Raw genomic sequence first — 55,640 nt, forward strand, 5'->3', positions numbered from 1 at the left:
CTGGGTATAGATGAAAATCAGGAAAGGAAGGAGAGAAGGTCAAAGGAAGGAAGCGACAGAGGGAGGAGGAAGGGAGAAAGGAAGAAGGAGGAAGGGATCTAAAGAGGGATTTAAAGGGATTTAAATATAGGGATTGATTGATTATACACTGGTTAATGGATAAGTCCATCAAGAGGACTTAACTGTTCATTGATACAAATGCACCATATGAAGCAGCAGCGAAGTACTTAAAGAAATTACTAATAGACTAAAGAGACACATTGACAACAGTAGAATGATATTGTGATACTTTAATACCAAACTCTTATCAGTAGACAGATAAACCAGTAAGAAAACAAGAGCCTCATATGAGCAATTAAAGTTCTGGGCTGGAGCGATAGCACAGTGGTAGGGCGTTTGCCTTACAAGCAGCCAACATGCCGACCCGGGTTTGATTCCTCCACTCCTCTTGGAGAGCCCGGCAAGCTACCGAGAGTATCTCACCTGCACTGCAGAGCCTGGCAAGCTACCTGTGACGTACTCGATATGCCAAACACAGTAACAACGAGTCTCATGATGGAGACGTTACTGGGCCCGCTCGAGCAAATGGTTGAACAACGGGAGAACCGTGACCGTGACCGTATATGACACTCTATCTCCAAAATGAGGAATGCCAATTCAGTGCACATGAAACATTCTCCAGGACATACCACATGCTGGGGCACAAGATATTTGTCCATAAAGTCATAAAAATAGAAATCACATTAAGACTCTCTTCCAGACTGCAATAATATGAAAATATTAATTACCCATAAAATGAAATCTGGGAAAGGCTCAATATATTGCAGAACAACCATTGACTCAAAAATGAAATCAAAGACGAAAACACAAGATACCTCAAAATGAATAACAATGAAAACACATGCTATTAGAATATCTAGTACATAGAAAAACATCAATAAAGGATAAGCTCATAATACTAGAGTCATCACAAAATTTTTAAAAATTCAAATAAATGCTCTAACCTCACAATCTGAGAAACTATAAAAAAATTGAAAATAAAATTCCCACTACAAATACAAACAAAGTAGAAGGAAAGAAATAATAAAAGGAAGAACAGAAATCAATACTATAGAAATCAAGAACACAGAACAAAAGCTCAATTAAACCAGGAACTGATTTTAAAAAAAACAAAGCAAAAAGATTGAGATACCCTTGACTCCAGCCACAAGGCAAAAAAGAGGGGAAATTGTATTAAATGGGATCAGAAAAGAAATAGCAATATGTAAAAATGATGTGACTTGATAAGAATATAGGGTGATTTGCCTATATTCTTGTCTATAAGGTGATCTGACAATATTCTTATCTACATTCTCTTTCCTATATTTTTTGCAAAGTACTAATCCTTGGGGTTGAGTTGAAAAACTCTTGGGGGCGGGGGAGGATATGGCGCCGCCAGCAAGTCAATCAAGTCAATCTGTACCTGTAAGGCGAGTGCATCAGCAGCCTGATGGCACCTTCAGACTTCCAGATACCCCAAAATTGCTGCTGTGCCTTTGGCCAGATCCAAAAAACTTGGGGCAAAGTTTACCAAGAAAGTAAACGACCAAAAGTTAAGTATGTGGGAAACACACCCACAAACCACCTCCGGCTCAGCTATATAATTGGAGGCATGGCCTCTCTGGTTCCTCATTGTACTGCTTAATGGCCATGATCCCAGAGACTCAGAAATAAATCTCGAAACCCAGCGGCTTTTGGCAGAAATGCGTCCGGTCCCTGCAATAGGTTACCGGTGCTGGGTCAACTCAGGTGGAAATAGGTTTCTTGCCTTGGCCTGTTCTCCCTGTCGGCCCAGTGGCCGCCATCCTCCAGAGGCCTCTGGACAGTCAGGTATGGGCCCGCAGTGACAAGACACGCAGGGCTTCACGGGATGGGGGTGGAGCCGGTCCTTTCCTCCCTACCCCAACGAGACCCCAAGTCATCGCCCAAGAACAGCCTCTCTGGTTCCTAAGCAAGCTGCCTAACAGCCATGATCCCAGAGACTCAGAAACAAATCTCAAAACCCAGCGGCTTTTGGATCCTGCTGTAGGTTACTGTCGCCGGGCCACCCCGGGGGGAAAGGGTGTTGTCCCTCCATCTGCTCCCCCTTGGTGGCTTGGTGCCCACCATCCTCCAGAGACCATTGGACAGTCAGGTTTGGGCCGCAGTGACGAGACATGTTGAGCCTCACAGGATGGGGGTGGAGCCGGTCCTGTCCTCCTCACCCCAATGAGACCTCAAGTCATCGCCCACGAACAGTCTCTCTGGCTCCTGATCAAGCTGCTTAACGGCCATGATCCCAGAGACTCAGAAACAAATCTCAAAACCCAGTGTCTTTTGGCAGAAATGCGTCTGGACCCCGCAGTAGGTTACTGTCACTGGACCACCCCAGGGGGTAGGTTGACAGTCCCTCTGCCTGCTCCCCCTTGGTGGCTCGGTGGCCGCCATCCTCCAGACACCACTGGACAGTCAGGTTTGGGCCCACAGTGACGAGACATGTTGGGCCTCACAGGATGGGGGTGGAGCTGGCCCTTTCCTCCCCATCCCAATGAGACCCTGAGTTGCTGCCCATGAATGACCTTTCTGGCTCCTGATCAATCTGCTTAAAGGCCATGATCCCAGAGAGACTCAGGAACAAATTTTGGAACCCAGCAGGTTTTGCCAGAAATCCCTCCAGATTTAAGTGTTGAAATTTCGGAATTTCAAAATCACGCAGCCACTACTGCCGCCACGCAACATCATATGTTATTCATAACCAGCAATAGAAAACAGGTGTCTACTGTTGACTTTTCAGCAGATCTGAGTGTTGGGGTAAAATCTCAAATAATAATGGTGGGTCTGGTGTCAAAATATTGAGTGTGATCAAGTAGAGAGAGAGTAATGTGGAAATCATCTGCCCCACAGGTAGGGGGAGGGTATGGGATGGGGGAATATGGGGGGTTTTTGGTGGTGGAGAATGAGTACTGGTGAAGGTACGGGTGTTTCATTGCATGGCCGAGACTTAGACCCAAAAGCTTTGTAACTGCTCTCATGGTGATTCAATAAATAAAATTATAAAAAAAATTTTTTTAAAAAAGTAAGGTGGAGTTCATGCCCAATTCAATCAGCTAATCAGTGGCTGAATAAATAGCAGTACTCCTACATGAAAAAAAAAAAAACAGAAAAACCCTTGAGGATCTTTGCTCAATGAACTAGGCTTGCTCTCTCCTGCTTTTTATTGTTTATCTCTCCTTGTTCTGGTTGTGGTAGGAAAGTGGGGTAAAAATCCACTTCTACTTTTACCATTTTTCTCTCCCTTTTGGATAAAGGGGAGGAAAATAGAAATAGTCTAATGTTGAGAGTGTGAAACATTTGTGGCCTGTGTATCAGTACTGTTTATCAATACTGATCATAGTATAAAGTTTGACCAGAAACTCTGGGGTCTCCAAATCCTTGTTTCTGTTTGTACTGTTATAATTTAGTGAGTCCATGCATAAGGCTAAGTACAAAACAAGAGACATTTTTCTTCTTGGCCAAAAGTTTGAAGCCTATGTGAGTACGTTTGACAAGTTAAACAATTTTTTTCTTTAGATAGCTTCAATTACTAATATAATTCACCTCAAATTAAAATGGAACTGAAGTCAGTCTCACCAGAAATGAGAGCTCTTCTGACACTGTTGGTGTGAAAATATTTTGAACTAGATTGATGCCAGATTTAGTCATAATAGATGCCATTAAATGTTAAAAATCTTTTAACATTTAATCAACCTCTTCAGCAAATTGCGTTTAGTAATTTTCTTGTCATTGCTTCTGCTTGGTATAGTTCAGAACTCCAACACGGGTTTAAATATTAGCCACTGGCTTCAGTTCAGAAAAATGTCTGCAACAGTATATTAGTCAATAATATCACTTCCATGAGAATGGTCATTCACTCCTTCTATCATTACACAAGATCCAGCTATTTATAAACTCCCTCTGTAGTCATGAAACCCTTGTCATCATGAGACCCCGGTAGTCCTGAGTCTCCTACACAGCACACTCCTAAGTGGTACATCTATAGTAGATCATTGCTTTTTCATTAGATCACTAATTTTATGGTAAAAGATTATTTTTGGTGGATGGGAGTAGAGTGGAGGGACCACCCAAGCAATGCTAAGGAGTTCTGGGTGGAACTTTTTTTTTTGGAAGATAAACTCTTGACACTTTATTACAAAACTGAGATTTCCAAGTAGCAGAGGTAATGGTCAGGGAATTATGAGATAAAGGGGAAGGACAGTAGTTGAAGGTCTTGGACACTTTGGTGGTAACACTGTAGATCAAAACTATAAAAATTAACACTTCCATAACCAACCATGTTACCTATGCTACAAATAAAATCAAAATTAATCAAATTAAGGATTCACTGTTCAGGAATGTTGCTCAAGCTCACAGACACTTAAACTTTTTCCACTTAAAAACCCTATTTGTCCAAGAAATTATCATGCAACCCCAGGAATATATAATGGGTATGGAAATCAAACATTTCCCGATAATAAATCAAAATAATTTAATTACTTATATATTGATATATAAACATTATTTTATGCAATTTTTTTTCATTTTCATTTCATCATCCTGTTATTCGTCGATTGCCTCGAGCAGGTCCCAGTAACATCTCTTTCATCCTAGCCCTGAGATTATATTCAAGGCTCTTTAGGAGAATGAGACCCATCATTGTTACTGGTATTTGGCATATTTGGTACGCCACGGGGAGTTTGCCAGACTCTGCCCTGTGGGCAGGCTACATTCGATAGCCTACAAGTTTGTCCAAAGTAGAAATGAGACAATAAGATGTCATAAAAAAATTATGTAATTAAATTTTAAATTTAAAATGATATAATATATTTATGTTATTAAATTGTATGTATATACATATATTAGGCCAAATAAATTGATACTCAGGGTTTACTCTTAGAGGAGATTGGGGACCATATATGGTACTGGGGATTGAACCTGTAATATGCAACACTGTACAATTGCTCTAGTCCAGTAAATAATCAATTTACTTAATTTATTTACTTATTTATTTATTGTTAATAAGTGAAATACCATGAGGTACAATTGTAGACTTACAAATTTTTTTGCTTGGGTTTCAGTTATACAATGATCAAATACCCATCCCTCCACCATTGCCCATTCTCCACCACCAATGATCCAAGTATCCCTCCCACTCCCCATTCCCCCCATCCCACCCTGCCTCTGTGGCAGGGCATTCCCTTTTGTTCTTTCTCTCCTTTGGGGTGCTGTGGTTTGCAAAAGAAGCATTGAGTGGCAATCATTTTTGGTCTATAGTCTACTTTCAGCATGTTTCTCCCATCCTGGGAGGATCCTCCCAATACCCTTCTCTATCTGAGCTGCCTTTTCTGGGGGAAACTTCTAATGATTCTCAGTTAAGTGGGCCAGATGGTTCAATAATAAAGCCCTAGGATGTGGTGGTTCAGTTGGAACTTGTGTTTCCAAAGATCCCGGTAGGCTGCTCACTCCCCAGTGCTCAGAGAGCCTCCAGAATCATACTTAGTGTTGTTCAAGGGCCTTTACACTTGGTAGAGTGTGGGAGAATGTGTGGTTCCAGGGATTGATTTTGGTCAGATAAAGAACCCTTACCCCTAAACTATCTCCCTGGACTCTGGTAGATCATTTATAAAAGTTCTACTGTGAATGAATGCTTGTTAGCTCAGATTTTCATCAAAATCTGCTTTCATTTTACCTTAGAATACTATTTCACCAATATTTTTCATAGCATGGACTATATATCTATCTTATCTTGAAATAAAGAATGCTAGTAACCCATAAAGAGATGCAAGATTATCAGTGACAAAGCAGCAAAGCCAGAATGTCTTTCATTTGTCACTTATTACAAAATGAAGCCCAGACTTTTTTAACTCTATTTTATTATTATTATTATTGTTGTTGTTGTTGTTGTTGTTATTTGTTGAATCACCGTGAGATTCATTTATAAAGCTTTCATGTTTGAGTTTTGGTCATATAATGATCAAACACCCATCCCTTCATCAGTGCACATTTTCCACCACCAAAATCCTCAGTATCCCCCACACCCAATCCCCACCCTTCCCTTGCCTGTGCGGAAGGCGATTTCCACAATATTCTCTCTCTCTCTACTTTGATTATATTCAATAATTCAACACCAGTCCCACCCTTATTACTTGGAATTTTCCCAACACCACTCAAACCTGCTGAAAAGGCAATGCTAGAGAATTTGTTTTGTATTGTTTGTTATAGATAGCATATAACATTATGTGGCCGCAAGAGTGGCCATGTGCTTCTGGAATTCTAAAATTTTAATAATCATGCTCTGGAGAGATCTCTGCAGTGAGCTGCTCAGCTCCAAGATTTGTTTGTGTGTCTCTGGATCATGGCTGTGTAGGAGCTTAATAAGTAGCTGGGTGGCATTTCCTGGGTGCCATCTCAAGTCCCATGGGAGGGGGGTTGGGGGGATGGAGAAGTACCAGCTCCTCCCCTATCCCGTGAGGTCTAATATTTGTTGATATTGCCCCTGTCTACCTTGGCATTTCATTGAGTTCTGGAAGATGGTGGCTGCCAGGATTCCTAGCGGACAGGCGGAGGGACAGCACCTGCTCCTGTCTGGAGTAGCTTGGCCAAAGTGGCCTATTACAAAGTCCAGAGGCATCTCTGCAGCGAGCTTCTCCCTAACAAGATTCAATTGTGTGTCTCTGGATCATAAAGTCCAGACTTCTTAGCATGGTATTTGAGGTCATGAATAATTGAACCTCCCCGTCCCTTTTTTTTTTGCTTTGCCAGAGGCTTGTTTTTAAGTTTTTCTTTTAATTAAATCAGTGTGATACACAGTTACAAAGTTATTGATGATTGGGTTTCAGTTTTATATTGTTCCAACAGTTGTCCCTTCACTAGTGTACATCTTCCATCACCAATGTACATTTCCCATCACCAGTGTTCCTAGTTTCCCTCCCAGTCCCCCACCCTCCGCCTGTCTCTATGGCAGGCACTCTTTTCTTCTTCTTCTTCTTCTTCTTCTTCTTCTTCTTCTTCTTCTTCTTCTTCTTCTTCTTCTTCTTCTTCTTCTTCTTCTCCTTCTCCTTCTCCTTCTCCTTCTTCTTTGTCTTCTTCTTCTTCTTCTTCTTCTTCTTCTTCTTCTTCTTCTTCTTCTTCTTCTTCTTCTTTCTCTTCCTCCTCCTCCTCTTCCTCTTTCTCCTCCTCCTCCTCCTCCTTCTCCTCCTCCTACTCCTCCTCCTTCTCTTCCTCCTTCTCCTTCTCCTCCTCCTTCTCCTCCTTCTCCTTCTTCTCCTTCTCCTTCTCCTCCTTCTCCTTCTCCCTTTCCTCCTCCTTCTTCTTCTGCTTCTGCTGCTTCTGCTTCTGCTTCAATTTAGAATGGTTCCCTAGAATCCGAGTCTAAAACAGGCTATTTAAATTTTTTTATTAAATTTTTTATAAAATCACCATGATTTAAAAGGTCATTCATAGTTGATTTTTATTTTTTTATTTTATTTTCACAATAATGGATTATATCAATATTTTAACACCAGTCCCACCACCATTACATCTTCCCACAACCATTATTTTTAATTTTCTCACCACCACTCAAACCTGCCAAACAGGCAGATGCTAGATAATTATTTTGTATTGCTTGTTATAAATAGCATAAGATGTCTCACAGTCGCACACTCCTAGAATTCTAAAATTTTAGATAATTAGGTCTGGAAAAATCTGCAGCAAGCTGCTTGGTTCCGAGATTCTTTTGTGTGTCTCTGAATCATGGCAGTTAATGAACTTAAATAGCAGCTGGAGGAAGTTTGTGGGCATGACCTCCAGGGTCTTGTAGGGACAGGGAGATGAGAAGGACGGGGCCTTCCCATATCCCTTGAAGCCTGGAGTTTTCCATCACAGATCCCATGTACCTAGGCTTCTCATTGGGTTCTGGAAGTTGGCAGCCTCCGGGATTCTTAGGAGGCAGCTGGAGGGATGGTGCCTGCTCCCGTCTGAGGAACCCCAATGAAATTAGGCTGGCACAAGGTCCAGAGGCATCTTTTCAGAGAGCTGCTCAGTTTCAAGCAGCTCAGTTTCTTTTGTGTGTTCTATAGTTGAGTTTTAGACATACAATATTGTAACACCAATCGCATGACAAGTATCAACTTCCCTTCACCAATGTTTTCAGGTCCACCCCCCCCCCCCCATAACACCTAGCTCCCACTGCTCTTCCAGGCTTCTCTTTTGACAGGGACCTTTCTAAGTTTGGTTGTTAAAGTTTGTGCCTCGTGATTTCAGTGTTGTTTACTCTGTGGTTTGGATATCTGACTCTACCATTCCTTAACACCACCTTTCTACCCTAATCCCCTGTCATGGCCCCCATTGCTTTTCATTATTTCATCTCTCCCTCCCCTCACTCTCTCTTTCTTTCTCCTCCCCATACTCTGGGACCAAGGTGGATCTGGGAACCCCCATTTAAAACGTTGCATTTTCTCATCCAATTATTCTACACATGACATATAAATGATATGTGCTGTTCATGCTCTACTTATCTTTCTTCTTTTGACTTCACTTAACATGATGTCTTCCAGTTCCATTTATGCTGCAGCAGATTGCAAATTGCATGATTTTATTATTCATTATGCCAGTGTAGTATTTTGTTGTGTATATATACAAATCTTTGTGATCCACTTGTCTGTCGTTGAATATTTAGGTTGATTCCAAATCTTAGATATTGTACCGAGTGCTGCAATGAATAATGATGTGCATACATTCTTTTGAATTAATGTTTTTCTGTCCTGACAATAGATAGCCAAAAGTAGAATTGCTGGATCATATGGGAGCTCACTTATGAGTTTACTGAGTACCCTCCATTCTGTTTTCCATGGGGGGTTGCACCAGACAACATTTCCACCAGCAGTGGATTAGGGTTCCTTTTTTATCACGTCCTCACCAACAGAAATCATTCCCAGTGTTTTTGATATGTGCCATTCTCACTGCTGTAAGATGATGTCTCATTGTCATGTTTGTATTTCCCCAATAATAAATAATAATGAGCATTTTTGTGTGTCTGTTGGTGATTTGTTGGTCTTCCTCAGAGGAGTGTAAGAAAGGCATTTTCACAAAAATTTTCTACCTGAATCTTCTCTCAAGAGAAACCTGGGATAATCAATGAAGCAGAAAAAGGAAGAAAAGAAACTAAGGAAAGGTTTGCATTCAAATGAGATCTTGTCTCACTACCTTACTGAGGTTCTGAGTATCATGATGATACCACCTTAAGGTAAGAAACCCATTCGCCCTCTCCTCTCTGGAAAGAAAGATGGCGGCCACATGGGAGCCTTGTGGACAGCAGGTATGAGCCGGGAGTGTGGGGGTGACTAAAACCTCATGGGAAGGGGGGCGTTTCGCTCCGCCCTTCACGCCCTACAGAGGCCACCGGTTGCCCCCCGCGAGCGGCTCCCCAGCACGGCCACGACTCCAGAACACAGAAACCAATTTCTTAACTATCTGACTTTCAGTAGAAATACTTCCAGGGTCAATAGGTAAAATAGCAGAAATCCAAAACCAACATTTAATTCTTGAACCCAGCTGTAGAAAGCAAATCACTTCACAATGCTTTTTCAGCATGTCTGATTTGGGCGGGGGGGTAAACTCTAAATAATAGTGGTGAATCTTATTGAAACAATGAATCTAATCAAAGCAGATAGAGTGTTAACTAGAATTCATCTGCCTCACAGGGACGGGGAGGGGTGGGGGGTGGGGTTTTATTGGGGTTCTTCAGGGTAAAAAATAAGTATTGGTAAAGGGAAATGTGTTTGATATTTGCATGACTGAGACATAAACCTGAAAGCTTTGTAACCTTTCCCACAGTGATTCAATAAATAAATTAAAAAAAAAAATAAGGTAAGAAACCTAGCTGTTTTGCTCTCCCTTCCCAACATCAATCAGTTGTAGATTTTGGACCAATCCTTGTGAGAGGATGTGATTTTCCAGACTTCTGAGAAAGTTGTCTCCAGTGGCTGAGGTGAGTTATCTAGAAAAAAGGAGCAATTAAGAAACTTTAGCCACAAAGCCCCATGAAATCTGTAGGATGGATGCACGGGATCCAGTAAAGGAATGGTTCAGGGCTTTAACTTCATCTGCTAATTTCCCAAAAATATAGACGATAGATAAGCCTTTAAGTATTTTGTATCTGTACCCAGCTTTGAAACATTTCCTAAGAGACTTCCATTTGGGTGTCTTTTCTGTTTTTTTGATCAAGGTTAAGTTTTTTTGCGATCCCAAGTTTACCCATGGGCATTTAAAAAATCATTAGAATTCCTGCATTTCCTTCTCACCAGGCATTAATAATTAACCTGAAAGCTTGTTTAAATATACATGTAAAACTGAGGAGGACATTTTCAAACACACTTTCAAGCTACCTACCACAGCCATGAACCTGTTTAGCATACTCTGTATTTTTTTCTACTTGGGAAGAAACTGGGGACAGGAGCAAATGTAAGTGAAGAACCCCGTTTTAATTTGCAATAGATTTGGTAGTCGTTTTGATATATGAAATAGATTTTCATTCAAGCCCCATGAAGCTAATTTCCCACTTCTGAAAACATTCATGAAATCCCTCTTTTTCTCAATTGTTCAATTGTTCAATTCTGTTGCTAAGGAACGATTATTCTTATTCTAATATATTCTCATTTTAATATATATCCCCCCAAGCACAGTAACTTGATATTTAGCACTTCAATTTAAAATGGTACTTTGGTTAGAGGGGCTGGAGGGAGAGCACAACAGGTAGGGTATTTGCTTTGCATGTAGTCCACCAGGGTTCCCCGGGTTCGATTCCTCTGTCCCTCTCGGAGAGCCCGGCAAGCTACTGAGAGTAACCTGCCCGCACTGCGGATCCTGGCAAGCTCCCGGTGGCGTATTCGATATGCCAAAAACAGTAACAAGTCTCACAATGGAGACATTACTGGTGCTGCTTGAGCAAATCAATGAACAACAGGAGGACAGTACTACAGTGCTACTTGGGTTAGAGAGACAGTACAGGGATCGACCCTCACGACCCCATACCCGCCAGAGCACTGCTGAGTTGGCATATGGTCTTGCATTATAGGACCCAAATAGTACAGAATTCTGGGCCCTAGCATTGAAATTCCAGCTAGATGACAAAATATTGCTGGTAGTGACCCCTGTAGCCCCTGAGCACTGCTCAGAAGTCCCACAAAAGCAAATAAAATAAAAATTGATTTTTCAAAAGGCAGAAACATCGCTATGTGCACTTTTTGGAGATTCTATTAAGCATTCCCCTTGGATGCTACTGAGATAACTTTCTTTTACCTGCTTCCGTCAAACAGCACCTAGGGATATTTCCTAGTTTTATCATAAATTGTAAAGTTTTTAGAAATAAGAATATATATATATATATATATATATATATATATTGCCAGATGTAAAAACCATTGATTAATTGATTTTGTTCTCCTCAGTGGAGGACATTTAAATAGTATGTTTTATTAATGAATCATCTCTGTAATTTTGCTGTTTCAACAGATATGTTGTCTTTGCACCGAAAGCGTTCTGTGTTGGTGCTTTGGAAAACATAGTGATTCAAGCTCATGGATACACAGAATCATTTTCTGTGTACATTGCTCTTAAAAGCTATCCTGATAAAAGTTTCACATATTCTCTTGGCCTCATTAATTTGTCTCCAGAAAATAAATTTCAAAGCTCTGCAAATTTAAATGTATGTATTCTTCTCATTGTTCTCTTGCATGTCAAATATCTTTTTATAAAGTACATGCAATACATTGTATATATACAGAAGTCTGTAACTGTGATAGGCATTTTTTACTTTCTATTTTAACTGAAACAAACTTTCCTCCCGCCCTCCTTCCCTCTCTCTCTCCTTCCCTCCTTCCTTCCTTCCCTCCCTCCTTCCTTCCTTCCTTCCTTCCTTCTTTCCTTCCTTCCTTCCTTCCTTCCTTCCTTTCCTCCCTTCCTCCCTCCCTCTCCATCACTCCATCACTCTCTCCCTCCCTCCTTCCTTCCCTCCCGCCTTCCTTCCTTCAATCCCTCCCTTCCTCCCTCCCTCTCCATCACTCATTCCCTCCTTCCCTCCTTCCTTCCCCCCTCCCTCCCTCCCTCCCTCCCTTCCTTCCTTCCTTCCTTCCTTCCTTCCTTACTTCCCTCCTTCCTTCCTTCCTTCTTTCCTTCCTTCTTTAAAGGAAAAAGAAAGCTATTTTAAAGGCAATCACCTTATCCCTGTGGCATCCCTCTAGTAAAGCAAATTTTCTTCCAAGCAATTCAGGACACATATATTCAAGGATAATAAGAGAAATATTGACAATTCTATTCCATTATCACAGTTATTAACATATACAAAGGAAAAAATAAGGTAGCACACAGTACCAAATAATAACAAACCTTTAACCCCCAGATTACAGAACTCAGGAGACAAGTAAGGGGAAGAATGGGCAGTGGAAATGATGGGATATTACTGGAAGTAACTTAAGGATATTAGTAGTGAATCTGGGGCACTTTGGTAATTATGAGGTGTGGTAACTATACATAGCACAGTGGTAAGGCTGGCCTGGCCAAGCCAGGTTTCATTCCTCCTCTTCTCTCGGTGAGTCCAGCAAGCTACTGAGAGTATCTCACCCACATGGCAAAGCCTGGCAAGCTACCCATGACGTATTCAATATGCCAAACACAATAACAGCAGGTCTTACAATGGAGACGTTACTGGGCCTGCTTGAGCAAATCAATAAACTATATATTAAAACTATAAAAGTTAACACTAGTTAAAATATGATCCTAGTATTTGGGTGGTGGGCATGGTGTAGTAATGCTACAAATACAAAAAAATTTTAGTATTCCAAAAAAATTTTAATGAAAAAATATGTACCTTCCTATGCAATATTTTAAAGAGGGCTTCATGCTCATTCTACGTTCACATGTTTTTAACAGATAGACCAAATAGATTTGGCTCGAGAAGCAAATGCAGTTTCGCATGTATATTTAGAAGTTATAAGTGCTCACTTTTCAAAAACAACAGAAATTCCACTACGCTATGACAATGGATTCATCTTCATCCAGACAGACAAATCTATTTACTTTTCAAATGAAAATTCAGGTATGAGAAGGGGTTTCTTTTGTAATAGTTGAGGGAATGCGGTTACAATTGTGCTAATTTTTGTGCTGTCTGTGAACAGTTACTCCACCTCTACCTCATGAAAGTGTCAAAGGTCTCCCATCTTATGCTGCTTCTAGTTGGCCAATTCCCTCCCCTCTCTCCCACTTGGCAACTTTGGTTAAAGTCCAAAGGTGTGTTAGTATTTACCATCTTTTCTCTCATTTTTTTATGTTTAAGGCACATAGGAGTGAGATCATCTGATATTTATTTATCTTCCCTCTGACTTCTCTTAATATGACACCCTCTCACTTCATCCACACTATAGCAAATATATATATATATATATTGTCTTCTCTTAGAGCTGAGTAGTTTTCCATTATGTAGAAATATCAGTTTATTTACCCGCTGTCATTGAACATTGAGTTGTTTCTAAATCTTAGCTATTATAAATAGTGCTGCTTTGAACAAAGTGTTGTATAGACATTTTCGAGTTAATTCTTTTGTGTTTTAAAATAGATAGTCCAGCTCTCTCCAGGGACCCCTGTCAGTCATCAGGGTGGGAGCTTGGCTGCAGGTAGCCTGGCTGACTTCTAGCTGCATGCCACTCTTCCTCCTTTCTGAACTTAGCCCTTCAGTGGATTCTTCCTTTGTCTTATTTGCAGCCCACCTCACAACATCATGTTCGCGTTTGTTTTGAGAACATAGCCTTTCCCTAATTTGTACTGAGCGTAGCAGAACTTTTTGGCACTGGGGAATCCAGCCCAAGGTCCCACACATAACAAGCAAGTGCTTCACTACTGAGACACATTCCCAGCCCCTGATCATTTTACATCTTAGATTAACCTCATCAGCCCCATGACAATACAGACTTGATGAACTGAACTTTTTTTTTAATTTTTGGAGCCATTTTGCCTGCATGCCAAAGCCTGGCAAGCTCCCCGTGACGTATTCTATATGCCAAACACAGTAACAAGTCTCACAATGGAGACATTACTAGGCCGCTCAAGCAAATTGATGAACAACAGGAGGACAGTGACAGTGACAGTGACAGATAGATAGTCCAAGGAGTAGAATCACTGGGTCCCATGAGAGCTCTATCTGTAATTTTTTGATGCATGAACTTACATTTGAATGCTTGGGCACTGTTATAATGCTTTGGGTAGGGCAGTAATTTTGATAATGTTACTGTTCCAATAGCCTGCAAGCTATCGAATATAGCCTGCCCACAGGGCAGAGTCTGGCAAACTCCCCGTGGCGCACCAAATATGCCAAATACCAGTAACAATGATGGGTCTCATTCTCCTAAAAAGCCTTGAATATAATCTCAGGGCTAGGATGAAAGAGACGTTACTGGGGCCTGCTCGAGGCAATCGACGATTAACAGGATGATGAATGAATGAATGAACTGTTCCAATAAATGAATGTGCGACATTTTCCCACTTCCATATGTTCTCTTCTATTTCTTTTAACAGTGACTAAAACTGTTGATTTATAAGTCTTTCGTTGTCTTTGATCTGAGGGGGAATGTGTTCCCATGCAATATTCAGAGGACCTAGGGACCATTCCCAGCATACTCAGCCATCTGAGCTAGCAGTTCAATTCTAGGGCCTAAGGATGTGGTGCTGGGTAGGTCCTCTGGTGCCCAAGAGTACCAGGACACTCCCACAGAGCTTAGGGGTCTCCAATGCCCCACTCAGTGGAATTGTAGGAGTCACCTCTTTTAAGCTCTTCCTAGGTTACTTGAAATTTTGAAACATGATTTCAATTTTTTAATAGTTATTTCAAATTCTCTGTTTGCATAAAGAAATGCTACGGATTTTTGTGTGTTGTTCTTGTAGCCTGCTATTTTGCTGTGTTAGTTTATTGTTCCTGAAAGTTATCTTAGTGGAGAATTTATAGTTGAAGAGGGAATTTTAATCCCTGGGAGAAAAATGGTGAGTGGAACATGTATCAATTAGGACAATGGCTTATTCTTTGTGTGAAAAAAAAATGAAGTCAATTTTCTTCTACTCTAAACCACACAGACCACACAGAAAGGTTAAGAGTTGATGAACTAAGGGGTTAGGTAGAAAATTGTATTTTTAAAAAGTAATGATAAAAATAATCAGTGCAAGATTTTTTAAAAAGTCCTTTCTAATGATGATGCCAAGTTTTCTTTCAAAATGGTTTTTTAAAAATGTTGCATGATGGAATGAAAAGTTAATACTTGTGCCAAATTTTAACTTGGACATAACTTTAAAATTCTCAATATACTCTCTTACAAATGATATTTCAATTTCATTTTTATTTTCCTCTGGGGCACACTCACTGGTGATAGGGAAGAAAGAACATGGGACTCCAGCGTATAAAGTATGTACTCCAGCCCTTTGAGCTATCTCCCAAGCCCCTAAGTATCATTTTCACCTGGGCATTTTGAACCAAATTGCAAAATTCACTGAACAGTGTCTGCCTCAATTTGTTTCCACTGAAAATAATCTCAGTCTTTTTTCCAGAAAATTCTCTCTTACCATTATCTCACAAATAAAACAGGTACAGTTTTTAGGGGTAGGAAGAATGAAGTGGTATTTTATGTGTCTGGTAATGGTAATGATGATGATGTTAGGTGAGATAAGATGAACCTCAGGATTGGTATTTCCCTCGTCCAGCAAGGGGCCACCTCTCAGAGCCCTAAGGACAAGGCTGAGCTTTCCTCCAGCTAAGGGTAGGGGTCCGAGGAAAGGAGCAAACCTTGCCATCGCCTCCTCCAAGGAAAGAGAAAAAAGACACAAGAAAGGTCTGGGCCCTGTAAAACAGTTCCCCTTTATTGAGGAACATCAAGCCTTTATATAGGTTGAGGAGGGTGGTGGGAGAGTGCAACTGGTCACACAGGGTGATCAGAACAAAAATGTTTTCTATAGATAGGGTCACACCTTCACAGCACATTTTCCAGAAACATCCTGTCCCCAGGTAACACTGAACTGTGATATGCATTGCAACAGGTTGCACTTCAAAGCAGACCAAAAGGTTTTTCTCTCCCAAAACATCTGCCCTCTGAGCCCAGGGATTAGTGTTGCACTTCAAAGCAGCCCAAAAGGGGCTTTTCTCCCAGCACAGGCAATAACACTACCTCATACACTTAGATATGTTTTTTGAGTACCTGATGAGATCACAACTGCGCTGCTCTATAGCTGGCTTAAAAATACAAAAGGTTGAATAAAACAATTTGTGATAAGCTGAATTGTATTTTAAGCAAAAAGAAATATCTAAGCTATCCCATTTAAGACTTTTATCTGAAAATAATAATAGTTCTACTTTAAGATAGTGTTTATATCTAACACATTAATTCATCTACCATTCAGACTTAAATTTTTATCATTTCTACGTTCTTAAAGTTTTATGGTCTTATCCTCCAAGCTATTAATAATATCAGTCACTTAGAGCTGAAGGAACTTTATTAATAATGTTTTTTTACAGTTAAGGTTAGAGCTTATTCATTGGATGAAGACCTACAGCCATCCCAAAGAGAAGTTGCCTTAACTTTTATAGTGAGTATAACACTAATTTCAATAAAAATTTAACCTTGGTGTTTTCATTATATGAATATAGAGTTTTGCTTATTTTAATTCTAGTCAAATGTGATATAAACTTATTTAATATTAAGGAATAGAAAGATTCTTTTGGCATCTATTTTGAGTACAATCTGGTCATTTTATCCAGTGGTCAATTTGGTATATAAATGTTATTGGAAATATATTGTGACAGCCCATTAAAAGAACATGCTACAATCATTCCATCTTTAAAGTAGGTTTGTTAAATGTTGTATCCTCATGTTACCTGAGTGGCATAGGCAGCTGTGGTGAGGGCTGTGAAGGATCCCTGTGTGGCTGTGGGGCTACCAGTGAGACGTCCATGACATGCATTGTATCATCATGACAACATTATAGGATCATTAAGATTATTATTTCTTTTTATAGATGAAAGGGTTGAAGCTTAGAGAATTTAAATGATTGCCAAAATCATACCGATAGCAATCAACTGATTTTATAATTTAATGCAATAAACTAGGTAAAGGCAATAGCAGGACCAAAAGCAGGGCAACCCTAATGGGAGTTGCTCAGACAAGATGATTAGTAAATTACTCTGGAAGGTAGCACTAAAGGATGAAGCCAGTCCCTGATCTTGTTTCAATTTTTAAATCACTGAGAAGGATTGATGTATAGAAGCTAAATTATGTCAAAATAGCTACAAAAGAAGCAGGAAACTAGAGCCACAAAAAAGCAAAATGTGCTGCTGACCATGACAGTGGCTTGGCCACAGCAGAGAGTCCCTGAAAGGGGTTAGGAAGATGCAGTGTCAACTTCAAAGCGTTACTTTACAGTGGGAGGATTGTGAGGGTGGGATGCATGGACAGGTTCAAGCAAACCTGTTGTGAATGTGAATGGCTCCACATAGGTTGTGAGTTCCTTTTGGTATCCCCCATGCAGAAGAGACATCGAAGAGGGCAGAGGCCATTGCCACAACATGCCCTGGTGTAGTTAGAATTGATTTTGAAGGCGATAGGGAGCCAAGGAAATCTATAGGGCATGGCATGAAAATTGTGCTTGAAGATTATCCTAGAAGTCCCATTTAGGGAAAGGAAATGTAGGGAGAGAACCATCAGATTTTATTTAATCTATCTTGAATATTTATTATCCTATTTATTCCTATTATACATATGAGCCTCAATTTTAATTACCTTATCTTCTAATATCAAACTGACCACTTGGCAGTCATGGTCTCAGTTGTGGACTATGTTGCATGTGCTACTTTCTACACAATTTCTTAAAATTTATGGATATTTATTTAAGAATCATTTATCATGCATAATATGTTTGACTTCATATTTTAGACTTTTAAAAAGCAGAACTTGGAGTTGCTTTTCTTTTTATTCACAGGATCCAGGTGGAAAAGAAACTGACCTGGTTGGAACATACACAAATCCTGGAATTATCACTTTTCCTGACTTCAAGATCCCATCCTTTCCTGAGTATTTTTAATTATTTATTGTTAAAGTTATTTTGCATAAGAGAATACTGAGTATTGTGACAAAGACTAATAGAACCATTTACATATGACCAAAATGAGCTGATAGAAAGATTGTTTGATTCTGACTACTTTTCTCAAGGCCCAGTGTCTACTTGGAAAGGGACATTTGTTCGGGCTCTTCCTCGGGTAAAGCAGAGGCCTCACAGAATCTAAGCAGCTTATTACCAAGCTAGTCTACTCGATGCAATTCAGTTGTACCTTTCACAGAAAAGTCCAAGCAATGGACACTGCCAGAGGTATCTGCTGTCCCACTGATGCTGAGACTTTAATAGAAATGACAAAAAGTACAAATGTAGTATATCCACTAGTATGCATTTAATAGTACTGTCTGTCTGCACTGTCTTCCCATTGTTCATCGAATTAATTGAGCGGGCACCAGTAATGTCTCCACTGTGAGACTTGTTACTGTTTTTGGCATATGGAATACTCCACAGGGATCTTGCCAGGCTCTGTCGTGTGGGTGGGATACTCTTGGTAGCTTGCCGAGCTCTCCGAGACGGACGGATGAATCAAACCCAGGTTGGATGCTTGCAAGGCAAACGCTCAACCTGCTGTGCCATCGCTTCAGCCCAGCATTTAATAGTACATAGATTTTTAATTTATCACATTAATTCCTAGGTCTTGAAAGATTTTGATATTTGAAATGTTCATAGTACCTAATGTCTTGAAATTTTAATAATTCAAAATGAAAATTAAATTAACATTTGTGAATTCATGAATTTTCCCTCTATGCCAAGTACTCGGGTCCTTTATCATTCTCATGTCTAAGATGAGATTAGAAGCTTTAGGCCTGTTTATGATCACAAAGCCCGTGCATGGTGGTCTGAAATGGGAACCAAGATCTGTCTGGTGACCAGGTTCACTTTTGCCTTTGTTTTTGCCACTCTGGCCCTCAAGAAATAATGTGGAGGGACCAGAGCAATAGTAGAGCAAGTAGGGTTCAATCTTCAGCATCCCATCTGGTCCCCTAAGCACCTCCAGGAGTGATTATTGAGGGCAGAGCCAGGAATAACCTCTGAGCATCACCGAGTGTGGCTCCCAAAAACAAAATCAAAAGAAATAATTTGGGGGACCAGAGTTGTGGCTAAGTAGTAGAGTGCATGCCCGGCATGTGGTTCTATCCTAGGAATGAAAAAATTTTGAATAATAAGAGTGACTCTCTGGAGCCATAGCACAGCAAGTAGGGCGTTTGCCTTATACCTCAGTTCGATTCCTCCGCCCCTCTCGGAGAGCCCGGCAAGCTACCGAGAGTATCGCGTCCACACGGCAAAGCCTGGCAAGCTACCCATGATGTATTCGATATGCCTAACACTGAAGTTAACAAGAAGTCTCACAATGTTACTGGGCCCGCTGGAGCAAATTGATGAACAACGAGAGGACAGTGACAGTGACAGTGAAAAGTGACTCTCGCTTTTTTTTCAAACATCAAAAACTCATTTGATCATTTTAACAGTTTCTAAACAGTTTCTTAAAATTTATGAATATTTATTCAAGAATCATTTATCATGCATTATATGTTTGACTTCATATTTAGCAAACAGTCCTAGAAACACAGTTTATATTTTCTGGCATACTGTATAAGTATATGATATCTAGTATGTGGTTAAGCTTCAAGAGTTATTGAGTGATCAATGCCTTTAAATTTAAATAGTCTCTAGCTAAATTTATACTATGATGCCCTAGAGAATAAGTAAAATGAAAGTAGTTTTCCATCTGTGCAATTCTTCTTAAAATTTATATTATATATTAAATATGTATTATATATGCATAAATATTATACATTAATATATAAATATATACATACATTTTCTTAATATATATAATATTGTATGTTACAATGCATGTTTATATGTGCATAATATATAAATATATAATATGCTTAAATGCATATTATATATAATGAGCATTTATAGTCTTGAAACATCTTTAAGATATGGTATATTAGGTTATCCATAAATCTGACACTGAGAACAGCATCCACTAGCATTGTTGTAGTCAAGGGGACTTTAGAACCAGAATGATCAATAAAATCCTAACTCCACCTGTGCACCCCTGGGCTGGTTACTTAACCTCTCTGGGACTAATCATCTTGATGATAAAGTGGAGATAATAAGATGATGATTCCATGGAATTTTTGTGGTAATTTCACGAATTCACAAATAATGCAATAATAACAGTGCTTGACTTTTACTACAATCTCATCTGAATACTAGATATAATCATTGACTAAATTAAAGATCTATCATTTGATGATGGCTAATTTTTGAATGTTCTGTTTTTACAGTTATGGTTTATGGACAGTTAAAGCTAAATATAAAGAGGACTTCACAACAACAGGAACTGCATTTTTTGAGTTGAAAATACATGGTAATAGCTCATAAGTTACTCATTTTTCCAGGGCCTATTTTAAGGAATGGTTTCCTACAATTTCCAGACTAAGTACTGATCGGAGACTGAAGGAAGGGCCTGATGACAGATGCACAGAGGTGGAGCAGGACACAGTAGACCAAGGACCTGGGTGGGCTCTTGCATTGACTCATTCCATTTAAACACATGCCTCTAGGGTTTGTTTCCCCTCTTGGTTCTGCAATGGGTCAAACCCCATTAGCAAGCAGGATTAGATCATGTCCCATAAAGATCCATGTGTGTTCTAGTCTGACACTCTGAGGATCATCTATTTTAATCCCCTTCATATAAAGTCAAGGTCAAGTAAGGAGGATCAAGCTGAGAGAAATAGGGAGACTCATAAATTCTTACCACTACTTTGTCCAGTCTGAGAGTGAAAATGCACCCCTAAACCCTAGTCAGTGCTCATTCCCATCAGCCCTAAATGTCAGTGATATGTTTAGCAAATTATAGTACTATTTTTGAAATAATATTAATTGAACTAATAATTAATGACTTACATTTTAATTTCATAGTCTCTTGTGAAACTATTTGAGTACTCTTAGATAAATTTATTCTTAAGCTATTTTACCGTGTTTTCTTTTACCAGCTTGATGGGAGACTGAGGTATGTCTAATTCACAGAGAATAGAAATTGCATATTAAAATTGAAAATGTTTCACATATTTACATAATACAACCAAATATCCTCCTAAGTGATTAAGCTGAACTTTGAGTTATTTATTAACTCTCTTGAACTCAGTTCTATTCATAGAATCCTGGCTTTTACATTGGAGGACATTTTTCTCTGACACAGTGAGAAAAAACCAGAACAGCGAGATACTTGCTTTACCTGTTACCCCCTGACATGGTCATCCTGGAGCCAAGACTCCCTTATATCTTTGTTCTAGTTCTCTTTCTCTCTCTCTCTGTCTCTCTCTCTCCTCTCTCCTCTCTCTTTCACACTCACTCACATTCACTCACTCACTCTCTCTCACTCTCTCTCGTAATGCTATTCTCTGGATGTTATAGCAAGATATATTTTCTACAGAATAAGCTTGAAAATAATTATCACATTTTGGGCACTAAATGGTATTGTTAAATACCAGACACACTAAAGCAGCAAATTATTTTCAATTTAGCAGACATCTACCAAACACTATATGAAAGTCATTGGGGACACTAGTTTACACAAAGAAGCAAGATTAGCTCTTGTCTTCATGAAAGATGGTAGCATATGTACAATTAGGACAGGATGTGGGAGGAAAAGATGTGACTCATCCTAAATCTGAGGTACAGAGACTCTCAGGAGTGTGACTAGTCAGAATGAGAAGGATATTCATGCTTCCGATGTTCATCTGTTCCTTTGTCCTAAAAAAATTCTCTTTGATTAACAGTTATAATTGCAAGTGTTTAGATTTTCTGCTTATATTTTTTTATTCAGAGAAACCACAATTTTATGTCATCGTAGAACCAGAAAACAATATTATTAGCCACAAAAACGTTGAGAACTTCACGATTACTATAAAAGCTAGGTAAGAGAGCTATAATTATTAGATTCATTTACTGAATGCAAATATATCATTTTAGAAATTAATATGATAGATTATTAGTGTTAGCCTAGGTACTATGTTAAAAACTACTATAATTAAAAATAACTGCCATACTTGTTGAAGTCTGTTCAAGATTTGTCTAAAGATTATCTGTTAATTGGATTCTTGCCATTGTTCTACAATCTTTTCTTTTAGTTTTTTTTTTTTTGCGTCACACCCGGCAATGCACAGGGTCACTCCTGGCTGTGCACTCAGATGTTACCTCTGGCAGTGCTCAGGGGACCATCTGGGATGCTGGGAATTAAACCCAGGTCGGCCGCGTGCAAGACAAATGCCCTACCTGCTGTGCTATCACTCCAGCCCCTGTTCTACAATCTTATGAGAAAGAACCCTAGACATTAAATTTTTCATTTCATTTCATCATCCTGTTATTCGTCGATTGCCTCGAGCAGGCCCCAGTAACGTCTCTTTCATCCTAGACCTGAGATTGTATTCAAGGCTCTTTAGGAGAATGAGACCCATCATTGTTACTGGTATTTGGCATATTTGGTATGCCACGGGGAGTTTGCCAGACTCTGCCCTGTGGGCAGGCTACATTCGATAGCCTGCAAGTTTGTCCAAAGTAGGATGTCCTGATAAGACGTCATGCGGCCGCCTTTGCGGCCGCGCGGTTCCGGGAGCTGAATTTTATAGTCTCTGAGTCTTGGCCGTTGATGGGATTACACGGCGCCAGGGGGCCAGGTGGTGGGTGTGACCCCCGCCTACTGGGATTTGGAGGATCTGGGTGGAAGATGCTCGACTCCAGTCCGAGTAGGCTTGGAGATCTCGGCCCCGGAACCCGCGTGGCTTTGTCCCTCTGCCAGTACCTTCATGTGTGCGGAGAGTGGTCTCAGCATGGTGGTGGCTGGTCCTGGAGGTCTTCGGCTGCGGGGGCAGAAGACATTAAATATAATTGTTAAATTGAATACCACCATTTAATGGGGATTGCCCTGCCACAGAGACAGGGCGGGATGGGGGGATGGGGGTGGGGGGATATTATCCATGGTGGTGGAAAATGGGCACTGGTGGAGGGATGGGTATCTGATCATTGTATAATTGAAACCCAAGCACAAAAAATTGTAAATTTACAACTGAAAAAAAAAATGTGAACTCCATAGGAATGGAATCTGCATGACCTCATCACTTGATTTTAAAGCAATAAAAATAACACCTGGCTTGAGCATAAAAAAAATTGAATACCACCATTTAAATAACTATTAAAGTGATTGCCACTACTCAGCTATTAAAAATTTTAAATATTGTATCAAAATGTAAAGTAAAAGTTACTGGGCCCGCTCGTATCAAAATATTTGATTATTTTTATTTATAAAAGTAAATAATTATTGGTTGTACCACTTAGTATTCAAATCCATTCTAGAGTAAACAGATTCATAATTCAGACTTAGCAGGTTCATAATAGGAACAGTGGCTTCCTACTTTATATTTCAAGAGGGAAATTTCATATTTTCTTCGACTTTAAAGGAAGATATGGGCTAATTTATAAATAACTTTTCTCCACTACATGTGAGATCAATGTAATATTGCACCTTTTACCCCAGGGAGTGGAACCCTAATTGCCACATTATGCTATAGTAATCAGTAAAGTGTAGACTCTTGCACACTCTTGCACATGGATCCTAAGCTCAGTTCTACGCTAAGTCAGTATAAACTTAAGAACTGGAAAACTGAACAAGTTCTTTTTATCATTCTAGTACTCAATTTCCTCATTTGTCAGGAAGATAAAACTATCTACTTTAGCTTAGCACCCATGAAATATATAAATGACATGCATTACTTTATATGAACACAATTTCCAGAACAAATAGCAAATTTCATGTGGTTACATTTGATCTCGTTACTGTAATTGCCTTGTCTAAAAGAAGTTATCCATATTTTCTTTTGACAGATTTTCTTATACTAGGAATTTACTTGAAGCTAAAGTTTTTGTCCTCTTTAAAATAAAAGAAGATTTATACGGTGGTGGACATAAAAATATATTTGCAGGAATAGAGTCAACAAATGTAAGAATAGCTTAAGTGACTTTTACAATACTGTAAAATTGGAAGAAATTCACTAGACTATAGATAATAAAAGTGGGCTTTCTCTTCCAAGAATTTATAGAACTACACTGAACTAATAATAATTTACATTTGGATAAATTCCACTGAATTCCCAAAACCTTTTTTCTAAGAAATTTAACCTCTTTATGGGCATGGAAGCCTGTACTTTACATTAGATTCCATCAGAATCAGTGGTACCCAAGTGACAGCCTCACAATCTGAAAAGAATAAAACATGGCTTTACATCAGACATTTTTTAGTGCCATTTGAGATCTTCCTTCATGGTTCTATAATATGTCTGATTCTTACAAGGGCTGACCTAAATATCGATCAGTGGGTAGAGACCTCAAAGGCATGAACTTGGCATTCTTGTCTCTAGCTGTAATTACAATGCCATTGTCAAGTGAAGATTTTTGCGGACTGTGAAAGTAGAGTCTGCTGTCTCTTCTCTGTGAGTTCTTCCATAAAATTACAGCTTCAACAGTTTTTTCTCTTTTTGAAAAACAGCTGGTTGATGGTGTTGCACAAATCAATTTTAATGCTTCAAAGGAAATTAAACGATTAAAGAAAAGCCTAGAAGATTTAAATAACAAGTACCTTACTATTTTTGTGGATGTAGAAGCAAGTGAGTTTCTAAAGTAATATATTTTTCTGTTTCTCACAGTTTTCTTCTTCCCTTTCTATTGTTTTTATTATTGTAATGACTGCGGTCAAAGGTACTTGGACATGATGGTCACACAATTGGTCTAGGTACTAGCTGTGGGACAAGCATGTTAAGCATGGTGGTGGTGGTGCTTGTGCATATTCTTGTTGTAGTGTTCCTCTAGGCTGTCTCACACTTCTTCATGTTTGAATTTCCCTCAGGGGTAATTTGCATTAATTTGAGGCTAAACAAGTATAGCTGCTCCATCAAAATACTGCCCATGTGTTTTATACACATGGGATGATCATGAAAAACATCTTCCTATAATGATGACCCCAAATCATAGATGGAGAGAATAGCCTTTCATGTGATTAGAAAAAAGAGATAAGGCTGATACCAGAAAATTACACTTGCAACAAAATGATCATAAAATTATTTCAATTATAAGAGCATCAGTGAGGAATTTTAGAGTTTGCTTATACATCATTAAAGCAACACCATGTCTTCTAGCACCCAATTGAGCGTTTGAACAGTGGCCTTGAAATGAAAACCAGCTATTATATATGAGAGTATCTCTTCCAACAAGATTATTGGTTTCTTGAGGACATCTGACTCTTTCCAATATCTGAAGAGCAATTGGGATGGTAGCTGAGAAATGGTCTGGATCAGGACATGCTATTTTAAAGTTGACATATTAAAATCTTACTACCTTTCTGATAACTGCACATTATTGGTTCCTAGAGGGGTCAGACTCTTCCACAATGACTGTAGAAATCAAACCAGTCTTAGGATCATATTTTTTTCTTTTGCTTTTTGGGTCACACCCAGCAGTGCACAGGGGTTACTCCTCTATCTGCACCCAGGAATTACCCCCTGGTGGTGCTTAGGGGACCTTATGGGATGCTGGGAATTGAACCCGGTCTGCTGCGTGCAAAACAAACGCCCTACCCACTGTGCTATTACTCCAGCTTCAATATTTTTGTGTTAAATGATGAGGGAATATACTGTGTATTTGTTCTTATGCAAATAAATGAAGGAACAGAATGGGTGCCCATGTAGACAGATGTGATGCATAGTACTTGCCAGATTCTCAGAGTAATACTTATTATTCCATTAGGTACATTTATCCATGAGGATAAAGAAGCGGTTGTCAAATTTATTCTTTTCCCCTACACACTGGATTTAGTTGATACTTCTCTTTTCCTGAAGCCGGGGCTTCCATTTCCCATCAAGGTGAGATAACTAGAAAATCTGACAGGGGTCATGCTAGGTCAGTGGCGGGAAGAGGATCTCTGGGAGGTTTTGTTGGTACATAAACTGCAGCAAAGATATTTAAATGGAGAAAAGGCTGAGGGGTTGAGTAGTAAGACAAGGCAATAAAAATTTTCCCAGCTCATGACAATTACTTAGTTAACAATTTGGTTACTATACACTGAATTGAATGTAATTAATACAGATATCTGGAATTCTTAGATCAGAGCATTGGTAGAACTGCATTTGGTCACTAGATTCTAATGTTTTTGCTTGGGAGTGAAATTTTTGTAGGAATTTTTGCATAAGGGTCTATCTTTACTATTGTTTAGTTTACTATGTTTTTATAGTTAACAGTGCTAACTAGCTGTTGAAATGGATTTGGTCCAATAGGTACAGGTGAAGGATACTGATGGCCATTTTGTAAAAGGAATTCCAGTAACCATGGAAGCAAAAACAACTTATAAAACTCTGAAGACAGATCTGGAGATAAAACAAAGCACAACAAATTATGATGGAGTAGCCTCATTTGTGATTAACACTTCCTCTGATGTGGCAAAACTGGATTTTCATGTGAGCAGAATTCTTACATGTTACATTTTAAATATTGCTTCAGTCTGGTTGCAAATTAATGCACAGGGAAAACGTGAATATTTTATGTATAAGCCTTGTAAATTTCTCAGCTATACTTGATTTGTGGCTGCAGGAAGTAGAATTTAATGAACTGAACATTTCATGAAGGGCATGAGATTTTTTTGTTTTATTTTTAAGAACATTAGACAGAGCGGCATCTTGAACTCCCGAGAAATCTCAATGAGCTTGGTTATCATGTGGATATGGTCGATGGTGCTGAATCCTTTGCGGAACCCGGCTTGCCTGCATGGTTGTCCTTCATCTAGTGTTCTGCCAATCCTATTTAGGATGACTCGAGTGAACAACTTGTAGATGACAGACAATAGGCAGATCGGGCGATAGTTGCCAATGTCATGGATGTCTCCCTTCTTGAACAGTAGTACAGTCCTGCTGGTTTTCCATTGGGACGGAACCTTGCATTCAGTCAAGTAGCGTGTGAAGAGCCGAGCCAGTGTATTGATGAGTACTGACGGCAGGTTCCTTAGGTGTTCAGGTCTGACCTTGTCTGGGCCGGGTGCTGTTCGTTTCTTTACAGATGAAATGGCGTGTCAGATTTCGGAAGGGAGAACATAGGGAATGACATATCCATCCTGTGGAATTTGGTATGTCGGCAAGTGGACATGGCTATCGAAGAGATTTGAGTAGAAGTCATGGATAATCTTCTCCATTGCCGTTCTGGAGGATGTGATGGATCCATCAGGACATCAGAGGGCAGTCATCTTGGTCTTATAGTTGGCGAAGGACAGGCGGGCGTTACGAATACTTTTCCCGGCTTCTGCCGCATCTACCAGCACTTCTGCTCTTCTCTCTTTGAGGTCTTCCTTGATCGCATCTCTGCACTGCTTAGCGAGCTCAGACGTTTGCTTGCGGTTGCCTGAGGCATGCGCCAAACCACGTTGGCGAATAAGCTCAAGAGTTTTAGAAGACAGGCGTTTTTTTTGTGGCTATCTCTATCTTGGCGTTCCTCGCACAACCATGGAGGTGCTGAACCAGTCGATCATATTCCTCGTCAATGTTGTCAACAATAGCATCTTCCCATGTTGCCACAATAGTGCCAAAGAGCTCCCAGTTGGTGGTCATTCTGGGAGTTCTCTTTTTAAACTTTGCAGCCCTTTCTCCCCGCTCTGTGAAGTAGAATTTTGCACGAAGGAGACGGTGATCCAATCCTGTTTGGAATTTTGGGACAACAGCGACATCAGTCAGGCAAACCTGTCAATTGAATATGATGTGGTCTATTTCGTTGTGGAATCATCCACCAGGAGACTCCCATGTCCAACGTTTAGATTCAGCTTTCTGGAACTGTGAGTTACCATGGATGGTCTTGTTGGTCGACATGATGAACTCAGACAGTATCTCAACCTGTTCGTTCCATTCTAGGCCATGGGTCCCGATGTGAAGTTCTTCAGCTGATCTTCTCGGTCCTATCTTAGCATTAAAATCACCCACAATGATCTTGTAGAAGGTGTGGTCTTCTTTATAGAACTTCTCCAGCTCCATGCAGAACTTCTCAATTTCTCCTTTATCATAATTAGATGTTGCTGCGTAGACAACGAAGATAGAAACTGCTGGCAGTGAGCCACATCTATTCAAATGTAAACGTCCAATTGGGTTGTTAGGCATTCAAATGAATCAATGCTCATCGCCAAGTTTGTGTTGACAAGGACACCAATGCCTCTGACACCTCTTTTATCACATGTTCCAAGGATCAATTCTTCTCCAGTGTCGAAAACGACATGATGAGATTGGTGCCTTCTTGTCTCGGTCAGACCAATAATGTCGTACTTGATCTTTTGCGCTTGTACCATCAGGTCCTCGATGGATGCATCTGATGCTAGCGTAACGTGCATTGAAAGTACAGATGATCATTTTTGTCTTCCTTCATTGTGGCAGCCTAGTTTGGCCTTGATATTTTATCGGTCTCTCCTTTCTCATCCTTCTCAGTGCTGTCATGTTGGTGAAGCCTTTAGGGTCAGGTGAATGAGACCCATTGTAATTACTGGTTTTGGCATATCGAATACAAAACGGATAGCTTGCCAGGCTCTGCCTTGCAGGTGGAATACTCTCAGTAGCTTGCCAGTCTTTCCGAGAGGGATACAGGCTTTTGGGGCCACCTTAATCGCCCTCATAGATGTTACCATATTTGAACCCTATCAAGTATGGTACGGCAATTCCAGAAGACGGGTATTTAGTGTCTTTTGTGGCCGTGCGGGTCCGGAAAGCGTCCTGGAGTGTGGCAGCGGCTGGGTAGTGGAGGTAGTGTCTGTCTAACGTTCATTAATTTAAAGAAGGCCTTTGTTTCTGTTGAGACGGAAGCGGTCATTGAAGCCCTAGCCAATCAGGGCATTCAAGCTCAATACATCAAGATCCTCCATGAGCTGTATTGCGGATTCACTACCAGGATCTCACCATTCTACAAAGAAGTAATCATCGATGTGAAGAGAGGGGTTCGGCAGGGTGATACCATCTCACCGAAACTCTTCAGTGCCACCCTCGAGAACACCATGTGACAACTGGAATGGGAAGGAATGGGAGTAAAGATAGACAGTCGGCAACTACCCCACCTCCGCTTTGCTGATGACATTGTTTTAATAACACCAAACATCAGCCAAGTGGCACAAATGCTGGCCAACTTCAACCATGAGTGTGGAAAGGTCGGACTACAGCTGAATCTTACGAAGACAATGTTTATGAGAAACAGCCTCCTTCCTGATGCCCCATTCACTCTCAACGGAACCACCATCTCCGAATGCAACAGCTATGTGTACCTGGGTCGAGAAGTCAACATGACAAATGACCTGGCACCCGAGCTGCGCAGGAGGAAGAGAGCGGCTTGGAATCCCTTCAAGAGCGTTGAAGAAATAGCTAAGAGGACGAAGAACCTCCGGGTCTGGGCACATCTCTTTGATTCCACTGTTCTTCCTGCATTAACATATGCCTCAGAGACCTGGGCCCTACGCAAACAGGATGAGAATGCTATTCGGGTCTCCCAAAGAGGAATCGAAAGAGCTATGCTTGGAATATCACGTTTCACTCAAATGAGAGAAAGAATCCGGAGTTCCGACATCCGTCGACGATCAAGAATCAGGGACGCTGTCTCATTTGCCAAGGTGTCAAAAATCAGATGGGCTGGTCACGTAATGAGATTTAAAGATGACCGCTGGACTAGAGCTGTTACCCACTGGATTCCACTGGATGTCAAAAGACTACGTGGCCGCCCACCTGCCAGATGGTCAGATTTCTTCATCAAGATCATGAATGATCGGTTTGAGGCTCTTCATGTTCCTAGAGGGAACAGACGCCATTGGGCTACACTAGCACACGACAGGGACAAATGGAGACGTTACTGGTGCCCGCTTGAGCAAATCAATGATTAACGGGAAGTCAAGTGATCAAGTGATTTTTAAGAAATAATTTTTGCTTCTTTGGAAAATATTCAAAATGACATATTTAGAACATGAACTTCTCATGGAGTCCAGGAAAAAGAAAGCCATCTGCATCACATTTTGTTCACATCCTCTCCATCAGTTTACATGTGAGCTCTACTAAAAAAAGTATCTTCATTCTATACTTCCGCCTCCTACATATCTTTAAATTACCAAGATTTGAATTATATCCCTGCTATACCATTGGAAATCTTTCTGCAAATTTACCTGTGAGCTGCTTTGCTAAGCTCATTTGACATTTTCAATCTTTTTCTTTCCAGTCTTCTCCAAGACATTTGGCTTGTGAACTATTGTCTTTTTTAGTTTTGGAAAGATATATACATTTTAGCAATCAACATTTCCTGGTCCCTGATAGGTGTCAGGAATGATGGTAGTTTCCAGAGACACAAAGGATAATAGGATGGACTTTTGAGAAATCTGAGGACATTTGAAATCCATAAAACTTCCATGAAGTAAGAGAAAGTCTCCCCTATTAGCAGAGGGGATTTGGGAAAGTATCCTTAGAGGTCAGGTGTTAAAAGATAATCCTGATGGGACTACTCAGCCCCATGTGACTCAGCAACAAAACAAGCCTTGCCTGAGTTGGGTCCCAAACACTGCAAGGGGAAAAAGAAGACCCACCCAAAAAAGAACTCCCGTCAGAACAGGGAGAGTTCAAGGTTGACTTTCAAAGATTTGCAGCAGATGAGTAAAGGACATTTATCTTATTTTATTGGTTTTGGGGTCACACCTGGCAATACTTAGAGGTTACTCCTGGCTCTGAACTCAGGAATCACTCCCGGTGGTGCCCAGGGCACCATATGGGAATGCCAGGGTTCAAATCTGGGTCAGCTGCATGCAAGGCAAGTGCCTTACGGACTCTGCTATTGATTGCCCCAGTCCTAAAAGTACATTTAGAAGCTTAGAACCACAATGTGTTGCTAAATTTGAGGTACCATGGGTGGGGGTGGGGGGAGTGGAGGGAGAACAGGATTAGTTAAATGCAGAGATGACTCTGAGAAAAAGCACTTCAATTCTCTTGCCACAATGTAGAGACTGAGGTACAGGGTAGCTGTGGACAGTTTGTTCAAACAATCTTCTGGGAAGAGATCGAGATTTGAGGTGGTAAGGGGTACTTAGTTTTGTATACAATTGTGAGGGTTGTTATACAATAACCTTTCCATAGTCATTTGATAGTATAGATTGCTGTGATGTTTAAGCAATGAAGACTAATTTTCTTTTGGGGGGAGGGGGTTGGTTTTAGGGCCATACCAGAGATTCTCAAAGCTATTCCTAGCTCTGCACTCAGGAATCACTCCTGTTGGTGTTTTCGGGTGTGTGTGTGGGGGGAGGCACATGGGATGCTGGGTATTGAAATCGGGTCAGCTAAGTGCAAGGCAAGTGCCCTCCCTGCTGTACTCTCTCCAGTCCCCTAATTTGATTTTTTATATGGTGTTGGGAAGTTCAAGATGTAAAAGTATATGGACACATTCATAGCTGTCTATCACTTAGAACCATGGCGGGCTCTCAGTGAAAGCTAGGAAAGTGTTATGAATCATTACCAGCGCCACCACTACACAAACACCATAGCCATCACTGATGCAAATTGGAGTGTCAGCACTTCACAATTTTGTCACTATCTTCTTTAGGTGAAAACAGATGACCCAGACCTTCTGGCGGAATATCAGGCCAGCAATGACTATCAAGCAGTGCCCTACTCATCCCAGAGCCAAAGTTTCCTTTCCCTCAGCTGGCCAGACAATTACAAGGATTTGCTTGTAGGAGAACACCTGAACATCGCTGTCACTCCTAAAAGTCCTTATGTTGACAGGATCACACACTACAATTACTTGGTAAGTTCAATAAATAAATATGTAACTTGCATCTAGTTCCCTACTTGCAACATTACTTCTTACCAAAAAAAAATTGAAATGATTCTTTACCTAAGTCTAAGCAATACCGAAGTGATATTTACTAAATAAATGAATGTGTTTAAAAATAAAAATAAAAAACACATTCACAAACATCTTTCTAAAAGATCCTCATAACACCTTTTTAGTTTGTGGGGGAGAGGTTTTATTTTGGTTTGTTTATGTTCTTTTTTTTTGTTCTTGTTCTTGTTTGGGGCCACACTGGTAATGCTCAGGGCTTACTCCTGGCTGTTCACTCAGGAATTACTCCTGACTGTGCTCAGGGGACCATATGGGGTACTAGAGATCGAACCCAGGTCATCCATGTACAAAATAAGCACACTACCCACTGTGCTATCTCTCTGGCCCTCATAAAACTTTTAAAATATATTTATTTATATTAAAGTTTAGACAATATGTTTATAAAAATGTTAAAGTTTATGGTTTTATGTACAAAGTTACTGTACCTCCTTCCACCAAAGTGTCCAGGACCCTCCATCATTGCTCCTGTGTCACCACCAGTCCATCTTCATGTCCCTTTCCACTCCTCCCTACTGCTTGGCAATCTGTATTTGGAATTAAAGTACAAGGGTTGTTATTGTAGTCTACTCCCTTTTATTTTTTCTCTATAGCCCACCGATGAGTGAGATCATCTGGTATTTGTCCGTCTCCCTCGGACAATTTTGCAGAACGTAATAGACTCACATCCCATTCATGTTTCAGCAAGCTATAATATATCATATTTTCTTTTATAATTATTATATTCTATTATAATTTGTATTTTGGAGTAATAACACCTTGCTGAACTCAAAGACAGTGGGACAGTGTGGGATGGGTCTGTAGGCTTGAGATTTTTGTTTCAGATCTTCCCATTCCTAGACTGATAGCCTAACGCAAGATGCCAAACATTTCATCAACTCTTTCATTCATTCCTCAGACTAGTCAAGGCAAATGAAGAGCATTACAAGGATAAAACTGGTAATCCTAGCCAACATCATTTAAGAACAAGCCTTAATCACAAAGGAAAGAATTTAACTGTGTATTCAAAGAACGTTTGCAGGCATTGATCATTATTATTATTTAAAATACAAACTAGTGGTTGGGGGTCCAGGTTTGGATCAGTGATGGAGCACTTGAGGACAGGAGTTCGAGAGTTCCAGATCCAATATATCCCATATAGAGAGTGATATCCCAAAGTAAAATTGTTTGGGAATCTAGAATAATGAGTGCAACATTTGGGGCAACACATCCAGGCAACACATCCACATCTCACACTGCAACTGAGTGTGAGACTCCAACAATACCACAACCAAATGCATGCAGCTCTGAGGCATCATGGTAAGCCGGGGAAAGTTGGGGGGGAAAGTATGTACAAGCTAGCAATGACAACAATCTGTTTTTAATATAAGACTTGAAATTTGATTCCATGTGGTCAGGGCTCTTTTCCTAGATAAAAGCTTCTTCAGAAAGAAATTCTTAAAAGTCAACAATATCAAATTATCTTCCTTTCAGTGATTGATAGCATCTTATGAACTAAGATATTTGTTCAAGTGAAGGAGAATCTTACTGGTTCTGACAAAAGCATCTTTTAGGTTATGAATGTTTTGTGTTGATGAACCTCAATCTCGATAATTATCTAATGGAGTTAACAAAATGTTAGTTAATATGATCATAATAAGTGAATGTATTCATATATGTATGTCTAATGCAAATTAGGTGCTCACTGAACATTAATTCACTACCTTTTTATCACTGGCTCAATTACTGTTCCACTTTGCAGCCCATACTGATGCTTATTTCTTTCTGTGTATTTTTAGATTTCATCTAAGGGCAAAATTGTCCACTTCGGAATAGAGAAGAAACTCCAAGGTTCATCCTCCCAACTTTTGAACCTTCCCCTGACTCAGCACATGGCTCCTACAGCCTGTCTCCTGGTCTATTACTTTGTCACAGGAGATCAGATGACAGAATTAGTGTCTGACTCAGTCTGCCTAAAGATTGAAGAAAAATGTGGCAACCAGCTCCGGGTAAACCACAAATAGACTTGCCATCCTGAATTCCTCTTCTTTGTTTGAACACTAAAACTGTTTAACCTGACACTAAAATTCTTTCTTTTTTAAATAATTTTAGATACATCTGTCTCCAAATAAAGATGCAGATCCTGCAGGCAAAGGTGTTTCTCTTACTTTGGAAACTCAGTCAGAAGCCTGGGTGGCGTTATCTTCAGTGGATATTGCTTCATATCACTTCCAACAAAGAAGCACAAATTCTATGGAAAGAGTTAAGTAAAGAAAATGCTTCAATTACTGATACTTGACCCTGGAATTAGTGACCATCATCATTTTCTCAGGGATCATTGGTTGTTCGTGGGAGAAAAATAAAGGAAACATGCCATTACACACCAAAGTTTGTCTTATCTGTTAGAGTTAAGGATAATATTACCAACAGCCTAAACTTACTATTTCCTAAATATCTTTGCAAAGTCTTTATATCTATCATCTTATTTGTTGGTTTGTTTCTGGGGCATGTACTTCAGTCCTTTCAGCTTAGTCTCTGGCCTGGCACCTATAATCTTATTAAATATTCGAAACAATCCCTACAGATGCATATCACTATACAAATATATTGAACTGGGGGACCAGACTATAGCTCCAAGGTCTATCACTCAAGTTTTACATGAAGGAACCCTAGATTCCATTCCCTGGCACTTCATAGTCCTTTGAGCACTGCCGTGAGTGTCTTCCCCAACCCCCTCAACCAACCCCCAAGCACTGGGCAGGACAACCCCTGACTACCACTGACGGGGGGAAAGAGGATCCCAAACAAAAGAGAGTTTTCTTTTTTGTGTGTTCATTTTTTTTTTCTTTCAATGTGAAGAACACACCCAGTGATACTCTGAGCTTACTCCTGGCTCTGTGCTTAGGGATCACGCTTGAATGTGCTCAGGGGACAATGTGCAGTGTGAGGCTTTGAGCCCCTCCCTTTCCATTCCCTCCCCTCCCCTCCCCTTCCCTCTCTTTGCCTTGCTTTGCCTTGCCTTGCCTTCCCTCTTCTTTTCATTTTTCTTTTGAGGCATTCACCTGGGCTTGGAGGTTTCTCCTGGTGGCATTTGGTGATTACTCCCAATAGTGGTTGAGAGGTCTTGTAATACTGCTGATTAAAACTGGATCCTCCACATAGAGAGGTCATTTTGGTTCTGTGATACTCCTGGACTTATGGTGGGAGTAGTGAGGCTTACACATGTATAGAGATTTGAAGCTGTACTCCTGGAAGTTTATAGTATTGCAAGGGGAACCAGAGCAAGGGGAATTCAAGACAATTGCATGTAAAAAGAAATACAGGGACTGGAGAGATTTTAGAGTGGGCAGGATGTTTGCCTTGCATGTGGCTGACCTGAGTACCATCCATGGCACCCCTACAGTCCCCAAGCCTTGCAGGAGTGATTTCTGAGCAAGGCCAACAGTAAACCCTATGTGTGGCCCAAAAAACAAACAAAAAAATTAATAGACAAAGAAATACAGACTCATCACTCACAGAACTTTGAACCTAGAAATAAAAAAGGATGATGAGAAACAGTATTTTGTCACTTTATTTACTCATAGTTTATTAGGGCTGGAGCGATAGCACAGAGGGTAGGGCGTTCGCCTTACACGCGGCCAACATGGCTGACCCGAGTTCGATTCCTCCGCCCCTCTCGGAGAGCCCGGCAAGCTACCGAGAGTATTCGATATGCCAGACGCAGTAACAACAAAGTCTCCAATGGAGACGTTACTGGGCCCGCTCGAGCAAATCGACGATCAATGGGAGGGCCTTTACCTTTACCTTTACCTTAATAAGAACATAGTAAGAAAGCAGATTATAAAATTTTAAAGAAATTTGATACCAAAGCTATATATTTGTTCTTGAGTGACTTAAATGGAATTCTTTTATAAATTGAGAAGGCAAAAAACAGGAAAGAGGAAAATAGTAAGATTTCAACATTTAGTAAACTAGTCATTTGCAGATAGCATTACTCAAAATTCAGCAATTCCTTGTAATATTCACTTATTGCCGTTTCTTGGGAGTTGGGGGGAAACCGCCCACCAGTGTTGGTGACTCCAGAGCCACACTTGGTGATATTTGGGGATTGTGTGCTACCTGGGATCAAACCTGGGTTGGGCACATGCTAGACATTTGCGCTGTTGTACTCTCTCCCAGAACATAACGTTCAATTAATTTTTTAAATTTTATTTTACCCTCTGTGCTTTACAATTTCTTCTCTGAACAGATACTTCAGTCTTCACCCAAACGAGGCCAGGACTGTGGAGCAAGCGGGGGCAGGAATAATGCTGAGGTGCTCTACTCCACGGGGCTCACTGTCCTTACCAACGTGGACGCAGGTCGCTCCCAACGAGAGGGTAACTCATTTGGCTTTCTACTAATCTGAAGATCCCTGTTTGAGGAATGTGCCCCAGGGAACACTATTTGAGATTGTAGGATAACATTGGTTTGTCCTTTCTGCCTTGCCACAGGGAGCTTAGGTTTATTGGGTTACACCCATCACAGTGCTCCCATTCCTCTGTGTTTATTTGTAACCCCTTTCTTTGTGCTCTGCTTCAAACTGGTCAATTACTTTTTCTCCTAATAAGACCCTGTTAACTTGTAAATATTGCTTTTCTCTTCTCCTTTAGTCCTTTGCATTGTTAATTCAGTGTAATATCCTTTTTGTATAGACACAAGAAGACAGTTAATGCTATCCTTTTGTTACTTGGGAGTTAGTTGGCTCCGAATGATATTCACTCCTGGGCATCTGTTCTCTCAACTTAAACCTCAGTTGCCCTTACACCTCAAAAGCAGGGTCCCGACAAGGAACTGGATGGACCCAGGGCAAGCTGTGAGCTACTCTGGCATCGAAATGGACCAGGCCAAAGCGCCATAATACTTAACTAAAAGTTAAGAGCATGGTCATAGACAAATCTGTCATGATCCAAAAAGTAACATCTGGATTAGGATCCTGCTAGGGTTAGGAAAGATTAATCTGGCCTGAGCACTGTAGTCTGAGATCAATAGCAAGATGTCCCCAGGAGAGCCACCCTATAAGCTTAATGTATCTCTTACTGTGTCCATAGAAAATAACTAATATTAAGAAATAGAATTAAGATGTTAAGTAAGATGTTAATTAAGTTATAAGACTAAGTATAAGACTAAGAAAAGGAGAAAAACCCCTAAGTGGTATTTTGCTCTCGAGGGCTTTGAGGAAGAAGGGCTTTCATACATTGACTGTGGGGGTGTGGTTGTTACCCCCAATGTGGGGAGTTGGAGAGAGAGAAGAGAGAGTCCAAGGTGGAGAGATATGCGGGAGAGGCAGGAGGAGACAGGAATGAGGGGCAGTGTGAGACTAGAATGAGGGGCTTAGTGAGACTGGAACAGGCATGTGGGGAGAATGGAAAAAACAGCAATTGACCACCAACCAACATGGCCCTTGTTTCCTCCTCCGTCCACACATGGCATGGGCCATCCAGAGTTGGGGAATGGTGCAAGATCTCGGAATGCAGATGGGGAGAGAGAGCCACAGAGTATCCCTGGCTGCCTGGTGATTACACATGAGACACTTGGCTAATTGGGAGCAGAACATTCAGTGCTAGTGCCTGGTAACGCCAGGGGATAAGCAGGACTGCAGCCAATGGTGCTTGGGTTCATCAGGCCCAAGTCCAGCTGTGCTGGGAAACTACCAGGGTCAGTGGTACGTAAGAAAGTATTTGTTATCAGGAATTGGCTTGAATGTGTGGTCTCGCACAAATCTCCAGAGCAATATCTGGTGGGGACAGAGGGATGTGAGGAGGAATGTTTGCCAGGAATGGAAGTAGGGCCTTGCTTTTTTCAGTTATCACCTCTTGACCCTACCAGTTATCTCCCAGCCTATAACCTGTTTGTTTCATGAGAATACATTGCTTCTCCAGACCCAACAATCATTCTGCCTCCAAATTCTTGTGGCCTCTCAGCATAAATTTTTTTTCATGGGGTCTCCTTAGTAATGCCTGTAGGATAACATTGGTTTGTCGTTTCTCCCTGGTCTCAGGGAGCTTAGGTTTATTGGGTTACAGCATTCACAGTGCTCCCAAGGCACTGCCATTCTTCTGTATTTGCCTTTAACTTCTCTGTGTTCTGCTTCCCCAACCAGGAACAGGAGGAGATGGGAATGAAGGGCAGTGTGAAACTGGAATGGGGCACTTAGTGAGACTGGAACAGTTGCATGGGGAAAATGTAATTAACGGCAACTGATCACCAACCAGCCTGGCAGCCTGACCCTTCCTTCCTGTGTCTGTTGGCGGCTGCTGGTGGGGGTGGGAAAGCAGCACAAGGCCACCAAACACACATGGCGGGTGAGAGAGACCCCACCACCAAGGTGCTTACTTATTTATTCTGTGATTACACAATGCCCAGGGGACGAGCCAGCGACCCTTAGCCAAACAGTTGCTGGCTTGATGAGAGGGCCTGAGGATGTTGTGATTGCTAAGGCCCTAAAGATTCCTGGGTACTGGGCTGCCCCAGCAAAGTTGGGGATTCTGGAGCCACACTTGGTGGTGTTTGGGAATTGTGTGGTGCCTGGGATCAAACCTGGGTTGAGGACACGCTAGGCATTTGCCCTAACGTTGTATTATCTCCCAGAACATAATGTTCAATTGATTTTTTAAATTTTATTTTAACCACTGTGTTTTTACAATTTTACAATACTGCCAATGGTAGGATTTCATGTGTGCAGCATTCCAATGCCACAGGCCCCCACCAGTATCTTCATTTTTCTCCACCAGCGTCACAGACCCCCACTGTACAACCTCCCCCCTCTCAACACCTTCCCTCTCCTCTCCACCTAAGTTTCACTGCCATGGTGAGCTCTGTTCTGTAGACCAGCTCTTCGGTTCAGTTACTATTGATCATTTGTTTTTCCCTCATCCCACATATATAGAAAGAGAATTGTCTATCTGTCCTTCTCCTTCAGGTTGATTTACTCAACATGATAATCTTCAGTTCCATCCATGGAGTGCAGATTGAATGAGTTCATTTTTTTCTTACATCCAAGTGGTATTCCATTATGTATATATACCACAGTTTCTTTATCCAGTCATCTGATCTTGGACACAGGTTGTTTCTGAATTTTGACTATTTTAAATAATGCTGAAATGAACATAGGAGTGTAAATAGTCTTTTCTGAATAGAGTTTTTGGGCCCTTGGGATACCCAGAAGAAGCATTGCTGGGTCACATAAAGTTCAATTTTTATATTTTTAAGAAATGTCCAAATTGTTTTCCAAAAAGACTCTATCTAATGGCCTTGCCACCAAGAAGACACGAAGATTCTTTTTTCTCATATCCAGACACTGGTTGTTTTCATTCATTTTTATATATGCCAATTTCACTGGTGTAAGGTGATATCTTATTGTTCCTTTGATTTTAATTTCCCTGATGATCAGTGATGCAGAGCACTTAATCATATACTAATCGTCATCTGTTATGTCTTCTTTGAGGAACTTTCTGTTCATCTCCTCTCTAACTTTTTGATGGGTTTGATTTTCTGTTGTTAATTTTTTCTAGTACTTAGTATATATTTTATATTAATCCTTTGTCAAATGGATGGTGGGAAATATTTTATCGTAGTCTCTCAATTGTTTTTATATCGTGATCATCATTTTTTTGTGTGATGTAAAACCTTTGAAGGCAGATATCATACCCAGCCATTCTCAGGGTTTACTTCTGACTCTGTCCTCAAAGGACCAGAGGTGGTGCCAGGGATCTAAATAGGTTAGACATACACAAGAAAAGCACCTTGCTACTGCCCCAGTGCAAAACCATCTTAATTTAATGTAAATCCAGTTGTTTATCCTTGCTTCTATTTGCTTGACCAATGACATTGAATCACTGGAGTTACCTTTATTTATTTATGTTGTTTTATTCTATTTTATTTATTTATTTTTGTTATATGGGTCACACTTGTGCCAGTGTTGCTCGGGGGACCATATGGGATGCTGGGAATCAACCTGGGTTGGCCGCGTGCAAGGTAAACGGCCCTACCTGCTGTGCCCCTGGAATTTCCTTTATATTCATAATTAAATGTTTTACTTTTGTAAATAGCAGCACTGTAGCACTGTCCTCCCGTTGTTCATCGATTTGCTCAAGAGGGCACCAGTAACGTCTCCATTGTGAAACTTGTTGTTACTGTTTTGGGCATATCGAATACACCACAGGGAGCTTGCCAGGCTCTGCCGTGTGGGCGGGATACTCTCAGTAGCTTTCCGGGCTCTCTGAGCGGGATGGAGGAATTGAACCCAGGTCGGCTGCGTGCAAGGCATATGCCCTACCCACTGTGCTATGGCTCCAGCCCTTGTAAATAATTCATTCATTCATTCATCATCCTGTTATTCGTCGATTGCCTCGAGCAGGCCACAGTAACGTCTCTTTCATCCTAGCCCTGAGATTATATTCAAGGCTCTTTAGGAGAATGAGACCCATCATTGTTACTGGTATTTGGCATATTTGGTGCGCCACGGGGAGTTTGCCAGACTCTGCCCTGTGGGCAGGCTATATTCGATAGCCTGCAAGTTTGTCCAGAGTAGGAATGAGATAATAAGATATCATAAAAAGATGTCCTGATAAGATGTCGCACGGTCGCTAATGTGGCCGCGCGGTTCCGGGAGCTGGATTTTATAGTCTCTGAGTCTTGGCCATTGATGGGATTACACGGCGCCAGGGGGCCAGGTGGTGGGTGTGACCCCCGCCTACTGGAATTTGGAGGATCTGGGTGGAGGATGCTCGACTCCAATTCGAGTAGGCTTGGAGATCTTGGCCCCGGAACCCGCGTGACTTTGTCCCTCTGCCAATAATATATAAAAATATATAAAATATATATAAATGTTTTACTTTTGTATGATAGCACAGCGGGTAGGGCGTTCGCCTTACACGCAGCCAACATGGCCGACCCGAGTTCGATTCCTCTGCCCCTCCCGGAGAGCCCGGCAAGCTACCGAGAGTATTCGATATGCCAGACACAGTAACAACAAAGTCTCCAGTGGAGAGGTTACTGGGCCTGCTCGAGCAAATCGACGATCAACGGGAGGGCCTTTACCTTACTTTTGTAAATAGTATTTACTTTTGTAAATAGTATATGAAAATACATTTTTGTTTGATTTGGGACCACATCTACTGATGTTCAGGGGTTATTCCTGGTTCTGCACTCAGGAATTACTCCTGGCAGTGCTCAAAGGGCCATATGGGATGCCACAGATCAAACCTGGGTCAACTGTGTGCAAGGCAAGAGCCCTATGCTCTGTACTTGGGCTCTGACTGCATACTTATCTTTTTACTTTAATTTAATTCTCATCAACATAAAACTAACATTCATGGGCTATGGAGCTAGATAGTGAAAAGGCTTTCACTCGTGCTTATCCTGCATGAGGGCCTGAATTTGAACAGTGCCACCTGGATTATGCTTTGTCATGCTCAAGAATATAGTGCACGGGATTGAACTCACTATTTCCAATAGCCAAAACATACTTCACCCTTTGAGCATTCCATAATCTATGATTATTTTGAGTGCCTATACCATTAGACTGAACTGTTTATTCTAAGCATTGTTCTCTGTTTGTTTGTTTTCTTTCAGGTGGATCACAAAAGAAAATTCTCAGATCAAAAAGAGAATTGAAAAACGTAATAGAAAGCCTAGGTGCTCCAACATTTTACTTTGTTTCTAAAAGTTATGGTGAAATAACTCAACATCCACAATATTTTTTTCTTTCTAGCTAATTGATTTAATGCAGATGAAAAAGATCTGTGGGCTCTGTATTGTTTTTACTTTCCACATGCCTCAAGCAAGTTGAGTAAATAATACCACATTTTTTATAGATTCTAAACATAAAAGAAATCTGTCTCCATTATGTCCATTCTGTGTAGTTACAATACAGTTGTCTTTTCATTCTCTAATATTTTACTCTATCAAAATGTATGGCTTTTATGACCCTTTAATGGAATCCATACACTTGATGAAATAATAATAACTACAATGGTAGGGAATTTGCCTTCCGTGCAGCCAGCATGGCCGAGTCGGGTTCAAATCCTTCGCCCCTCTCGGAAAGCCGGGCAAGCTACCGAGTGTATCTCACCCATGCGGCAATGCCAAACACAGTAACAACAAGTCTCAAAATGGAGACGTTACTGGGCCCGCTGGAGCAAATCAATGAACAACAGGAGGACAATATACTGAACACTTACTATGTTATAAGCTTTTTGAAAGCATCATAAACAGCATTGTAAGTTTGTCTTAGAATACTTATATTAATTACACACCAGGCAGCAAGATGGCAGCCTCCTCAGAGCGTTTTGGAAAGTCAGGTATGAGCCGGTGGTGATGGGACAACTGAAACCTCATGGGAAGGGTTCGTTCCCGGCTAGTCCTTCATGCTCTACCAAAGTCACAAGTTGCCCCCCACGGGCGGCTCTCTGGCACAGCCATGGCTTAGAAGCACAAGGACTTAGTGCAGAGCCCGGCAGCTTGCGGTAGAAAAGTGAATAGACTATGTGTTAATCCACGGTACCATGCTCGCCCGGGAGGGAAGGGGTGTCACTCCCTTCCACCTTTTTCCCCATTTTATAGATTAAGACATCTGACACAGAGAGAAATTTATTATAATTCATTTAAATACTCAAAAAGGCCAAATTTAAATCCACATCAGATTGTGAGCAGAGCTGGTAACACTGGAGGTCACTGTGTCCTACTGAGCATTTCTTCTCTTTGATGCATTATTTGGGACCTACCCAGATTCTCTGAAAGAGAGGTATGAAAGAAGCAATTATTTTCTATGTCACTTAAACTTCAAGTACACTATCAGTATTGTTACTTACTGGAGGAATTACAGCTACTATGATCTAATAATAATGATGACATGTTAAAGAAATTCCCCTTCAATATCAGCAGGTACTTGCCAAAACAGCATCAGTATCGGCATCACAAGAAACAAAGATTTTAGAATTAGTAACAAGGCTAGAGTCATGGTTTACTATTTATGGTTATATGAGTCAAGTTACTTAACCTCTGAGCTTCAATTTCTTTCTTGTCACATGGAGAACATTTTGTTTTATCTTGCATAGTTGGAATATTTAAATGAAAATACGCAAACAGAGCAGCTAGCGCAGGAGTAATTCATAATGCCAACTTATAATGCTTTGTTATTTTTAAGTCCCTTCATATAAAAGCCACACCCTGAGTTTGGTGAGACAGTACTACAATAATTTTGTAACCTTTAAGTGCAGGACTAAGACTAGGCTTTTCCTCCCAGTCTGAATGATGAGGAGAGCTGGAAAGCCTAGTATAGAGCTTCTGTTCTGAGGCCCCATGTCCTTTTAGCTCATGTAACTGCCTCTTTGACTCCATTCCCGACTCTATGCCCCACTGTCTCCCTATTTCTAAATGGCAGAGGATATGACTAATGAATTTCCAATTTTGAGAAAACAAGAGGGAAACCAGAGTGAATGCTCTAAGTTTTCTATACACCACTAAGGCACCACAGAGTACAACTGTTTCTACCAGGTGAGGGTTAAATTATGAGGGACCATTTGAGGATTTTTAAAACCAGTCTTGGGGCTGGAGCAATAGTACAATGGGGAAGGCATTTGCCTTGCACGTGGACAACCTGGTTTGATCCCCAGCATCCTCTATAGTCCTCTGAGCACTGCCAGGAGTAACTCCTGAGTGCAAAGCCAGGAGAAACTCCTGAGCATCGCTGGGTGTGACCCAAAAATTTTTTTAAAATATTTTTTAATTAAAAAAAAGAAATAACTTAAAAATTAAAATTAAAAAAATAAAGTCAGTCTTATTCTGTGCAAACGAACAGTTCCCAGGATGTTTACCAGAGAAAGGGTAAGGATTATGTAGTCATGATGACTGTCTTCAAATATCTTGAGTTATAAATTCTGTAACTTTTTTTAACAAGAGAATAAACTTCATGGGTACTAGTATTAGGAAGTTAGAATTTGGTTTAGATGAGAGAATGAATTTTAAGCAACCGGAACTCTGTGAGCTAGAACAGAAGTCTAGGGAGGATGTCCACATTCAGGGAGCTATTCCCATTGGGGTAGTCAGCAGTTGTACAAGAAGGGGTGTGCTAGGGGAAATCAGAAAGGAAGCTGACCAGGACCTTTAAATCCAGCCCTAGTCTCTGAATCTGTGCTTGGCTAAGAGTAGTTGTGTTATCATCTCAGCATCCAGATACCAACACCCATTGGTCCAGAATTGCTGTCGTGATGGAGCTTATGAAAGTGAAGACAGTTGCGAGAAAAGAGTTACCCGGATTAAGGTTGGCCCCCGTTGTTCAGAGGCTTTTTCTGTGTGTTGTGAAAGGGCAAATTTCTGGAGGCGCGAGAGCACTCATTTCTCTGCACCACTGAGAGCTCCACCTCCTATGGGTATGTATGAAAACCTACAATTCACATGCAATGGTGCTTGGCAGAGTTTATGCTGCCATGGGAAGAAACACTTCCAAACTTGGTTTAATGCAGAAAAGTAGAGGCTTAAAACTCTTACCTTGTGGGACTGGAGCAATAGCACCTCAGGGTGGGGCATTTGCCTTGCACGCAGCCAACATGGTTGACACAGGTTCGATTCCCAGCATCCCATATGGTCCCCCGAGCACCACCAGGAGTGATTCCTGAGCGCATGAGCCAGAAGTAACCCCTGAGCATCGCTGGGTGTGACGCAAAAAGAAAAAAAAAACAAACTCCTACCTTGCAACTTGAAAAGGCAAATAATCTTAGTTTGGATATTGTTTAATTCACTGTGTAGTGGTTATGGTTCATTAAGAGTGATTATACAAAGTAAAATATTTGATCGCAAAGTTCTGTGATACTTGTGCATAAATCACTGACCCTACATGATGATGCTTAACATCTGCATAAAGACAATAGTGTGCTTGGAAGAACCGAAACATTATTCTAGATTCTGTTGCAAATCACAGCCCATGAAATAGTAAAAGTAGAGAAAATCCCAATGTACATATGTAGAAAATAAGTATTCAATTTTTATGGTTTCAGTGAAAAATAGCAGCAAGTATAATTCATCAAAGTTATAGTTTTAAGAACCTATTTTTCAACCTATTCTCCTGGGTTACTTTTGATTTCTATATATTTATATTACTGTGGAGATCATGCCAACTTGCAAGTTAGTTTGAATTTGGACTTCAAAGTCTTAGTATAATTTTAAATGTTTTATTTTTAAGTGTTGATTTTTTGAGATATAACTGACATATCATTGTGTGAGTATAACATATAGAACCAGATGATTTAATTATGTATATATTTTGAATGGTTAAAAGAATAAGTTTAGTTAACATCCACAAAGCAGAAAAAATATCTCTGAAAGGCCACACTCCATCTGCTACTCTCAGGAAGAATTCTTTCTTGTTTCTTCAAACTCCTCATTTTCCTTGGCTTGTGGATGCATCACTGGAATCCATGCATCCATGTCTTCATGTGACTTTAACTTCCTATGTTTTGTGTCTCCTTGTCTCTCTTCTGAGAACACTTTATATCTTATTCTATAAGGACTCCTTGGAAATATTAAGGGCCCATTCTAAAGAAGATAAATCTAATTTCTCATTTATAAATCTTTAATAACATTTGCTAAGGCCCTATTCCTAAATAAGATCACATTCATAGATATTTTGAGCTAGGTTTTTATTTTGAGCTAGGTTTTGGAAATCTATGGTTAAATATATACATAGAGAGAGAGATTTACAAGATTGCGTATGTCTATAATTAGTGTTGCGATGTTGCTATACCATAACCACTACCAAAATGCCAATATCCCATCACAATTGTTCATTGTACCGCTCTTCTCTGTGAGTCCACTTTATGTCCTGCTATTTGTTGAACATCTTTCCCTCCATTATATGGCCTCGGCTTGCTTGTCATATCTTAACTGTTCATATATGTAAGAATTTACTTCCAGGATCTTGACTATCTATCCCATTGGTCTGTGGATCTACTTTTATTCCAATATCACAATGGCTTTGATTTCAAGGTGTTGTAGCATAATTAAAGTTAGGGAACATGATGCCTCCCCATTGACTTTTTCTCAGGATTGCTTTTGCTATTTGGGCTCTTTGAATGGTTCCTGAGAGTTGACTGTTAGAAACAACTGGTGTAGCACAAAATCTGCAGTGCTTGGAACCACTAAGCCCATCCCAATTTTGTACAGGCGTGATTAATGCCATATCTACCAATATTTGGGGGTGGGAGGAAGATATTGCTGGGAGAGAACCAGGGTGCCTCCTAACCTAAGAACTATCTCTGGCCCTTATTCAATTTTTGAGAGAAGTTGAAAAGGTTAGCTAATAGGTCATTTTTTCAAGATTTGACAGAACTCACCATAAACTCATCCTGGCCAGAGCTTTTATTTGGCAGAGACCTTTTTATTACTGTTTTAATTTCTTTGTAATCCATCAATCCACATTTTCTGTTTCTTCTGGATCCAGTCTTAGAAGTTGTATAATTTTAAGAATTTATCCATATAGATTTGGTTCTCATAGTGATGTAAACTTGTTTGTTTTGGGGTCCTTTATATTCATGTTCATGCTATCTTTCCTATTGTATCTACTTTCAGTTCTCATCCTGTTAAATAGGGTATTCCCTCTTTTTTTCTTCATGAGTCTACATAAGGTCTTGTTGGTCTTATTTATCCTCTCAATGAAACAGAAACTGGACTCATTGATCACTTGTATTTTCTTCAGGACATAAATATTTTTAGTCACTATTCAACTAATTACATTGGGTTTTTGTTATTTTCGCATATTAAGTATGCTTTCTCGTTCTTTATTTCCTTCCTTGTATTTTGTTCATTTGAATCGATACACCTTTCATTATTTACCTTTCAGTTAGAAGTTTATTCCAACTTTCTTTATAAAATGATTACTGTACGAAGAGTGTGAAGAATAAGGTAAAAATACCTAATTTCATATCTACCTCCTTTCCAAGATATTGCCATTGCTTATAATTTTATATGTTTCAAAATTTCTCTAGTTACACAATCATTTTTTATCTACACCTGAATATATATCTATATATATTTTATTTTACACCAGTTAAATAGTATTTTTGTACCTTACTTTTTGTATATAATTTAGACATCTTAAATCAAGAATTTTACTGTTTTGGTTATTATATAACCAAATATCATAATTTGTTATTAAGAGGCTTTTATACATTACCTTCTGTATGTTATATTTACTGTGTTTTTATATTTCTAATTTAGGACCAAGAAAACAATCAACAATAAACTGGTTATGGAATGTGTATCACGTTTCTAAAAGGTATTCTAACTTTTCTACCTTATCTTTTATTCATAAAATACAAACATTAATTTAAATCGTAAAAAGGGTTCTGTTTCTCTCCTTAAGACTACTCTGATAGTAACGGAATTGGGTAATAGATAGTACTGACATTGTTTGATTGTTGGGTGATTTTTTTCTGTCAGTAGCAAAATTAAGGGGTATTTCTGAAGGGAAATACCCTTTCAGAAACATCCATTTCACTTGCCTTAAAATTTTCATCCAGCAGGAGTTTGGGGGTGAATATGAACTCTTCATTTCCTTATACTTATGTCAATCTTTTCTAGAAATTGCTTTGAAACAAATGACTAACTAACAATGTATACCCTCCCTTTAGGTATTGGCTTACAATACTATTTATTTATATAACAAGTGAAAAGTATGATTAGTTTCACACTAAATGCACACTTTAACACAGTTACTATCCATGTCCTCCCGCTGTTTATCGATTTGCTCGAGCGGGCCCAGTAACGTCTCCATTGCGAGATCTCTTGTTACTGTTTGGCATATTGAATACTCTTGGTAACTTGCCAGTTCTCTGAGAGGGGCAGAGGAATTGAACCCGGCTTAGCTGGGCTGGCTGCATGCAAGGCAAACGCCCTACCGCTGTGCTATCGCTCTAGCCCCATAAGTCTTGGGAATAATTTGTTTGTCCAGTTACACTCTTGTCAGATGCCCAACAATCTGCTTTATACTCCCTGACTACAGCCTTGTCTGTTTCTCCTCTCAGATTCATTAATCCAGACTCTCACATGGTTGTACTAAAATACACATCCTATTCCTATCTCCAACAACATCTCCATAATTCACTCAATAAAATCTATGTCTATTATGATGTTTTCCTTCAGGGTCCTTGCCAGTACCACCAATTCTTCTTCCACACCACTCCCTTCTATCTGCCTTTGTGAACTTATGCTCCAGAAATAATTTTTTTAAGAAGGGTCATATTTTTTCAAAAATCCTTCTTTAAATTCACTTGTATTATAGACTCCACTTACAACCCTACTTAAAGACTGCATTCTCTAAAAAAAAAGTAGCTATTGAGTCTAGAGAAATAATGCAGGACTTAAGGAGCTTAATAGACCATAGTTCAATTGCCAGCACTGCATATAGCCCCCTGAGAACTGCCAGGTGTTATCCCTGAGCACAGAACCAGGAGTAAGCTCTGAACAGTGTCAGGGATATCCCCAAAACAAGGAAAGGAGCTATCAAAGAAAATGATAATCCTCTGGAATGGAATGGTATTATAATGGGTAGGATGTTTGCCTTCTATACTGCCAATCTTGGTTCAATCACTGGCACTTCATAAAGTTCTTCAAGTCTGCCAGAAGTGATCCTTGAGCACTGCCAGATGTGGTCTTTAAAAAACAGCAAAAATGTAATGCTCACTTTCCTGCAGTCACTTTATATTCATACATGCTCATCAAAGCACTTATTAACTTCTGTGAAAAAATAATTTGTTTGCTCACATCTGTCTTGTTCTATAATTAATTCCATGAGGAATGATTCTCAATGATATATCTCTACTTTCAGTTTCAAGATGATGCCTTACAGATCATAGATACTTATAAAGTATCCCCTGAAAAGATAACTATTGGATTTTGGTAAAGCCTTTTTTGTTTCAACCACTTTTACCTAGTAATCCCCTCTTTTTTTAAATTTTTGGGTCACACCCAGTGATGCTCAGGGGTTACTCCTGCATCTGCACTCAGGAATTACTCCTGGCAGTTCTTGGGGTCCATATGGGATGCTGAGGATCGAACCCGGTTCAGCCACGTGCAAGGCAAATGCCCCACCTGCTGTACTATCGCTACAGCTCTAGAAATCCCTTTTCTTCACAGTGTTAAGACAATATATTCTTATTGGATAATTTATGATATCACAATCCTTTTAAATTATAAAAGTAGACAATGAAACCAAAAGACAGGTATATTTCAGGTAGGATTATATCTTTGGCTGTCAGAAAGAACTTCTATGATAGTATAGATAGAGACTGGATAATCTTATATTCTCACAGTTCAGAATGATGGGAAATCAACAATAAAAAGCTAGTATTTTTTATCCCACATTCTGATTCTTAGATGACTGTCTTCAACTCTAAGCTATAATTCAAGAAGGCATAAGAAATCTCCTGGGATCCATTTTATAGACATTAATTCTTATCATGTAGGCTATCCCATTATTACCTAATTCCCTTGGAATATCTCACCAACAACTACCATCACCTTGGGGATTAGGTTTCAAATATAAATTTGAATATTCATCCTATAAAAAACTATGTGCATCTTCATATATCCAAATATTCTTGTTCTACACATATAATCATATTTTATTAACCAATGTTTTGAATATATGGGCAATTATTATGAATCTGCAAGAGGCACTGCTCTTTTCTTAACTCATCCCCACTTGTGTCTACTGGTTTGTTTTCTTATTTTTAAACTCAAGTTCATATGGGAAAGTAAAAGAGTTCTGCATAATAGAAGATGGTATTAAATTGGACCCAAGTAAATTAAGACTCATTAGTATTTAATAGCCATGAAATATTCTATGTTCTAGGCATCAGATGGATTTGACACTACCTAATTCTCTATCTACCTGGGAAATTCAAGCTGTTAGCATTTCAAATAAAGGTAAGTATCTCATATGATATCATGAATCAGAGGACAATTTCTTCAGTGAAATATATTTATCGCTTTATTCACAGTAGTGTATTACAGACTCTTCATTATAATCTAAGGTAAATAAGAAATATTTGTATTTGAAATATTTAGCTTATTTAATGTTTTCATAACCATAAAAACTTTCTGATTTACTAGGAGTTAATTTGGGGGAATCATTGTAGGACTTATTAGAGTTATTTTTCTTTTTAATATGGGTAACAATTCAGTTCAATTCAACATCACTTGATCACTTGACTTCCCGTTAATCGTCGATTTGCTCGAGCGGGCATCAGTAACGTCTCCATTTGTCCCTGTCGCGTGCTAGTGTAGCCCAATGGCATCTGTTCGCTCTAGGAACATGAAGAGCCTCAAAATGATTGTTCACGATCTTGATGAAGAAGTCTGACCATCTGGTAGGTGGGCAGCCACGCGGTCTTTTGACATCCCCTGGAATTCAGTCGGTGATGGCTCTAGTCTAGCAGTCATCTCCAAATCGCATTATTTGTTCAGCCCATCTGATTTTTGACACCTTGGCAAAGGAGACAGCATCCCTGATTCTTGATCGTCGACGGACGGCCTTCTTTAAATCAGTGAACGTTAGAAGAGCAGCATCTTTAACTCCCAAGAAACCTCAATGAGCTTGGTATCATGTGGATATGGTCAATGGTGCTGAATCCTTTTCAGAACCCGGCTTCTTCGTATGGTTGTCCTTCATCTAGTGTTCTGCTAATCCTATTCAGGATGACTCAAGTGAACAGCTTGTAGATGACAGACAACAGGTAGATCAGGTGATAGTTGCCAATGTCGTGGATGTTTCCCTCATTGTTCGGTAATACAGTCCTGCTGGTTTTCCGTTGGGACGAAACCTTGCATTCAGACAGGTAGCATGTGAAGAGTCGAGCCAATGTATTGATGAGAATTGACAGCAGTTTCTTCAGGCGTTTGGTCTGATTTTGTCTGGGCCGGGTGCTATTTGCTGTTGTCGAATTTCGGAAGGGAAAACTTTGGGAACGACATATTCATCCTGCAAAATTTGGTATGTGGGCAGGTGGACATGGCTTTCTAAGAGATCCGAGTAGAAGTCATGGATAATCTTCTCCATTGCCCTTCTGTAAGATGTGATAGATCCATCATGACATCAGAGGGCAGTCATCTTGGTCTTATAGTTGGCGAAGACAGGCGGACATTGAGAATGCTTTTCCCAGCTTCTGCCGCATCTACCAGCACTGCTGCTTTCCTCTCTTGATGACTTCCTTTATGGCTTTTCTGCACTGCTTTGCGAGCTGTTGCCTGAGGCTTGTGCCAAGCTAAATTGGTGAATGAGCTTGAGAGTTTTTAAAGACAGGCGTCTTTTTGTGGCTATCTCTCTCTCGGCATTCTTCGCACAATCATGGAGGTGCTGAACCATTCAATCATATTCCTCGTCAATGTTGTCAATGACGGCATCTTCCCATGTTGTATCAATAGAGCCAAAGAGCTCTCAGTTGGTGGTCATTCTGGGGGTTCTCTTTTTAAATTTTGCAGCCCTTTCTCCCCGCTTTGTGTAGTAGAATTATGCACAAAGGAGATGGTGGTCCGATCCCATTTGGAATTTTGGGACAACAGCGACATCAGTCAGGTAAAATCATCAATTGAATATGATGTGGTCAATTTCGTTGTGGAGCCATCCACCGGGAGACTCCCATGTCCAAAGTTTAGATTCTGCCTTCTGGAACTGTGAGTTACCACGGATGATCTTGGTTGACATGATGAACTCAGACAGTCTCTCACCCTGTTCGTTCCAATCTAGGCCATGGGTCCCAATGTGGAGTTCTTTGGCTGATCTTCTCGGTCCTATCTTGGCATTAAAATCACTGACAATGATCTTGTAGAAGGTGTGGTCTTTTTTATAGAACTTCTCCAGCTCCATGTAGAACTTCTCAATTTCTCCTTCATAATTGGATGTTATTGCATAGACAACGAAGACAGAAACTGCTGGCAGTGAGCCACATCTATTCAAGTGTAGTCGTCCGATTCGGGTTGTTAGGCATTCAAATGAATCAATGCTCATGGCCAAGTTCATGTTGACAAGGACACTGACACCACCGATGCCTCTTGTCGCATGTTCCGAGGAACAGTTCTTCTCCAGTGTCAAAAACAACATGATGTGATTCGTGCCTTCTGGTCTCGGTCAGACCAATGATGTCGTACTTAATCTTTCGTGCTTGTACAATCAGGTCCTCGATGGATTCATCTGATGCCAGCGTACGTGCATTGAAAGTACAGACAGTCATTTTTGTCTTTCTTTCTTTGGGAGCTTAGTTCGGCCTTGAGATTTTATCAGCCTCTCCTTCCACATCCTTCTCAATGCTGCCATATTGGTGGCTCCTTCAGGGTGAGGGGAATGAGACCCATTGTATTTACTGGTGTTGGCATATCGAGTATGCCATGGATAGCTTGCCAGGCTCTGTTGTGCCAGCGGGATACTCTCAGTAGCTTGCCAGGCTCTCCAAGAGGGATAGAGACTTTTGGGGCAACCTCTAATCACCCTTGTAGGTGTTCCCATGGTTCGAACCATATTTGAACCCCATCAAATGGTGCGGTAATCTTGGAAGATGGGTATTAAGTGTCTTATGATGCATTGTGTGGCTGTTTCGTGGCTGTGTGGTCCAAAAAGCGGCCACCTGGTTCGGAAAGAAGCCTGGATCATGGTGGCGACTGCATAGTGGAGGAAGTGGAGGTGGTGAAGGTCTGCCAATGAGGTATTTATCTAGTACCGTTAGGGTGGGGGTTCTGGGTGTAATCCCTGGGTCTCTGGAGATTGGCGGGAGCAGGCAGAGGATCTCTGATCCCGGGTCCCATTGAGCATGGAGTCCAAGGTCGCAGAGTTCCACTTACCTGGTTCTGTGGGGCTTCACTCGTAAGTGAGTCTTGGCCCGAGTGTCCAGAAAATGGCCTGGAGCTTGGTGGTGGCTGGGTAGTGGAGGTAGTGGAGGAGATATAACTGAGATATAATTGACATATGAAACATAGTGATTTCAGTTGTATAAAATAATGATTTGATATATGGGGGTGTTGTGTAGTGATCACCCCAATCAGTCTAGATCATACTCATTGCTGGACAGAATTGCATTTTTTAATGTTATCGCTTTTAAATTTTCTTATCAACTTTCAAATACAAACTTTCAAAGAGAAATACACTACCATTAACTATTGCCCTACTATATGCTAGGCTGTTCGTAAGGTTTATTTATCTTATAACTAAAAGTTTGTACTTATATCCTTCTTTCTCTCCTTTCCCCTCCTTTCTCCCTTCTTTCCTTTCCTTTCTTTCCTTTCCTTTCCTTTCTTTCCTTTCCTTTCCTTTCCTTTCTTTTCCTTTCCTTTCCCTCCTTCTCTCCTTCCTTCTCTCCCTCTCTTCCTTCTTTACTTCCTTCCTTCTTTCCTTCCTTCCTTCTTTCCTTCCTTCCTCCTTTCTTTCCTTCCTTCGTCTCTCCCTCCCTTCCTCTCTCCCTCCCTCCCTCCTTTCTTTCTTTCTTTCTTTCTTTCTTTCTTTCTTTCCTTCTTTCTTTCTTTTTTTCTTTTCTCTTTCCCAAGAAACACTCAAGAGGCCTGGGGACCCCTCAACAAATATCCACCAACTGAACTTATGGTCCAAGGATGCGGTACTGCTATGGTCCTGTGGTTGCGGGGGGGATTATCCAGGCCACCCTGATGTGCTCAAGAGCCTCCAGGGTCACCCCCATCAGTTCTTGGGAGCTTCCAGGGATACATCCAGAGAGATGCTCAGGTGGCAGTGTGGCACCAGGTCTAAAACTGAGGTCTATAACCTTTGGGCACTCACCTTAACTCCTGTAACTCTCTGTTTCCCCCTTTAACCATTTTTCACTTATTTATCCCATTCCTTGTCTTCTCTATAGTAAAATCACTTCCATCATGTTCTGATATTTTATCACATATTTATTTGTATCCCTGATTCAACCTGTCACCCATAAACAAGTGTCAGTCTATGGAAATTTCCTGCCAGTCAGCCAAAATCCCCCCGCTTATGTAGTGGCTTCATGATTCCTCAATTGCATTGTTGAGGGGTTCAGTGGAACACTACATTAGTTTTTGTTTATATCTGAGCCATCAGCAGGTCCATAAAATATTTATTCTATTTTTCTCTCTCCACATGTGTAAAATGGTTGAAGAATGCTGGTTTGTATCTCAACTAGAGTGTCTGTTTCTAAATAATCATTCTACTTATACTAAATCAATGGTTTGTGTATGACAGATATTCAAAGTATAACTTGATTAGGGGATAGGGGCCATTGCATTCTTGCATAGAAACTTCAGAAGAAGCAGGGGAGGGGAAGAAAACTTGATATGAGATTCTTCTTTACCTTAAAGAAAATCCAAGCTATTTAGAGAAGCTAATGCACCCTGGGGTCCCTGATACACCTCGTGGACTGTCACCTCTTCTAGGTCTCTGTGCTACGGATGTGATGCAACTGAAGGTGTATGAAAATCACTTCTCGGTCATAAACAACAGTGCTCCAGGGGCCAATGAAGGGGGACATTTCCCACACCCAGACTCCAGGACCTAAGTAAGTGGATGGCACCAACTAACATAAATCAATGTGCCTCACTAGAATCAATAAATGAAAAATCTGATGTAAAACCAGTGTATACAATTCACTTCACTGCTGAGTGAATTAAGCATTTAGTGTATCCAGGTTGCCAAAATTAATCATCTTTGTTACCTCTAGAATTCTGTATTATGTTTCCAAATGTTAGAACCTCAACATTCATAAATATTAAATTGAGAAATAAAGCACTTTGTGTCACAAACATCCAGCTAGCACAGAATTCTCTTCTCTCTCTCCCCCTCTCTCTCTCCCCCTCTCCCCTCTCCTCTCCGACTTATTTTAAGAATGTCAATTTTAGCTGGCCATATTATCATACTTCTGTCTCTTGAAATGTGGTTCATATAAGCTCCAAGCACCCTAAAGAATTTAAATTGCATGAGACTCCCAGGACAGAATCACAAAGAGAATTGATTCAACAGGAAGGGGTTATTTTTGTCCTCTTTTTTGAATCTCTTTATTTCAGAAACTACAACTGAAGCTTCAGCAGCCATCATCAACTATGAGGTAACGCTGAAGATAGAAGTTAGATGGAACAAAAGGAGGAACCAAAGGATAATAGTACCTTACTTTGATGACATTTGTAACTGCCTTTACTTCTTGGACTTCTTTCATGTGAGAAAGAAATAAACATTAATCTCACACAAAAAGCAGTTTGTTTGAATTTTCTAAAATATAGCAGACCTTACTTCTCAGTATAAAGCCATTTTCCTTCCATTTTACCTTCTTTCCCAATAAAATGCAATTTAGAAAGGATTTCCTCAAATGGGATAAACAAATGGTACTACATTAAACTAAGAATCTTCTGCACCACAAAAGAAATAATAAACAAAATGAAGAAGAAAAATACATCTCACAGAGTGGGAGAAATTATTTTCCCACCATTCATCTGACAGGGGAAAGCACTGCTATAACTTAACAAGGACAAACAAA

The 55,640-nt window shown here is 40.2% G+C and overlaps 1 protein-coding gene across 1 annotated transcript; it reads left to right on the plus strand.

Moving 5' to 3' along the window:
• Positions 1-10,413: 10,413 nt before the first annotated feature.
• On the plus strand, positions 10,414-55,345 carry LOC130045837 (complement C5-like). Its single transcript, XM_056138722.1, has 21 exons — positions 10,414-10,497; positions 11,548-11,740; positions 12,964-13,129; positions 16,583-16,653; positions 18,043-18,134; positions 20,478-20,560; positions 22,022-22,112; positions 24,076-24,190; positions 24,737-24,854; positions 25,990-26,105; positions 26,517-26,696; positions 31,828-32,031; positions 33,906-34,115; positions 34,219-34,368; positions 36,356-36,485; positions 41,722-41,784; positions 44,316-44,519; positions 47,362-47,419; positions 49,997-50,070; positions 54,547-54,668; positions 55,174-55,345. The coding sequence occupies exons 1-20, from the start codon at positions 10,433-10,435 to the stop codon at positions 54,666-54,668; spliced, it is 2,505 nt and encodes an 834-aa protein (XP_055994697.1). The 5' UTR covers positions 10,414-10,432; the 3' UTR covers positions 55,174-55,345.
• The last annotated feature ends 295 nt before the right edge of the window (positions 55,346-55,640 follow it).

Source organism: Sorex fumeus, unplaced genomic scaffold (genome assembly GCF_029834395.1).
Source record: "Sorex fumeus unplaced genomic scaffold, SorFum_2.1 ptg000129l, whole genome shotgun sequence".
In the NCBI taxonomy this organism is placed as follows: domain Eukaryota; kingdom Metazoa; phylum Chordata; class Mammalia; order Eulipotyphla; family Soricidae; genus Sorex; species Sorex fumeus.

Excerpts from the sequence above, each read along its gene's own strand:
- LOC130045837 (XM_056138722.1), top strand. The coding sequence starts at position 10,433 with ATGAACCTGTTTAGCATACTCTGTATTTTTTTCTACTTGGGAAGAAAC. Across the intron at positions 24,855-25,989 it reads TTTTGTGGATGTAGAAGCAA|GTACATTTATCCATGAGGAT; the intron begins GTGAGTTTCTAA and ends TTATTCCATTAG. Across the intron at positions 41,785-44,315 it reads AAACGTAATAGAAAGCCTAG|CATCCAGATACCAACACCCA; the intron begins GTGCTCCAACAT and ends TTATCATCTCAG.